Source organism: Numenius arquata, chromosome 1 (genome assembly GCF_964106895.1).
Source record: "Numenius arquata chromosome 1, bNumArq3.hap1.1, whole genome shotgun sequence".
In the NCBI taxonomy this organism is placed as follows: Eukaryota; Metazoa; Chordata; class Aves; order Charadriiformes; family Scolopacidae; genus Numenius; species Numenius arquata.
Genome location: NC_133576.1, coordinates 57766490 through 57838578, shown reverse-complemented (window position 1 = coordinate 57838578; position 72089 = coordinate 57766490). Strand labels below are relative to the sequence as shown.

The 72089-nt window shown below is 42.6% G+C and overlaps 1 protein-coding gene across 1 annotated transcript; it reads left to right on the top strand.

Moving 5' to 3' along the window:
- The first annotated feature begins 39280 nt into the window (after positions 1 to 39280).
- Positions 39281 to 61567, top strand: GRPR (gastrin releasing peptide receptor). Its single transcript, XM_074155356.1, has 3 exons — positions 39281 to 39699; positions 57281 to 57632; positions 61175 to 61567. Exons 1-3 carry the CDS (start codon positions 39281 to 39283, stop codon positions 61565 to 61567), a joined length of 1164 nt encoding a protein of 387 aa, XP_074011457.1.
- The last annotated feature ends 10522 nt before the right edge of the window (positions 61568 to 72089 follow it).

Genomic DNA, 72089 nt, shown 5'->3' with positions numbered 1-72089 from the left:
TTTCATGGTCTGTCAATCTTAGACCCAAAATTTCTCTTTGAGCCTTACAAATATCCAAGTGATACATGACTCTCTGAGTGTGTGAGTATATATATATATGTATGTATATATATATAAAAACATTTCTAAATTCATAATCTGTAACAGTTTGGATTTATTTCCTAGCCTAATTCCCTATATCAAAGTAAATGTAATTCTAGGCTTTACTTGTAGTAAGGCTAAAGTCTAAGTGTTTTTCTTTGCACCTGCCTTGCTTCACTGCTACATTTTAAAAATGATGAACATAGGAAGTGATAGAATATTAAATAATCAGTGCAGGTTAACTTTTTATGTTAATGTTCTTACATTTTACAAAGTAAGGAGCATGTGTTTAAGCGTAATATTGCTGTAGTGTTGGACAGAACAGACAGCTCTTTTAATGTCTCACTTTAATTTCACATAGACATCAAAGCTGCCAGAGGAAGAAGGAAGGGTTAGATTCATCCAGTACTGGCATTCATCTGTCCTGAAGAGCATCAGAGCTGAGCTAGTATTCATGAGCACCCAAAGGACTTTAAAGAGCTGGTTTGCTTGAGCTGATCACCCCAGGAGGGTGCCAAAGGCAGATGTGTACTGGGTGCACAGGAGAACTTGGGAAGCGAGTTTGTTATTTCTCCTTTGGATTGTACTCAGAAACATGGCAGTTTATTTTCTCACTAGGTGCCAGCACCCATCACATACCTCCACAGCTACCCTCTGCAGCTCTGCAGCCTTCGCTGAGTTCTCTGGGGCTCTGACTGGGCTACTTTGGGTAAGTGAGTTCACTATTATAAAATGAGCTCAGTGATGCATTTGTTTGATTGCTTTTACAGTAATAATCCCAGCATCGGTGTAACTGCCATTGATAATTACATGATACTGTTTTTTTGCTGGGCACCTTACCTTTTTTAGTACAGATTTAGCAGCTCTTTACTGCCATGTTTTGCTTTCCTTTCTCACTGTTTTGGCTCCATGTTTTAGCTCCTGCAGGCTATTGAAACCACACACTGGAGGCAGAATTATTCATTTCTTCCCAAGATGCCTATTGATGCTAGATCTCTTAATGACTTGTATTTTTGTTACATACCCAGCAAATGAGTAGGGATCTATTTTGCAAAGAGGGAGCTGAGGCACAGCTATTAGAGTAAAAAAATATGCATTAATTCTGAGTACCCAATTAGAGATACTTTGGACCTTATTTTTTCAGAGCATTATATAACATATGCTAACTCAAGCAGCAGATCTGGGAGTTCAGTTCTTTGGTAGACCTGACCCCAAGGTCTCAAATCATGTACCACAGAAAATGAGGAACATGCCATTTTTGCCCATGTATGAAAAGCTCACTGTATGTTCAGCCTAGAGAAAAAGAGGCTGAGGGGAGACCTTATCGCTCTCCACAACCACCTGAAAGGAGGTTGTAGAGAAGCAGGGATTGGTCTCTTCTCCCAAGTCACAGGTGATAGGACAAGAGGAAATGGCCTCAAGTTGCACCAGGGGAGGTTCAGATTGGATATTAGGAAAAAATTCTTCACTGAAAGGGTTATTAAGCATTGGAATGGGCTGCCCAGGGAAGTGGTTGAGGCACCATCCCTGGAGATATTTAAAAGACGAGTTGACATAGTGCTTAGAGACATAGTTTAGTAATGTGTTGTGGGTGTTTTTTATGGTTTTCTTTTGGTTTTTTTATCAGAGTTAGGTTGATGGTTGGACTAGATGATCTTAAAGGTCCCTTCCGACCTAGACCATTCTATGATTCTATGTTTCTATGCCTTGCCTGGTCTTGCACAGGAGCACAGTGGCAGAGGCATTGATTGTAGCTGATCCTCCACAGCAGCACATAACCATCATTTTTCCTCCAATGGGCTCCTGTAACTCCTCCCACTGTCTTTAGTAAATGATGCAGAAATCTTACAAGGAGCTGTGTCCTCCACCACATGTCCGATATTTATCCCTTAAGAGGTTTAATTCTATGTTTTGACTGAGGAGGTGACATTTGGCCAAAATGGTAAGTGATTGTATTATTAAAGACTTCAAAATGCAGTGCCCAAGAAAGGCGTAATCACTTTGCACTGACAAACTCAAGTCTGGCATTTCTTAGCTCTGAAGTGCTTAATTTTCATTTCTTCATTTCATTCATTCACATATTGTTTCCATCATGTCAGGGTGCTGATGTTGGGTTACCTGCAGGCAGTTCAACTACAGATCCTGGACAACTTCTGCCCTGTGTGGGTCACCATGGCTGGGCTGGGACACACTGGACATTGTCCATTATCTGCTGGTTGGAAGCACGAGGTGGGTGCAACTGAAGTCTTCAGCCCTCTCCCATGCTGTGGAGGAGTCTGATTCTTCCCAATGCCCAATGTCCTCAACTAGTTAGTTCCAGTTCCCTGACCTAACTTTCTCCTCCATTCTTCCCCTTCCAGCCTCAGTGTCCCCACACAGAATTTTCCCATCCCTGCCTCTACCCAGGCTGAACTGGGAGGTCCAAAGGGGGTGAATGCCTCCATCACTCTGCCCGGAAAGACACCTGGCTACACAGAGAAGCCATCACCAGGTGGATGTTCAAAGGAGAGGAACCTATTAAGCTCCCAGACCCTTCCTGAAGGTGGAGAAAGAGGAAATTCCTCAGACTGAGGTTGTTGCTGGAATTGCACAGATTTCTCCACTGTGGCAATAGGTACATTTCTGATGGAAAGCCCACAGGTCCCAAAACCCTGAGCCAGAGGGCCTAGGTTTTAGCTCTCTCTCAAAATGAGATCATGGGGCTTTTCTGAACACCAAAAACCAGCTGTGCTTTTTTTTTTCTTCCCATTTTTTTCTTCATTCTCAGAAGTGGCTAATCTGTTTTGCCTGAAGTCTTTGAAAAAAACCTCAGCTCAAGGCAGGCATGTAACACTGACATTTTCAGCCTGAAGCGTTCATGTCTGACAAAGTTAGAAGCAACTGAAAACAGGGTATTGTAATAGGAAATACCAAACTTAATAATAGGAAACTGTACCACCTCTGCCTATTGAAATGAATGATCCAGAGAAGGTAATTCAAAGGACTCTCATTTGCCCTTTCTCAGAAGACATGAACAAGGCGACATTAAATGAAATGGAAAGGCTAAAGGGAAATATTTCTCACATAGCATGCAGCACATGAAATCTGCTGCCACAGGATAATGCTGAGAACAAGAACTGAGTAATTCGCAGAAGAGTCAGTTCCATATAATGAGAACATCTGCGATTGCATTTGATAGGACACATTTATAGAGGACATTTTTCTTCATGCTTGAGGACATATAGCAAGTACTAACTGCCTGGAGAAAAACCTTCCCTTACAGACTATCTGGCCACTGTCAGTATCAGATCTGCTCCTCCAAAGCATTCAGCACTATTGTTGAATATATTTTGTATTCAGATATATCAGTCCATTTATGTAGACCTAAACAGTCCATTTGTCAGATCCAGAAAGGCAATTCCAAGGACTGTGATGAGAAGTCTTTCTCTTTTAACTCTGTCATTTCCCTTACTTTAATAATCTTTGTGTCTTTGTCACACACTGATGGGGGTGGGGGTGGGGTATTTTCAATTTACAAGCAATTTAAGGGGAGATGAGTTGCTCTGTTTAAATGATGAAAAATTTTTGTGTTTGTGACTTTGGATCCTCTCATGAATGAAATGCAGCTTTAACATCACCATTCAGTGTTCCCAGAATAAATTGAAGCTACACCAATTTATTTAATATATAACCTCTGTTCTTGATCGGTATCTCACCAATGGTTTTGAATTGTAACATATGTCCTATTCAGCAGACGTTATATGATATAATGCATTTCAAAGGAAGAAAAATCAAAACCACCTTTCACGGCAAACATTTAAAGGCAGCACACTCTTTAATTGCCAGCTTGCCACGAACATTTGCTGTCACTTATCTAAAATACTACTGAATGTTGTCATCAGTGCTACAGATGACTAGGAATAAAAAAACCCACTATTATCTCCCTTAGAGACTGTTCACCCTGCCTACTCTGAAGTGATAAAAATGTACGGGCATTTTATTTAGAATTTATCCTTTAGCTCCATGGCTTATTGTATCTGTGCAATAATGGGCCTTGTATAAGGGCATATACACTTCCATCGAACCACGTCAGCTTATCACACACTAGCTGTGAGTTGGAGATAAAAATCACTCATCATTTGTGCATATAGTTTTCTTTATCTGGTAAACCTCTAACTGCAGCTAACAGTGGCTACTGATGGTCTTATACTTAAAAAAAAAAAAAAAAGAAATGGTATATGGGTTAGTTTAAATTAGTCTTGATTCAGCAATTCCAGCTGGTCCAGAAGTAATTTGAATAATGAGTTTCTCTCCTTAGAATATCTTAGTGTTCTGCTGGGCTTCAGAATGAATACTTGTGTACAAGTCAGGTTAGATATAAACAATAAGTTATCACTTTATTATTGCCATCAGACTTTAAAAAAAATAAACACAAACAAACAAACCAAAAAAACCAAACCACAAAAACAAATGAGAGAGCAGAAATAGCTTTACATATCTGGGCTTTTAATCCAGTTTTAGATCTATCAGGATTTTATGCATGATATTGATCAAAAATGGATAGAATCAGAACAGTTCATGTCTCTGTCATAGCCTCTGTTTCTCCAGCTGTTGGGGCAGAGACCTAAATAGTCTAGTGGAAAAGGTCTCCTCTTCTGGACCAGAAGTTGTATGCTAGTCCTGATTTTCACAGGACGTGCAAACAGGCTGTAGTAAGGTGAACCAGTGAGTGCTGTGTCTGTGTGCTTGCTGCGATCCCCACTGAAGTCACCTGAGTACCTGGAAATGTCAGCTGGCGACAGCACTGAAACTGTGAAAGAGCATCCAAAACTCCCCAAACTAACAATTTAAAGGCACTCAGGGGGAAAAAAGGTGTTTGTTTTACAGGGTCGTTAGAGGTCATCAGCTTTTTTTTAGTGACAGAATCTACCAGTCTGTTCCAAAAAAGCAAATAATTTGCCCTATCCATTCTTCCTGCAAGGTTTGGGGTTTTTTCTGTACTGAATAATCAACAAAGTAATTCAATTCACTGAAGCAAAGCTGGATAAATGCAGCAAGGATGCTGAGACTACAAAAACCTTCTGCAGGGCTATGTAAGCACCAGCAATATGGGTATCGCTTCACTACTGAGAGAAAAAAGTAAGAGGGAAGCAGCTGGAAACGACGATAAACTGGGAGAGGACTGGGGAAATCTGATATTTTGCTACTTCATGTTACCTGGTCTCACCCTCATGTCTAAATGGTTTGGTATTTTCTTTAATTGGCGGTAAAGCTGATTGAATTTTAAAAGTGTTAATTATACTGACATTTGATTTCTCATTCAAAGTAGATGATCTAAAATATCTGGAGGAAAAGGGATACAGAATTAACTTCCAGTGCTAACTCTGCCCAAAAGAAGAATAAATTCTTTTCAAGATCTTTGAAAGGGGGAAAAAATCAAGCATATTTCACAGATAATGGGACTGAACAGGCAATTCCATATATATGATAAGTATCTCTGGCTACTCTAGACTTCAATGTGTGTGAGTATGTGTGTATATATGTGTGTATATACATATATTTGTATCTATATATGCATGAGCATATGTATGTCTATACACATAAGAGGTATGAAATGACTGGAAAGCCAGATGTTAAATTTTGTAAGTGGGAGACATTCTGCCTGTGAAAACCTTAATTTTCTTTCCAACCTATCATGAACAGCAGTCAAGGATAATTAACTGATACTAAAGTGATGCCCATGGGAAAACAGAAATGAGAATTTTCCTTTTCAATTGCAAAAATATGCAGAATGATGGATATATTTCCATTTTTCCTGAGGTCCTGTACTCTGGCTGAAGAGGTTCTCATCACTAACCATTTAGCTCTGCTACTATGGAGTAATTTGCTGCCTTTTCAATTAAGGCAGTCCACATGTTTGTGAGGTTGCAATGTGAATTACGTAAGGAAAATAATCTTGGCTAAAAATAACACACACCAAATGTATTTTTTGCATAAATATTGTCAAATTATTCCAGTGCTCTGGTTTTCCAGAAACAAGGAGTTGAAGGGAGCAGTAAGGTTCATTTCGGCAGCAGAAAAGAGCAGGCACAGAGGGGACCATTGAGGCCAGATCTACCCTTGTGTAGATGTACAGAGTTAAGATAGACAGAACTGAAGCAAATAGATTGAAATGGCTTTGAAAGCTCCCAGAGCAGCTGGGAACCCACCCTGTCTTGGGGGGGATATCTGACCGTGCTGTGAAAGGTTTCTGGTCTGCGGTGGCCCCTGAACTGCAAGCAGTGAAACCTGAAGGCAAGGAGTTGTAGGACAGCGGCTGCTGATGCCACTCAGCTTTGCTGTGCTGGTGCAAGCTGTCCCAGCTGCTTGCTCATCAGCCTGATTTAACTTGGTTTCTTTGCTGCTCAGAAGTGAACTTCAAGTCACAACCCCTTAATTTTTCTCAGGGGATTTCTGCAGAGACAGATGTATGTACATCATGACGTGGGCAGGGCAGGCAGGAGGCAAGACAGGGACAGCTGAGCAAGGGAGGTGGCAAAGCCACTCATGGAGCAGGTGACAGACACCTCGTCCCTGCCGAGGATTGGCACTCCTCTGCCCTTTCACATCACCAGCCACCTGCCTTTCAGCTACTCAGGGTTGCTCCAGTACTTCTAGTACTATATACTAGCTATATTCAGTGAAAACAATTGTTCTGCCTGCTTTTGCCCACCATGTGCTGGCTGTTAGGCAGACATCATCTTACACCGGTTTACAACACTGTAGCTCCATTAATCTCAGTTGTGTTTCCTGTGATTTAGAGCAATACAAACGAAAACAGGTTTGGGACTCAGGACCCAGTTTGTAAGGACCCCGGTATCTTCACAAAAAGGGACTTTATGAAGCAGAAATGCTGCCCAGTGCCCCAGTGGGCAGCTCCGCTGTCATTTCCCAATATAGCTGTCTTGTTTGCACTGAAAATCCTGATTAAAAAAAGTCTTTCATGGAAGCATCAAGAAACTCCAAAGACAAAACTAAGCCTTTATATCACTCCTGATGAATCTGCACACTACCACAAGATGTCTTGCTGCTGCTTCTAATTTTACATGACTTGCAGCCACCCCACTCTTATTGGTCAGTAAGGCTTCAGGATCAGCGCATCAACTGGGATAAACCAGCACAAAAGCACTCGCCTCAGTAAAACTGTGCCAGTCTGCATTCACCATCTGGCCTGAGGCAGTTATTATGTCTCTTATGTCAATAGTTACAATTTTAGTTCTGTTGGTTTTACTTATCTGAGACATACCAGCTGCTAGACACCACAGCTTGTTTTATTTTTGATTCTTACTGCATATGGCAAAGTGCCTGGGTACTTCCAGTACAGTCTGACAAGCTTTGGAAGTGCCAAATAGTCCAGTCTTACAGACGGTTAGTACTATTCCACCAGCCTGCCAAGAAACGTCTTAGGTCAAACGGAGGTTTGCTTCGGTTTTGTTTATCTTATGCTACAGTAACCTGGATTTGAACTACTCTGCTTCAGTGTAAGCTTTGTAGCTGCCTGCATGGCTATGTGGAGCCTATAGCCTTTTACAAGGTGAAAGTCAGCTTCTGGAGAGAGCTTCCCCACCACCACTGGGAACACTCCAGTCAGCCCTAGTTCCCAGACTAGTCCACCGTACAAGATTTTAATGCTGGCTCTTGTTTCCCAACTAATGCTGGCATTTAAAATTACACTTTTTATGGTAGATGAGAAATCTGTCAAGTTATTGCCATACCTTTTGTAATGATAATGAAAATATGCTTAAAACACACCTGTGCGATTTAACTGTGGACAACATTCTTCTTACTTCCTGGGAAATGTCTGTAATCCAGGACCACCTGCCTCATGGTCCCCCTTAGATATGTCTACACCAAGGAAAGATAAGACCAAGGAACAATCCCTGCATCTGAAACCAAATGGCACAAAGCTCTGAAATAGTCAAAGTACCTGAAGCAATGCTGGAGTATGTGGTAGCCTGTCAGATGGTGTTTTATCACATCAAACTGAAAGTGTGGGTTGCACTCTCTGGGGCAGGGTGAATATACAGGTGGATGTATGACGGTTTATCCAAGGAAAAGTTGTTAAACTGCAAGAGATCCCTACACTCATACAAACCCATCCTCTCACCCAGGTTAACTCAGCTTTAGGACATAGGAAAGTCTTTGCTTTTTCAGCTCTTTGCCATCATTTCCATAATGTGCTGTCATCTTTGAATTTGTAGGTGTAATAGCTACTTTCTGCTTATTTTTATTGTTCCATTGCAATTTAAGAGATGGGATAAAACTGACAAATCAATCCCAGAAGAAACAGCCATGTATCAGCTGTGTACAACTGTGCTGGTGTCAGCAAATCCACGGGAGGATGTCAATAATAAGAGAAATGTATGAACAATAAGAGAAATAAGGGAAATATTTTCATTAAGGTAATTTCCCTGGAAACAGTTATTGCTTGAATCAATATAATGAATGATACTTTGTTTAAAGCTCAATTTAAAGAAATTATTTAATGATTCCTATGAGGGTTCTGTGACTTTAAATTAAAAACAATATGGTCTGAATCTGTGCCTAGGGAGTTAATGGCAAAACAAAGACATTCAGCCTGGCTGTCACTGACATTAAAAGCATTTTACATTGCCCTGCCAGTTTCAAGAAGCCAGACGTCTGCCAGGCTTAAGAATTAGAAGTTGTACTTTTGCACATTTGGATGAAGTTCAAAAAGTATCCCAATACCGAGTAATTTTTAAGGAGCTTAAGGCAGCTTTACATGACGAGAACAGTGGAAAGGCTCATTAGAGCAAATGACTATGAGGTACAACAGCTCCAGAGATGCACATTCTGGCCCCAAAGTCATAACAGCATCATGCTGTTCTTACCGATTCCCGTTCCTGTTATTTAGCTATTTTACAAGATCAGAGATAGCCTTGGGTACCAATACCGCTGGGACAGATTCAGATGTGGTATTCGTGACTTGGGGTTTGGAACACAACTGGTAAGAGAGTTTGTTTTTCCAGATTTGCGTGGTTTTGCCTCCAAATTAAAGAAGTACCAGGGAGCTTTCCAAACAGTGAGTCTTGTTCACCACTACTAGCAAATCATTAGAAGGGTCCCAGGTATGGTTCTGGTCTGGGCCAGCCGGTACCCAAAGGCCCTAGGCACCATTCAGGAGCCAGCATGGATCAAGGCCACCTATGAAAGCTGTCAGTTTGGATAGCACTGTCCCATTTTGCAGCATCCTCCAAAAGATTCTGGTGCTGTGGGCACAGGCTGTATCGCACTATTTTGATTTATCGGCATAGACATAGACATAGATAACGTGTACAAATCAAGACTCCCATGCATCATATCTGCAGGTCTCCCTCTCTCTGCCTCCGCTTGATGTTACAGCCTGATGTCAGTAGCTTGTAAAAGCCTATACAGATACGGATTGAAAATAAGGATTCTCCCTGAGGGTATTTTGCAGGAAAGCAGCATATTGTAAGATGTGATAGAAATACACGGACCCACGTTTAACCCCTGCTTATACGCTAATGTCATGCAAAGGTCTTCAAACTGAAAGGACAAACTAGCAGTGCTACTTTGGAAATACCTCCCAGAACCAGCTCTGTGCAAAGAAAAACATGAGGTAATGATATACTACACACTATTCTATCAATATCGTTATGAATATGTAATAAATACTTTCAAATCATAACAACGAAACAGATTTGGTAAATAAGAAGAAGCCTTTCAAACATCTTGGAGGAAAAATCCTGCAAATTCTGTATCTTTTCACAAAGACTGAAAACTCAGCTATATTACATGGTGAATGAGTAGAGTAAGAAACCTCATAATCAAAAAGAAAATCAAAAAACCACTCTTTTCTTTCAGCCTCTTTGAGACAGAAACAGCCAATTACTCAGAAATGTTTCTTGTGGGCTGTGTTCAAGTGGCAGTGATTTACATTTGAAGTGTCCGTGTCTTACAGTTCCAAAAATAGGCATGAATTTAAAACTGAATTTAAGTGGTCATGTCATCTTCTGAATTAGTCATTTTTTTCCCAGTGTTGCTGCCTGCTGTGCTCAGATGCAAAACCAGTCAGTTGTAGACTAACTCTTGCATATGTAGATTGAATTACAAAGATGTATGCAAGCTCATAAATTTCGGGTTTCCTTTTACTTACATTTCTCCCTCTCTCAGGCTAAATTCCTGAACGTTTCACTGCACTGTATGAAGAATTGCCTCTCCAGACCTGCAAATTGAAACTGGCTTAATTCTAGACTCTACATCTGCATCCAAAAAAAAAATTAATAAAATCTGACAATGTAGCAAAGAGAATAGAGAATTCTCTGATTAGTATAAGAACACCTCGAAGTCTGGAAGAATGTTTCCCAGTTGCTTCTGCAGACTAAGTCTTACAAAGCTTAATAGAGTTTCTATTGTATTTGGGAGTGATAGAAAAACTTGGATGAAAAGGGTATTCTTTGGTAAGCAATTCTTTGCTAGATTCTGCATGTTATTTTGTGCAATTTCTTCTGAATTTTAATCCTGCTTTAATGCTGGAGCTCATTCTTATGAGAACTTAAAGCAGTAACAGCAGCATATTGCACTGTGGAGTGCACACAGACCCCTGCTCTTAATTACCACTCTGGCTCCATTAGCATGTTGCAGGGCTCAGGCTAACAGACACTGCTGAGAAAGAGAGAGAGAGAGAAGTATTTCCAGCGCATCATGGACATAATGCATTTAGTCTGATCCTGGACATGTTTTGGTACTCCCACAGAGAGCTTAATTGGTGGTATGTATGTGTCTTAAATATAAATAAGCATTGACACTTTTACACAAGTCTGAAGAGACAACCTGTCAGAAGACTGAGTGCATATCTGTATATTCTTGGTATACTACCTTGGAAAATGTCTTTTAACATTTCCCTCAAAGATATACATACAGCAAAATTGGAGCGAGGAGGATTTGTAAACCATATTTGTAAGGCATTCAGAGCCTTTCATGGGCTCCACGTGTCTGGATGTGAAATGCAAAAAGGGATTTAATGCATTTCACATCCAGACGTGTCATCCCTGTTGATACTCCCTTAGTGTTTGATGCTAAGGCAGTAACTCATAATAGTTAGCCGTAAGGGGAACCCCTTCGCTGAAATTCATTACCCACCTTAAGGATGGCCTCTTCATAAACTGGCTTCAGGGGAGGATTATTCAAGAGACACCAACAAATGAAGCCTGGCACATCCTAAGTAAGGAGTGAAAAGCCAAAATGTTATTCAAGGGCAGGGTAGAGGAGATCTCCATCTCCCCGTGTCGTACACAGCTCCCTCATCACAGCCCTGGCTTGTCCCCACGCAGGCCAGTAACAGCAAAGTGACAGAAATCTGGTGAAAACATTAACGCCCTGGAGCAGCCATGGGTTTGTCAGAGCAGCTGCAGCACAGCAGGCATGGATATCAGCCCAGGTGTAGGTGCAGGGGTGAAAGCACTCACTGCTGCAGCCAGAGAGCCTTGCTGAAGATGACTGTGGCGAGAGGAAGGCCAGTTGTCTGCAGAGGAGCAATAGGAGACGTGGCATCCCCTCTCTCCCATCGCTGCATGGACCAGCTCCCCACCCCCAGGGCTTGCCTGGCCCTTCAAAGTCCTCTCCCAGTATTTTCCCTGGGACCTGAGCCGTGGCCCCTCGCCTACCCAGGGCTGGGCTTTCCTGCAGTGCAAGCCCCTGCAGGGGGGAAGGTGGCCAGAAGCATCTGCATACTCCTGCTGTAGACCTAAAAGCATTATCTTCTTTGTGGCAAATTCCATTAAGACCTAACCAATATTAAAAGTGACTATAAAATAGTGAGAAAGAACTTATCCCTCCCTTGAAGATGATTGCTCTTAGAAGAGCAAAGCTACAACAGACACAAACATTGCAAAAGGAGAGTACTCCCTTGTAACTAAAATATAAACACCCTCGCTGAAGGAAGAAGATATGTCATAAAACAGCCTGAAGTGATGTTTTGCTAAAGCAGTGAAGTCTAGCACAAAACCACGAGCCAGCTGATCTCTGTTGTGAGGGGGTAGTGAAGATTTAGCTCTGCCTTACTCTGCCTGTTCAGAATATCCTCGTCTAACAGCATGACTATAGTAAGTGGCTGACATTTCAAAACCTGTTTAATCACCCAGAGTGCAGATAAAGGTGTTTCTGAGGCAGTCAGTACAATTTGCTGAGGAATTTCCGTAGGAAAAAAAGGACAGAAAAGAAGCATGGAGCTGATAGTTTTGATAGGCAATTGTACAGATAGAATTTCTTTCTACTTAAGTGCTTTGAAGTTCATTCTTCTATATGCCCTTACATGTCATACAGCCATGGGCCATCTATGTATTCTCCCGCCAGAAGTTAACATGACAAAACAAGTATAGCCAGTCCCACTCTGCACTGAAAGGATTTCCCAGAGGACACTAATGACTTTTTGAACTATCCAACATTCTTTCAGATTACCACAGTATAACCATCAAGAAACTTCATTCGCACCTTTTTCCATATGAACTTCATTGGGTTCATTTACATTTAATAGAAGGAGTTGGGAAAGAAGCACATCAGAAAAGAAATTAAAATATTCAGAACATCAAACAAGAAACTGCACCTGCCTCTGATTTGTGCTGAGATTTTATTTCCGTATTTACTCTCCTCCCTCTGGGAATGAGAAAGAAAGGAAGAAAATAAATTTTATTTAGTTAATACACATGTCCTTGTTACACATAGCATCAATTGGACTTAGTGGTGTTGAACAGTCTGGGAGGAAATAATTAATTTTATATGAGATTTTGAGGTAATGTAGGCTATGAAGGATGTGTGTTTGCTGGCTTTGATCTGTGATTTCAGCTTGCAAGGTTCTTTTCACAAACCTTTGTAGCAAGCTCCCCATTCTCAACTTATGATGCAATCATACCTCATATATCCGTGAGATCTTGGTCTCCAATTACGGTCCCCCACTTTAAATGCAAAATAGTCAAGCCATTCTATCAAGACTGTATCTATGTCAAAATCATATTTCTAGATAACAGTAATCTTTTATCATCACATGCTTACTTCTATTATTTGCTGACTGAATAATTACAAATAAAACTGGTAGTAAATTTACTCCTGTTGCGAAGCATTTACAGAATCATTCAATTTTCTACAAACACATTTAATTTCTGTAAGCAATAGCAAATGTTTTCTCCAAGTATATTTCAGCAGATGTTTTCTCCATTTTTCTGACTCCCAGGGCTGTTGATTGAAAGTTGGAGGCAGGTGAGTAATGACTAGCGCACTGCAAGTGTTTGAAATGCAATACGGGCTCCATGGTGCTTCATTAAATTAGGTAAGAATTCATTAAGGCTTTCCCAAACTTCAGGAAGCTGCCCTAGTTACTGTAAGTGATAAATATTGTTATGAGAATAAATGAAAACTAAATCACTGCTTTTATTCCTCAAAATATTCCCAGATCACTCAGAGTAACGAGTCAAGATTAAATACTTCTACAGTCTAGTGGATCCAGACCTAAGCTTTAGGCATGAAACACCCCATGCTTTCCATCTGCTGCCAGAGGGTTTGTCTAGAGTGGGTTCTCAGACCTCACTAAACAGCCCTTGCCCAGGGCTCTTGCATACACCAAAAGTCTGGATTAAAGAGGTGTCCTTTCCATTTGAGAAAACTTGGTGCAGTTTTCTCCTTCTGAAAAAAATTGTGCTCCCTGGAGATCTGGTTTACATCAACACTAGGGATCACTGCTGGTGGCCAAGACTTTAGAAATAGGCATGATTTATAAGGCAAGCACGGGAAATAAAGTTGACAGTTCTGCTGGCCCTTATAGTCCTAGTCCCAGTGGGGATGCTGGCTCTGTGGCACGTCACAGATTTCCCACACAGCACCTGTGCAGAGCAAGCCCCATGGGAAATCTTTTTATTACTCAATTTTCTAACTGCATTTCCACCTGCTCCACGGGGATGAACTGCTCTCTCCTCTCAGATCATCCAGCCAAAAGCATGGTTGAGCCCAGCTCGACATGAAGAGTCTCCGCCTGTCCTCAGCATTTGGGTCGGAGGGCATCATACAAAGCAAACTTATGTCACCAGAAATTTGTCCCTTTTTCCTGTATACCAAATTAACATCCTTGCTTTTACCAAGACAAATAACATATCTGATGTCCTGTGGCATTGCTGAGTGCAGTCAGTGCATCGTTAGACCCTGTGCAGTGAATGCAGGTAATGGTTTACTGTAAACAGGTCAGGACTTCTCCCCTCTTCTGCATCCAAAGCCCATGAGCAGCAGGAACAGTGTGTAACAGCTGCCGTGTGGGGCCGTAATGAATCAGGAGGGCTTGGGAACAGTGTCAAAATGGCATCCAGGGCTGGCAGTGAGCTTTTGGGAGGCCTGAAGGAAAGGAAGGTTTCCCCTCTAAGGACTGAAAAGGAGAGCGAGAAGGGGTTGCCATGGAGGCAAACAAGGATGATTTGCCTACAGTGTGTTCAAATAAAATAAAGGGTACACTAAAACTTTTCTAACGGGGAATGAAAGAACTGTCACTGGTTTGAACATTTACATAAACACTTTTTACGATTTTGGTCATGAGGCACTTTCTGTGACTGGAAACAGTAAACAGTGACACCCCACAGAAGATGATTTCTTAGTTTGTGAACTGAGGCTCCAGAGAGGTTTAAAGTCCATACATTTTTCCTTTCTTACTCTTCTTCTGAGGCTGGGGAAAACAGGTCACATAAAACCCTTAAGTGCAAAGGTAAATCATGGACAGGGTCACACACATGGAAGTGGTCAGTGGTGCAAAGCTGTAGCTTTAGTGTAAGTAGGCAAGTAACTTTTCATTTTGCAGGACAGCAATTGACGTTTTTAAGAATATTTCCAGCTAGACTTCTTGACTGCAGCTGCCAGAAGCTTGAGGCAAAATCCTGCCCTTCACTTCCACTTATTATTGGGACTAGACTGTGTCTGGAGACTGATATCTCAAGTGGGAAAACAGCTTCAAAGAAAATTGTCCCATGTCACTGAAAGAACATACTAATGGGACAATCCATAAGAAAACAATATGATCTTGATGCTAATTGCTTTAAGCATGCCGTCAATCTGCCTTACCCACTACACGAAAAACATCCAGTCTCTTTCATAGGTTGTTTGTGGACAGTTGATTATGGCAGTGTGTTACTGAATGAACATCAGTGATTTCCAAGAACAAGGTCACGAGATGTTTATGGATTGGTTAAATGTAAAGAATTAGCTGGTAGAAAATTAAGAAGAAGAGGGTCATTGCCTCAAAAACAGATAATACAGCCGGGGAAGGGAGATGGGGCTGGTGAGACGAAAGCAAAAAATGGGGTTTGTTGGAAGTGTTCAGTTGGTTTGGAAGCCAGCTGAGTTTTCAACAGCCGGTTATACTGAAGAGAACAAAACCTCCTTCAGCACAGCCCTCATTTTGCAGAAGTACCAATGTTTTTATCAAGAGCCGTGATGTTGATTGACAAAGTGAATACATCTTCCAGCTATTGGAACATTAATTAGCTGGGAAAGAAAAAAAAAAAAAAAGAGAGAAAGAAAAAAAGATTAGTTGTAGCAGCAAAAATTTACTCTCTGGTAAATTCTGCAGTTAGTGTGGTCAATTCATCTGAGACTGGAAACATGCAAATTATTGTACAGCGGCAAGCTTCGTACGAAGACTGTAACAAGCGTTCTTTAGAAAACAGTCTGTATCAATTAAAGAAGTACTGTAGATGCTGGCCAAGAGAAAATCTGACACACTTCATTGCTTTAGCTTCAGAAGTGCTGAAGAGTTTACAGCATTGCAGATAAATCTGACTAAAAAACTATGGCTGTAGAAGAATTACTTGATTACTTTGTTCGAAAACACTGATAGAAGGACAAGAAAAGGCGATGCCTGTAGGAGTGAAACCAGCAGTGAGTTTCTAGCAGTACCTACAGGGACTTCAGTCTGAAAAATGCTGCTAACTGAAAAAGCGCTTTGTCAGGGTGACTGACTCCACGTGTCTCTGTTATTAAAGCAGCACTGCAGGAAAACAATTAGGAAAATAAATGATGTAGAGGAGCAAATTGTCATCATGGATTTTTCTATCTGAAATAGTTACAGCAATTTAGAAGTTCTATCTGACTTCAACTGCACCAAAATTAATCTTTTAACAGAAGAGTATGTTGGAGTTTTTTAACTGTGCCGTAGCTTAGACTTCAAGCAACTCAGCAATCATCTTGGATGTTCAAAGCCAGACATCTCTTAGCTTATATCTTAAATTTATAAAAATGGCACACAAAGCTGATCTTAACTCTCAGTAATTAATTAGGTCATTCACCAGATAAAAGGAATGCATTACTGAGAATTGCTGTCTCTGCCTTTTTATTTCTGTTTTTCTCTAGATGCCTTAGGAAAATTTGAGCTCTGTTGTATATTTGAGGCTTCCATGCCTTTCTCTAAGAGCCATATTCTGGAACTGCTACTTTCATTGTCCTTATTTTGATCAGGTTCTCTTGGATCTTTAGATTCAAAACCTCATTGTTACGGGTAACTGATGCAAAATACAAAGCCAGCACATAATGCAACATCAGTGCTGCAGAGAAGCAGAAGTGCCCTAGTACCCAACTCTTTGTGTCAAGGACATCCCTAGGATGAACGGTGTGGAAACCTAGGGAAGCTTTGGGAAAACAATGAATGAATTGACATAATAGCAGCTGCTTAAGAAGTTTGGCCAGGACATGGCGAAATAGGACACTATTTAAATGCCCTGTATCAAAGTATAACAAATGTTCAGAAAAGGGAGAAAGAAACTTTCACCTAATACATGAAGGGAATGCACAAACAGCGAAGGAGATGGAGTGGACTAGGAGAAAGGACACACATCAGAAGGAGGGCTAGGGAGATGGCAGGTCCAACAAAGCTGTTTTTAAAAAGGAGGCCTGGGATTTGCAACACATTCTCACTTAATGTGTAACATAAGAGAAAAGATGACACAGATGAAAAGTCCCCCTTTGGAAAGGGCAAAAGAAATAGCAATTTTGGGCAAACGTCAGAGTGTAATTGCTCTGTTTATACTGAATGAAAAATGTTCTGCAAAAGAGCCAATTTACATAATGTAGAGGCATTTAGTATGATTTATGGCCCTGCTTTAAAGGCAATGGAGTGAAAAAAGCTGTCGTTAAAGAACCTGCTTCTTATCAGAGGAATAATTGCTGTTGGAAAAGAAGCTTCAAGGAACATCCAGACCTTATAGACTGGGTAGAAGCTGCAGGTGGCCATCTGTGGTTGCACAGTTAGATGGGGCACTGCAACAACACCTTTCCCTTACCATCATCATGGGGACCAGGATGAAAATGCCTTGCAGCCAGAGTCGGAGCACACAAGGCACTGAAGATAATATGCTTTTCCCTGGTGCTCTAGTGGGTGGTGCAGGGGTGGGAGTATTCCCTCCATCTTCAGCATAAAGTATCAGCTGCCTGCCCTGCTGCCTCCTCCTGAGTTGCCTGCCTGCCTGTGCTCTATCTCACCCATGGTATCTTGGAACTTCCACCCCCAAACCGAGGGTTGTGGGATGGAGAAGACAATGCAGTGCTGGGGTGAGAGGAGAGAACACACTGTCACACAGGTGGTTAGGTGTTGGAGGCTTTCCTACATCTCAGAAAGCGGGAGCACCTTTTCCTTTCTCTAGCCTTTCCGGTGCTCCTCCTCTGTTAGGGGGGTCAGGAGGCAGAGGGTTGCCATGGGTTGCTGAAAGATCCTGCCCCCCGTTTTGCAGCATGAGGCAAGCTCCAACGCAATGCATGCTACCTCTCTGGGCCAGATCCTTCACCCCACTGCAGCGCCTGGGGAGTGGGGAGAGTCCGGCCCAGCCTCCCACAGCATGCAGCTTGACTGATGAAGTCTCTCCAGCCCCATTGGCCTTCTCTGGCAATGGCTGGAAGCTAATCCGGATTTTAAAAAGCATTTCTTTCTTTCTTTCTGCTCCTGTTGTCAGCTGGATATGCTTCTTGGGGCTGCCCAGTTGCATGAGTGCTCACGGGAGCTCAAACGTGGACGTGGATGCACAGTCCATCTGAGGGCAGGCAGGACCTCCATTTTGACAGCTGCCCCCCGCTTTTTGCAGGTTAAAGCTTAAAGTTGTAACCCAGCTTTGCTGCCAGGAGCAAAACCACTTTTATTACCAGGCTACTGGTGGCTTGGGCCTCGCTCTTCCAAAGTGACTGCTTTTCCCAGGAAGCCACCACCCCAGCAACCGCCTTGTCTTTACTCCCTGCACTGATCCCTCAGTCCTGGTCCTGTCCCACAGCTCCAGAAGCAAGGAGGTCTTTGTGCTGTGAGACTTGCACGTGGCTGCTCCCCTGGTCTCTGTGTGGCCTGCGAGATGGCCTCTTCTCTGAGCAGAGCCGGTCAGCAGCCCTGCTCACCTCCCAGCCAAGGTGGAACTTCTCACATGCTTATTTTGGTTTGGATTAAAAAATTTGAATGACTTTTGATTTGCCCATGGATACTATTTAGTACAGGCTTTTCAAGCGGACACTTTTTGCTTTGTTCTGCAAGATGTTGAGTGCTCTCAAACCTCACTGATCTAAAGGAGAAACCATAACCCCCAACACAGCAAGGGAACCGACTTGACCATATTCTGGTGACAGTCACCAAGAAATTAGTGAAAGTTAGAGCTAATCATTCTTCTTTTCAAACTTATCATACTATTTACTTGCCTGAAAATGCTGGGATTACATTTCCTCAGCTGAGTGAAAAAAAAATTCTGTCAACAACTACTTCTGGAAGAAAGCTGTTCATATATGTTTTTAGAGGGGTAAAAATAGAATGAGAACATTTTTGTGAAAATTGCCACAGATAATGTTATACTGTTTACCTTTGGAAAAACCAACATTAAGCCAAAGACTCTACCTCTCACAGTGTCAGACTTTCTGCTAACTGGGAGTTAGTCAGTTAATAGTGCGTGTAAAATCAATACCAGATAACTTAATTGTTGACTAATCTCAATTCACACGTTCCTAAGGCAAAACGTACTATAGAGCCTGCTGTGATTTTTATCCTGTTTGGTTAATGAAAAAGGAAAGAGTCCTTCCATAAATATCCAGGCTGTTCATTTTATAGATTGTCGTGTGAAAAACACCACTCTGCAAAAGTGAGGAAAGAGGAATTATACATCTAATACAAAAGGTGGTTGGGTAATTCATAATCTGAGCTCCCTTCATAAATGTTTTAGCTTTATAAAGGTAGAAAAAGATTTACCTTCACACACACAATCTAACTCATTATCCCTGTCTGGTACTGTCATCTCTACACTTGTCATTTGAGCACTATCGGAATAATTTAACTCATTAGGGACAACAAGACCATCACTTAAAGGGAGCAGCATCTTACATCACGAGTAATCTCACTGATCTCACCTATGGCATAAAGTATTGACCAACGTCAAGACAGCGCAGCAGGGTCCCAGGTGCAATGGCAGACATAGCAGAAAGAGCAATAAAATGTCAAGGCATTATTATGTCTGCATGAAAGGTCTTACTGTTCCCAGTCCAACCCTCTTTAGTCCTGAACACGTTCCTGTCACACACTTGCTGTGGGATACTCAGGCTATTTCGGAGTATCTATGACTCAGTTATAAATCTTCATAAGCACAAATCATTGTCAGCGTGGCCACAAGTGAATTCAGCATTTCCAAGGAGAAATAAATAGCTATTAAGAAGCAAACTTCTCGTTTCGTATGTCAAGTCAAATACTGTCTCGCATCAGTCAGATCTATACACTTTAAAACCTGTCCAGAGAGACTACAACTGTACTTGTAAATAGGGGCAGAAGCACTCAACGAGCTGAAATGAAGTCACTGAAACACAGAGAGAGGGGATGTTACCGGGCACAAAACCTGGCCAAGAGACTCGTGATGTAGCACAATAAAATGAGAGCCTTGACAGAGAGTGGATCGTATTAAAGTTTTACAGGTGGTTGTTGGTTTTTTTTTTTTAGGAAAAGGATCTTTATTTTCAAAGTTGTTAAGGGTTTTATTTATGACTTCATTCTGTTCACTGTATAACAGCACTTCACTGCTATTTCTTTCTTTGAATCCCTCAGACAATATGCATTGCTGCTCTAAGCAAGCATTTCTGCAAGAGTTAACATACCTAGGCTTGATAATGGTCTTGTAGGGAGATGGGGATTATATTTCTGATGTCTCTCAATCCATCCTCATTGTCTGCTTATCTCCTTGGTGAAAGAGACGTGAGCCTCCACCATACTTAAGAGGGCTTTGCTCCAACAGCCATGGAATTGCTGGATGATTACAACAGCCTCTGGATGAGGTTAGTATTTCTATAAATTGTTAGCAAACATCAGCAATTCCAGAATTAAACATTTCTGCTCCTTTGTCTTGATAAGAATTGCATTAGTAAGAGAAGATAGTTAACTTTCAGGGCATAACCCATTAGCAAACAGATGTTTACCTCTTTATTGATCAGCCTGAACCTAAAATGAAGCATCAACCCATTTTAGACCCAAAAAAAGAGAGTTATGGACAGGAATGTACAACATATCCTGCATCTCTCCCCATGTGTCAGGGGTGGGACCTGTGGCATTAATCTAAAACTCTGAAATCCTTTCCTCTATTTCTAATAAAAAATGAGCTTGGGGGAGCTGAGGAGAGGGGTAGTTTTTCAAATCCTGGTATCTGTTACAGAAAAGGTGGCAGTACTTCATCCCTGGCAGGTATCTGCAGAGAGTTTGCCAGTGTGCCAATTCCTCTTGATTAGGGCCATTTGGGCCAACTCCAGTGAAAATGTTAATGACTCTATTGAACCAACGACAGGAAGGATAAGATGAGGGAAATTATTACTGATGGGCTGGTTGGAGGAACGGCCACTGCATTTGGGGAAGGTGCAGAGCCAAAGGCATCGACAGAGAGTGCAAGGCTCACGAACGGGAAGAAGATGAAAAGCCAGGGTCAGAGACGAAAGGATGGGCAGCCGTGGAGCTGTGGGGGTGCTCTGCCTCCTCGTCTTGGGAGTGAAGTGGGAGCCCTGCCCCACCAACACGTGTTTATCCTGTCCATCTTCCCACTTGTTCACTCTTTCAGTGTGCTGCAGGTGAACACAAGTAGCTCCAGAAGCATCTTTATTTTCTGTCATCACACAGTGCTTTTCACTCAAGGCCACAGGGGTGAAAACCTGACTGTGCTGAAGTCAGCGTGCATTTTATTGTTGGTTTCTGTCGGTCCAGGTTCTCACCAGCCATGCTTATTTCCAAAATTTAGTGATCGTTGTTAATAATTTCCTGGGCAAGAAGGTGAGGAGCCACATTTTTCAGAGGTGAAGAGGTTACAGGTGAGAAAGTCTCTATGGAAGCACTGTTCCTCCATCACTGAGGAGCTTGGTAGCATTTAGGGGTCACACAGCTACCGCTGGGACTTGCATCTGTTCCCAGGGCTTGGTCGGGTGGACCCGGCCCCTCAGGAATCCTGCAGTTTTATGAATCTAATTTGCTGCAATTATATGTTTCAGACTAAAGTTTACAGGGTTGGAAACACGGACAGATATACTGGAATGCTGACAAATTTCCTGCAACTCTAAGTAAGAGCCTTTGAACTCCATGGACAAGTTGATACGTAATTACTCATAGTGGAAGACTTTTGCTCATAGCTTTTAATTGTAGGTTAGTTTATCCTCATGAAACATTGAATGAGCACTGTTAATTACCATTCTGAGTGAAAGAACAGCTTGGGCAGTGAGGTGAAGTGCCTCGACCTGCTGTGTTAGCCCAGATAAAAAGAGCACTTCAAATTGCCTTTACACACACACACAGGTTACTGTCAAAAAAAGAGATATTTTCATCTATCAGCTCCCTCACAGAGAATTCATAATAACATTTTCTAGATTTTCTGGTTCTTTAGTCTCAAATTAGAGCTATTCAGATCGGAAATGTAGGGTGTCTTTCTGTGTACATGTAACGATACTTTTTAGTCTCCAGTTTAGGCAAGGTTTTCATGGCAGGAAAACAGCTGTGGTTAGACATCGGCAGAGAGTGTTCATAGTTAAGCCTGCCAGTGTTAATGGAAAACCTGCATTTTGACTACTGAGAGTTTGAAAAAGAACCACAAGGTCTGTACTGGGTTTTCAGGTGTGGCTGAAGCTTTACAGCTGTGTTGGGTTGGGTCTATCTGAAAGTTGTTTTAGATACTGCTGTGGACATGGTCTCATTTTACCTAAAACACATTTAACACACTTGAAATGGTCCATTTGTATTACACATTACAGAGAGCAGCCTGAACTATTACTGCTGTAAAATGTCTTGATATTTTTTTCATCTAAGAGACTGAATGGTTTTTAGATTTGGAGGGAAAAGCATTTAATTATTTCTATTCTTTCTTCCCCTAACATTTTTCACATTAGTATGATATCTGTATTTTGACACACCCAGAACACCAGTTGATTAGACTAAAAGTTTAACCTCACAGAAAGTAAGTGAAGGATGCTTTTTTTCCTCAGTAATTGCTCAAGTTCCTAGAAAGGATTTGCAGTGACAGCGTAACTGGTGTGTTACAGATGCTGATAATTCAAACTCCTCTGATGGCTTTCTTCTCTGTGTCAAATACCCCACCAGAACAATTCTTTTTCTGAAGGTGGCTCTTCTCCTTTACCTTTTTTGACAATAGCTTTGCAAAATAAATGCCTACTGAAGTTCTTTTCTTTCCTGTCAGATATGTGAAGTGAAAGCTGAGGACCTAGATGTTCTTCGTGTTGTTTACAAAAATGTTCATATTGTATAAGATTTTAACTCTTTTGCCTGAAAAGAAGTGAATAACTTAGCTTCACTGCATGTCAGCCAGCCCCAATACTGGTATTTGGGCATGCATCAGTCAAGAATTTCTGGCGTTCATTTAATTTTAACACACACAGAGCCATTTTGGGACAATCAGTATTTACAGCTGATAATGTGCTGCTCATACATGTGTAAGATATTTTTTTTGCTTTTCTGATGTTATCTGCACTGCTAAATGCTCCTAGTCTGGGAACTGGTTTCTGACTGCCAGAGTTCACAAGGTCTCACCCTTGCTCTTCAAGCCTGCCCCGCACATATCAGCTGGCGCATCCACACTGTACAGCACTTGATAGAGGCCTCCTCTGGGTCCCAACTCACGGCCAAATACTCATATACTTTGTCATGTGTTTTCTCAGTTCATAGTGTCTGAAACACATGAAGGTCTGGGCTATAGTCCACCAGAATGGTATTTTCACAGTGGGATACCAACACCACGTAGGACACACTTTGGGATGTGGTAGCATAAGAAAATATGTAGAATATATAAGGGTGTCAGACCCACACAAGTAGTGTTGGAGGACTGTGCTGGGCTAAAGGAGGCTAACTGGATGAAGCCTATTCACTCACTGACTCTTGAGAGTGGTCTCTAGTTTTGTTTGGGTTCTAATTGATTCAGCCCTGCGGTAATGTTTTATGCAGCATGGACAATCAGTGGACCAGGATCTGGGAAGGAACTGGAGAGCTGTCTTTTGGCTGTATAAACATATTTTATATCTTTGTTGTCCAGTCTACTCACCTGTGACTTTTTGGAAGATACTATGTAGGTGATGGCACAGCACCTGCTCACAATGGGGAACTTCTTTGCCTTTTCTTCCATCCCAGATTTCAACATAAGTGTCAGGGATAGCTTGAAAGGGATTCAGCTAGGAGAGAAACTACCAATAATCATACATTGTCTAAGGGGATTACTTTAGATTTGACATTTGAGTGAAAAAATGTGTATTCCTTATCACCTGGGACCCCTGTGTGGTGTGAGTATTAATGTTGTAGCTCCTGCCTTATGGCTGCTGAAAAGTGAAGCTCTTCTAAAGTGACATACATCTACTGGGCGTACAGGAGCATATTATGGTCAAATCTGTTCAATTCAGCTGGAAGCAATCTCCGTAAGCATAAATTTACTGACAGCTATTAACAGTTCTTTTGCATTTTCTAGCACAGCATATTGTATTCAAATTAACAACCCAGGCAAACTAGAAGTAGGCTAATAAGTAGATTGCATGGTAGATGAAAATCACTCCAAAGTAAGTAAATGTCCTACGTGCATGTGTCTCAGGAAAAGGGATCAAAGCAAAGGGATAAAGGTGTCACAACCACAGCTCCAGTTGAATGATTGCACAGAATCATTTCTTGGTAAATGATCCTCAAAGCATTTGTCAGATGCTTTTGTCTTCTCCTTTATTCAAAGTTCCACTGAACTTCTAGTGTTATATATTCACTTTGTACTTGAATTCCTGTCTTTTCTAATATTGCAGTCTGACAGATAATGGGATTACTTCCATGAAATGCAGAAAAAGCAATGGTTATACTTCTTGTTGTATTGTATCAGAAGCCTCTTATTTGGGATTTCTATGAATAGGATGTTTGCTGAAGCACAGTGCTATGCTGAGGAAATGATTCAAAAAGTCATTTATTTTCCACCCACTTGTCTGTCTGCCCAGAAATCTAATAATTTGTTTATTCAGTTAAATAAGATGGGACACTGACTTGCCAGAACTTAGAAACTAGCGTTGAGAGCTGTCAATACGTACGTGAATATAGATAGTGTTTTACTCTGATTTAATTTTAGCTGAGGGCTTATGCATCTTTCTGAAAGATTTTTTCCTTATGGCATTCACAGTGAGGCATTACAGCCACTGTTAGGGCTGTAAACACCAAGGATCTCTCATCTCTTTTATTTCCTATAGATAACATCCAGCTTAGGAAGCTGTGGCCAAAGAAGAGCTATATTTTAGTGGAATGACATAACTGAATTGAGGTCTTGATAAATCGTGTCCATTGGCAGATTCTCTACAAACATTTCTCAGTCTTCTTTCCCAGAGAAGTTCAGGAACATGTTTATGAATGAATTCTCTGTAGATGGAAACTGCACACTGTGCCTCTCTTGTTTACAAAGGGTAGTGAGCTTTCTTCTGATCCAGGGCTGGCTTTTCCAAGTGCACTCACAGGTCTGCATCTCAATCTTGCCTCTTTCTGCAGTTGCTATAATGCAGAATTGAATTTACTGAACATTGTTATGTGCATTTTTGTGGTAAATCAAGACAGTAAACCACTGAGTTCAGGGAAATTATGCCATTAGAAACACAGTGTGATACCAGAATTGGGTCTCTGTCTCATTGCAAGCAAAGCTATGCTCCAAATAAACCTTGACTAATTTCACACATTCAGGTTCCCTTCGATACACCTTTAGGTATTTAAGAAACGTGTAGACATGGCTCTTCAGGGCATGCTCTAGTGCCCGGGATTGTTGGTTTGTGGTGGGGTGTTGTGTGTGAGGTTGTGGGTGTGGGGTTTAGTTGATGGATGCTGCTTTTTTTTTTTTTTTTTTTTTTGGGGGGGGGGGGTGTTGTTGTTTGTTTGGTTTTGTGTTGTGTTTTTTTGTTTGTTTGTGTGTTTTTGTTTTTTTTTTTTAATGTGGTTGGACTCGGTGATCTCAAAGGTCCCTTCCAACCCTAAGATTCTGTGATTCTGTGATTCTGTGATGTAATATCTTTTCTGGGGATAAAAGCTCAGTTATCGCAGCTTTGTAATTCTATTTCAAAGCCTCCCGCTTCCCTCTGTCTTCATTGTAGCTAATCTAATCGCTTGTTGCAAATGAATGATTTTCCTTTTTTTTTTCTTCATTAGTTCGTCATAGGCTAGACGCTCAGAGATATCACAAGACTGTTCTGAATATCTTTCAACCCGTATATTTTCAGAAGCTCTTTATACACAGCACTCCTCTGAATATGTCTCCTTAGCCGGTTAGCCTTGCCTTCCACTAACAGAGTCTATTTTTCAGTTGAAACTACAGAGCTTGAAGCAAAGGTGCAGTTTCACATAGGGAGGACTGCAGCAGAGGTCCTAGTGTGAGGAGGACCCACCCAGTCCCAGTCCCCAGGTGCTTGCTCCCAGCCCTTCACCAGTGCTTGTTGCCTCACAGCTGTGATGCATTTTCCTTGTCCACTTTTCTTTTGCTTCTCAGCACTATAGTGCAGGAAACATTCTTGCTAGTGGAGAGGAGAGGGGAATTATTTAAGACTCTGCTGTTCTCAAAACCCTCTCTCAGGGAGATGCTGTATGGGGTCTTATGTCAGTGAGAGCACGCACAGATGGGTAAGATAAGATCATAGAATCATAGAATGGTTAGAGTTGGAAGGGACTTTAAAGATCATCACAGAATCACAGAATCTTCTTGGTTGGAAGGGACCTTTGAGATCATCAAGTCCAACCACAAAAAAACCCAAACCAACCAACCAAACAAAAAAACCACCCAAACACCAAAAACAAAACAAAAACCACACAAAACAAACACCCACAACCACACACCACACCCACCCACAAACAGACAGAAACCAACAATCTCGGGCACTAGAGCATGGCCTGAAGTGCCATGTCTACATGTTCCTTAAATACCTCCAGGGATGGCAACTCCACCACCTCCCTGGGCAGGCTGTTCCAGTGCCTGACCACTCTCTCAGTAAAGTAATTCTTCCTGATATCTAATCTAAACCTCCCCTGCCGCAACTTTACACCATTTCCTCTGGTCCTGTCATTATTCACTTGGGAGAAGAGGCCAACACCCACCTCTCTACAACCTCCTTTCAGGTAGTTGTAGAGGGCAATGAGGTCCCCCCTCAGCCTCCTTTTCTCCAAACTAAACATGCCCAGTTCCCTCAGCCTCTCCTCATATGACTTGTTCTCTAGACCCCTCACCAGCTTGGTGGCTCTCCTCTGGACATGCTCCAGCAGCTCAATGTCCTTCCTGTAGTGAGGGGCCCAGAACTGAACACAGCTCTCGAGTTGAGGCCTCACCAGTGCCGAGCACAGAGGCACCATCACTTCCCTACTCCTGCTGGCCACGCTATTCCTGATACAGGCCAGGATGCAGTTGGCCTTTTTGGCCACCTGAGCACACTGCTGGCTCATGTTAAGCCGGCTGTCCACCAACACCCCCAGGTCCTTTTCTGCTGGGCAGCTTTCCAGCCACTCTTCCCCAAGCCTGTAGCGTTGCCTGGGGTTGTTGTGACCGAAATGCAGGACCTGGTACTTGGCCTTATTAAACCTCATCCCATTGGCCTTGGCCCATTGATCCAATCTGTCCAGGTCCCTCTGTAGAGCCTTCCGACCCTTAAGCAGATCAATACTCCCACCTAGTTTGGTGTCATCTGCAAACTTATTGAGGGTGCACTCAATCCCCTTATCTAGATCATCAATAAAGATATTAAACAAGACTGGCCCCAAAACTGAGCCCTGAGGGACACCACTGGTGACTGGTCGCCAACATCGAGTTCCAACCCCCCCTGCCATGGGCAGGGACACCTCCGACTAGACCAGGCTGCTCAAAGCCCCATCCAGCCTGGTCCTGAACACTTCCGAGATCATTTCGCTCACCAGCCTGCTGGTAGCTCATGGCCATACTGTGACTGCTGAACACTTTATTACATCAGAAGCCTCGTTCAGCATAGGTATCTATGAATAATATTGAATAATATCTATGAATATCTTTGAATAATTGTTCACCTGTAACCCCTAATTGTTCAATCGTAACCCTCAAGTTCTTGCTTTGTTTTTTTTTTTAACCTCTCCACTTCTTGAAGTTTTAAATTGCAGAAAGTTCCAAATCCCCTGTAATTTCCCATCACCTTGTGCTCTTCATTTATTAATGGAGCTCACTGAAATGAGCAGATGTTTAGCTGTAAAGTTCTTTGACAGTTTTTCTGTCAGATCCACTCATCTATATAATTATGATTGGGACAGTCATCACATGTTTCCTTCAACTTCTCATAAACTGATAAAGTGGTAGTTTGTTGCAAGCTACATTTAAATAAGCTACAAAGCAATCCAAGAGTGGTTTCATTTCTTTTGCATTGGTCAGTTTAGCTTTTTTATCAAGAGATAAATGTCTTAGCTTCATTTCTTTGAGTCTGAATCTTCTTCTTCAAGAGCAGAACAATGACTGGGCAGTCTACAGGAGGAACAAGAACAGCACGACATACACGACACACTGCAGGGGCTCTTGTGTTTTTTGTAAGAATGACTTTCTGACTGAAAATACAAAATCAAATTTCCCACCAGGAAACTCCCCATTAAGTCTTTAGGTTTGGGTTGCTTCAAACTGGAATCCTCTGTTTTCCTGAGTAGATTAGAAATGTCTCATTCAGCATCAATTATAAAAAAAATTATTAAATTACAGACCATATCAGTCTGCTCCTGCACAGAGCTGTAATTTATGGTCCTGTTATCTTTTATGGATCCAGCTGTATTTTCCAGCATGCAAATGTGGTTTTTCTTGTGAAGTCAGTGATGTGGGGCATCATGGAGGATGCTGCAAGATTTAGCTTACAAGAGAGATTTATGACAGTCAGCTCCCTTAATAAAATTTTCACACAGTAACGTCACAACATGGGAAATGCAATTACTTATTCAGCTGAAATGAAACCAATTAATTTGAATTTATTGGAGAACACTGAAATGAAATGTTTTGAGTGCATTGTCAATTGTCCTCATTTGGGTTGAAAAAAAGACTGAGGTACCCCAGTTTATGATGGGAATCCGGGATTTCATTCAGGGGAACTGAATGTGAAATTAAAAACATGGTTTCTACCACAGAAGTCCATATTTGTCTGAAACTGTAGTTCCCTTTCATTGCTTTTCTGTCTAGTTAATTAGAAGATCTGATAATGGTGATAGCAGATACTGACTTTTAAATTATTTTCCTATTATTCTGACTTCTTAAGCTTACGGCACCTCTAGCAGTCGATAAACTTCACTGATGAGCAGAGCTGTGGAGCTCTGTCAGGTGTCACTGAGATGGTGATTACATCAAACATCCACTCTCTCCTCTGAGCCCAGGAATGAGTATCAATAGACTGTAACCTTCATCTCAGCTTGGATTCTGATGGTGTTGGGATATTCTTCACAGTGATGCATTAGTTAGTACATTGGCAGAGCCCAGGGCTCATATCTTGTCTTCATAGATGAAATATGAGTGTCCATTAGAGAACGTAAGCCTTGGATATGTCTATATGTTAATTACCACAAGAATGTCAAGAGCATCCAAAGATCATTATTTAAAATTTAATCAATGTTTTATCAGTTCTGTTGATCTATAGCCACTGGATAAGAAGTTGGCTGCGGATGACTGGATTCACAAAGTAGTTAGGTATTTAACTCCCAACGATCACAATGGGACCTACATTCCTAAATGTTTTTGTGGATCTGAGTTGATAGTGGTTATATGTCCTTCTGATCAGCCTGCAGATGAATTCTGGAGGTATGGACGATAACGTCCATGATTTTTGTAGCACATAAACCAGTTTCTCAGCGTAAGACAATGTAAGTACTTCCATTCAAAATCAATAAAAACTAAAGATTGCCAGCTAACGCTTCAGCATTGTCCAATTTTCTGCAAACTGCAAATAAGTACGTTCCAGCAGCCTCAAACACTACCATGTAATAACTGCTGGTAAATTCAGATTAAGGCATTTCACACCACACTGAGCAGTTCCTGTTCTTTAATGCGATTATTGCTACTATTTGTAAGGGACAGAAAGCCCAGGCATTAAAATGAATGACTCGTTCCCTCCTTATTCCTTCATCGCTTCTTCCTCATTGTTTACCTTTAGGTCTGTGTGCACTAAGCTGATGTTTTCAGAGAATTAATCACAGTGATTCCAAGATTGCTTTTCTTACTGGAAACAGGGCGTCTAGATCCTATCAAATATGGGTATGATTAGTCAAAGTCATTTATTCCCATGAGTATTACATTATGTTTCTTGTCATTTATTTTCCATCCCCTCAACCCAAACATCAAAATTTCTGGCAGTCTTAGCAATCAGCTTTCCTCATTGCTGCCTTGAGCAACTTGGGACTACTAACAGGCTGTGGCCCCTCACAGCTCACTCCCTTTTCCAGATCACTTCTGAATATTTTGGCTTGCACAGAGTGCAGGACTTCTCTCCAGGGTGCCACTGGTTGCCTTCCTCCTTGGCAAAGAATGACTCATTCCTACTCTCGGTTTCCTAATTTGTAAATGTTATTAAACTTTACATTTCCAAAAGCTGTCAGAGTCCAAGTGCATGTGTATTGTCTGATGACCCTTATTTACAACCTCACTGATGCCCAACTTAAACAGTGTTAGGTTAGTGAACTATCACTTCCCTCTATGAACGTTGTGTTGATTTTTCCCCAACACCATATATTGCTCCACATAACTACTGATTTTATTTTGTAATATGCTGTCTTCTTCAGACATCAGAAATAAGATTTCTGACATACACCACCCTTGTTGGACATCAATGCGACATTGCACATTCTGCTACCCTTTGTCAGAGCAAACCCATTTCTTGGCACGAAACCCAGCACCGCCACATTCATAGGAGGTATTTTAAGAAGTATTTTACTGGCAGGTAGTTTTGCTTTCCAGAAAACCCCATTCTTCCCTTGCTCCTCAGACATGCTAGCCTGTGTCCTCAGATCTTAAATTCAGCTGGACTTTAGCAATAAAGATGGAGTCAGTCAGACAGATGCTCTGCTGACGAATCTTGTGAATGGGTGGTGGGCCTAAGGGAGCACAGCCCACTAATTAAACCCAGCATTAAATTAAACTTAGACAAGAGGAAAAGCTCTGTCCAACTTCTGCCTCTTTCTCTCACTGCTGCAGGAGGATCCCCCACACCAGTCACCCATCAGCACAGCTCAGTGCAGCAAAGTGGTTTGCCGGCACCTCATTTTCCCATTTCTCTATGTCCTCCCAAGAGCATAGTGACATCCTCTTAGGCATTTCTCTGTCCCAGAGGGTGGACTTGGATTCAAGTGCTCATGTGGGATGCTTTCCAAACACCTTCACAACTGGTTCTCCATCCTTCTTACATGGCTTTATTTGTGACCTTATTAAAGATTGGTTGGGGTTTGGGGGTTTCGTACTTCATGGTTTGCTAGCTGTTTCTTGCTGGCCTATCTTTCCTGATTTCTTATTTCTCACTGATTGTGAGAAAGGGGCAGTCTCTAATTACCCACTCCTGCAGTCTGCTCCAGCTCTTGCTACCCGTGGTCAGATGATGCAAGTTGGGGTTGATGTCTTGATCTGGAGGGGAAAGTCCCCGGGATTAAGACCCGGCCCAGCTCTCCAGGCCCTTTTCCTCCGCAAGAAAATCCGTACCCTGCAAAGAGGCACGCCAGGGAGCGGTGGGAGCCATCTCCACGTCCTACCACCTCTGACAAGAGGACGTGCTGCACACCGCAGCCGTACCGAGAAGGCGCCCGGCCGTCCCAGTCCGCCCCGGAGCGGGACTGGGCTCGTAACTCGGCTCAGCCCTGTCCTCTAGCGGCTCTGCTCACCCATCGGCCGGGGAGAGCCAGGAGGGGGATCCGGAGGGGGAATTGGCCTGAACAAATCGCACAGGACTTTCTCAGTGCCTCTAAGGGTTTGCTTTGGTGTTTTGGGGGTTTCCCTTCCCCCCTTGTGGCACACCGCAGGGATGCAGATCTGGGCCGAGGGGTGCAAGGCTGCTGCTGGGATTCACCCAGGAGCATCCAGGCTCATCCAGAGCATCGGCAGGGGCTCAGCCGGCTTTTCTCCCCTTTACCTGTCACAGCCGCAGCAGCTCTCTCTTTGTAACTTAGGAGGCAAAGTCATTGCCCTTATCTGAGATCTGCTCTCCTTCCCGTCTGAGAGGAGATAGCAGAAAGCAAATCAGTTACTAGATGTAGAGAAAAACAATTTGTTCAGTTATCGTTATTGAATGTCTCTATATAGTATATGATTTTTCTTTCCAAAACATTCCTGGAGTACAATATAAAGATGGTAATATTACATTGCTGTGTTCCTCCAGTACATTTCTTGGTGATTTTTGCCAGATAGCTTTGAAATCACTTGTTTAGAGAAAAAGTTTAAACAGCCTTGTTAACAATGTGGTTTACCATTTTCTTCTTAAAATATGTATTTGATGCTGTGTTGTTTCATTTGTTCCCATCTCCCAGAGTACAATTTTTATTATTAATAATAACAATATTGCCATTTTTGTCTGTTTTCCTGTTAGAAGGAGAATTGTCCTCTCCCATGACAACCAAGATGAAGAAAAAAAAAATAGTAGTACATCTTCAGTACATCTTTCTTTATAAAAGGGAAAGAATAGGATGCATTCAGCAATAATTTATTGCACCAGCTGCTTGTCGGTGACAACACTGGAAGAAAAAGGATGTTCCAACCCCAGGAGCCCACAGGAGGGCACTGGGATGTAGCAGGGAAGGGAGAGAAACCAGGGGTGAAACCATCAGCACCGCTCAGGCTCAGCTCCAGGGAAAGAGCTACAAGGGCTGACAGGTCCTGAATGCTGCTTCTGCGTGCAGGGGCCAGGAGGGGAGATTTAGTCTTAAATCAGCACCTACAGATGCCTGTGAAGTGATACAGCTACGGGCTGATGCTCACAATTTGAGGTCTCAATATAGATCTTAAGGCCTTTAGTGTTCCTGTCTGGCATTGCCAGAGTTAATGGGAACAGAATCTTTTCAGTGGTGCCCAGTGACAGGACAAGGGGAAACGAGCACAAACTGGAATACCAGAAATTCCTTCTCAACATGAGGAAAAACATCTTTACTTCAAGGGTGACCGAGCACTGGAACAGGCTACCCAGAGAGGTTGTGGAATCTTCTTCTCTGGAGATATTCAAAACCCACCTGGATGCATTTCTGTCCAGCCTGCTCTAGGGGAACCTACTTTGGCAGTGGGGGGTTGACTAGATGATCTTTGAAGGTCCCTTCCAACCCCTACCATTCTGTGGTTCTGTAATGTTTGAATAAACACTGAGGCTGACTCTGCCCAAATTTCACCTATCGAGTAAAGTCTTTTAAATTGGTACTGAGGTAACCACTAATGGTCCCAGCGGAGTTCAGGGGTCTCTGGCAGTAGGTCCTGAAAAAAATGTGTTAGTAAGACAGGTTTGTAGCCTTGAGATTGCTGTTACAGGCCTGAGGCTCCCTGTTTTGCAGCATGTATGCCGTTCCATGCTCTGCTCTCCTTTGCTCTCTTTCCAGGGAAATACTTCCACATCCTTGCTAAGGGCCAGAAACCACAGGGAAGTGCTGGCTCCACTGACAGCCAAGAGCAGGAGACGTGCACCTTCCGGGAACTTTTCACCAAAGTGCCCAGCTATAAAGTGCACTTCAGGAAGAATTAGGAAACTGAGGACAAGCATGGGGCATGCACCTTTTCCTTGACCTTTCTGATGCTACTGCCCTCAGCCTCCATGCACCCAGCTTCTGGTTTATTTTTCTCTTACCTTGGAAAACAGAATTTGCATGGAATAAGAGCATCTTCTCTTTCAACTCCAACTCAGACTTTTCATCTGGCTTCCTCCCCTTCCACTGCACTGAAATTTCTTGCACAAAAGTCTATAAATCTTTTTTTTTTAGCCTTATCTAGCCTAAACTCTGCCACTAGCCTCACTTTCCTTGGCCAGGTAATTACTTGGGATGATATATTTGATTATACACTTAACCCAATATCTTGTTTACCTCTGCTTTCCTCAGCACTTCTCCCTTTTTCTGTCTACTTTTTCCCTTCTGCAGGATCTTTGATCTTTCATCTCCCCTCAGCTGTTTGTGGGATACTGGAATGCTCTTCCCTTTGTACCCTTCTTTGCCCCTCCATCCACAAACTTATGTCTTCTGTTCATGCAGATGACTTTCAAAATCTCTCTGACTTTTCCTCCATCTACCAGAATGGGAATCCTGTCTTGCAATGTTTCCTTGGGAATGATCAGTTGCCTGCAGGAGCTCAGCATGATTAAAAGAGATGTTAATGTTTTCTCTGCACCAAGGTGGCAGCACTTTTCTTGGTTGCTTATCACTCAAACCCGCTTTCTACCTTTTCCCCTCTTTGCAGCCTCAGGTCTATCTGTCTTGCAGGGGGAGTTCTGTATAAAGTGTGTGGGATGTAGCTTTTCCTGCCCATTTTATAGCTAAGGTTTCTTTCCCAGATGCCCACTGTCTCATACCTTGCCTGCTACATCATTCTCTGCTCTTAAAAAATGCAGTCTTGCTCCTCCAGCCTGTGCAGAGGGCTGCTGCCAAGGTTTTTTTTCCTTGCAATTGGCTCATACCAGCACTCTCTGCATTTTTTCCAACTGTCCCCTCCTTGAGAGTATCTCATACAGGCAGCTTTCTTCACTCTCAAGTTCCTTCTCATACCTCATTTACCAGGCACAGTCTGGTTCCTTGCTCCTAGTGGCCCACCATGCAACCTTACTCTCTCACTTGTTGCATTTTCAGATGCCGTTACACTTTTGGCTGTGTTAATCTTCCAGCCTGGCAGGAGATTCCTGTAAATAAATATCTGCATGGTCTCTCCTTCAAATACTTCCTTCTCCATGAGCACGCATCCTAGGTGTTATCCAGTTCACATATCCCTTCCAGCTGTGTCAGATTTTGATGACTGTGTGTCATGATGAGATGCTGGGAGTGAGTAGGGGATTTATGAAGTTCAATAACAAACTGAAGGATTTGTCTAATTTAGGATGAATAAGCTATTTTCAAAGGCACAGTGGGAGTGCTTCACATCGTGTGGCCTGCATCTTCATTTGCAGTACAGTCTGTGCATCAGAAAGGCTGTGCGATGAAGGAGAAAACTTGACAATGCTTCATTTCCATTTTTATACATGCAAGAAACCAGCACACAGTATTCACTCAGGGGACTTTTACACTGTGAGTTATATTCAGTTCCCTCCCCGGCTCCTCTGACCTCCAGTCATGCAGGTATGAGCCTGAATCTCTGTTCAAAAAAAAAAAAAACCAACCAAAAAAACCTTTAAGGTAATTAACTGTCTGTAAAGCTCTGCTGTAATTCAAATCTCTGGAATAGCCTGAGTTAGAAAATTACCCTTTTGTGAACAGTTATTGTTAATTTTGGTGACTGAAAAGGAGTGGCGAACTGAGACATAGAGCGTGATGTGAGCAGGTAGGGGTGACAGCAATAAAAATAAAGAATTTCCTTGAACAGATCATAGGCAGGATGCTTTCCACCACTTTGTTCCCTTTGGCAGATGAACAGTTTGCGGAAAGAGACTATTTGGTAAAACAGCGAATGTTGCATTCCACAAGCTTAGCAGGGAGCAATCCCTGGTCACTGACTCCTAGCCCCAGTAATCCACTTATCAGGAAACAGCAGAGCCCTGAGCACAGGGACTTCTCTCCTTATACTTGACTATGGAAGGGAATTTATCCATCTCCTCCAAGGAGATATGCAAGAGGCCACTACAAAGTAAAGTCATATTGTGGCAAGATAACAAACGTGACACCCTTGGTGAAACGCCATGCTCTCTGGGAGATGATCCCCCTTGACCCCTGTCCCCTGCGTGCTGGAGGTACCTGGTGTGGAGGATGCTGTATGGACTGACCACCCTGGTGCAGCTGGTGTGCTCCTGCTCTCCAAGGTGATGGCTGTGCCAGCCTCAGCCAGCCTCAGGGTCTGCAGGTGGCTGAAGCCACGTCCTCTGGCTCCCATCACTAGAGCATCTCCCATGGGACCTCACAGGGGCTCAGAAACCCCCTGTTGCACTAGATTTTCAAAAGTCCATTTAGATATGTAGAATAAATGATCAGTGTCTTTCAAAAGACCTCGGTACAATGGGTGTTAGGGCTCTTTGAAAATCTGCCTGTAGCTGTCACCATGGCAGCTGCAGCTCTCCAAGTGCCTTTGAAAAACGGACCCTCATGTACTTTTCTCAGTGCAGATTGCATTTGTTTGAAACTCTGGCTCCATTTCTGGGTGGTGAGCTCATGAGCAATGTAGGAGCCTAAATTTCATTACCTTTCAAATAGGTTTAACTGTTTTTGAAAATTTCACCCATCGAGCTCTTTTACAAGTTTCCCTTACTGTGCACAATTAAGGAGTAAGAAGATTGTCTCATTGCAGCTGTCATTTAGAGGCTGGGTAAAGGTTGAGAGATGAAAAAAAGCATCTATTGAAAGAATCTGTGGAATCTCTCATTGTCCAACAGAAAACCATTATAATGCAGAACCAGGCTCAGGAGACCTGCATTATTCTATTCACAACTCTGCCAACAGCCTGTTAAGTAATTTTGTGCCAGTCACTTCTTTCTTTTGTGCGTGCATGAAGGTTACACCACTGGCAAAATATTGGGTATTGATGCTTACCTTCCTTTGGAGGAAGGCTTGGGAGCTTGAAATGAACACTGCAGCAGAGGTGGCTGTCCTCATCCAAATACCCAGACATTTTGCCTGCTGAGGGAAAATAAATGCTAGAGTGACATGAGAAAAAAGGTACACCATTTGTATTAAACAAAACCTCTTATATGCAATTTATGACAAGACAAAATCATCTCTGCGAAACATCCTCAACATTCCTAAGTCACCTCTGGGGAACTTTGTAGGCTAGGCAATTGTGAATAAAACCCGTGTCCTGCATGTTGGTAGTAGTTATGTACCCCAAAACAGTCTATTAAGTCTGACAGAAACAATGAATGTTTTAATGATCTAAACTAAGTTTAGGTTATCCTCCTTAGGGGAAGGGAAGGGAAGGGAAGGGAAGGGAAGGGAAGGGAAGGGAAGGGAAGGGAAGGGAAGGGAAGGGAAGGGAAGGGAAGGGAAGGGAAGGGAAGGGAAGGGAAGGGAAGGGAAGGGAAGGGAAGGGAAGGGAAGGGAAGGGAAGGGAAGGGAAGGGAAGGGAAGGATGACTTAGTGGGTCTATTAGCGGGTTTTTGGCAAAGAGACTATTTTGTTATCTATCTGGAAGAATAAAGGCTCATGATGAGTGCTAGACCTGTTATGTCTCCGATTGGTAGGTTTAAAAATGCCAGTCACAAAGTCATTTAAACAGGAAGGAACGACCGGAGATCTCTGGTCCTACCTCCTGCTCAGGGCAGGTTACTGCCAACTGCTGACCAGGCTGCTGAGCACGGGGATCCATCAGGATTACACCAAGTGGCTTCTTCCTCTTGCTTCCAGCAATGTCCTTTCGACTTTATCCCAAAGCTGAGAAAGCAAAGAGGGGGAAGTCATGCCCCTTTGTCATGGCAGCCCTCTGACCAAACTCCCAAATATCCTGGGGAAACTTCTGGGAGAGGTATCTCACCACATGTTGTGGCTGGGCTGCTTCCGTAGCTCCACAGTGCTTCTCCGTGCCTTTGGCAAGCCCTGCTGAGCCAAACACGGCACTGCCTCCGGCTGGCCTCTACCCAACATGGCAGCCTTGCACAGAGCTGGCCCGGACCCACTGGAACGCTTTCACCTGTGTACCCTGATCAGACTGTGCACAGTAGCTCTGTGTCCTCTGCTTTTAAAGGGGGCAACCTCAAGTCTATTTTTAAAAGCAGGCTTTTGAAGGAAAGGAATGCTGGAAAATTTGGCTTCTCCTCTGTTCCCTTGAGCTCTCAGCACAGCACTCTCTTGGGTGTTTGCCTTGAAAAAAAATGTAAGGAGCCCTACTTAAAGTTAAGGGTACACATAAGTCCTTTGTTGACTTAGAGTGAACAGTGGTAAAACAGCTGAAAACACTGACCCAGGTCACAAGAACGAGGCAGAAAAACAGCTACTGAAGTCTCCCGCTCACAATCCCATCCTGGAACATGGCTCCCAAGCGCCTGGAGATTTTCCAGATTGTGTCCTGAAATGCTTCCTTTATCTAGAAGCCAGTGATCATACTTTAATGCCTGATTTGAATTGCCTCCCCCCTCACTTCCAAGTAATTCTAGCAGTTGGTAAAACATTCTTTTGCCTGCAAAAATGAGCAATGGCAAGGGGAATTGTAAATTCCAGCTTCATTTAATTCTGCAGGCTGGCTTCCAAATTAATTGTATTGCTCTGCCGTCCAGAGAGTCCTTGTATATAATCATAAATAGCCTATCTGTTATAAAGTAGTAAGGTATCAGTAATAGTTATAGTTTAATTAAACTCTAAGAAAGAGCTTTTTCAAACTGTTATAAGCCAAGCAAGTTTCTCTCTGCTGCATCTAAACATGCACTACGTATAGATGCCAGTATGATGGGTACCTCATAAATAGAAACGATCTCATTGAACAGTGAACTTTGTCCCTCCTTATTGTTACCTCCTAATTAAAACATTAACAAAAATTGTGTAGAGTTCAGGTTTCCCTGGTTAACTGCAGGTGCATACTGATAATACTCATTTGCCTACCTTAACTCTAATGTTGATTTTATCTTAATTGGCTTTATTCAGTTCATTTGCCCTGGGGGATGAATTTGGCTTCATATCATTATTCTCTTTCATTGGAACAATTGAATACCAGAGTGCAAACAAAGTACATGTGCTCTTATTTAAGAAGGTGTGATTGCTTTTCTGATCACGTTATTTGCAGTACGAAACAAACTAATTTTTTAATTTTTTTTTTTTTTTTGGCAAGGCAATGAACCTCATGTCATGAGTTATAAATGAGCAGACTGTATGTTTTGTTTTGTTTGGATTTTTTTTTATCATCTAAAGAGTTAACAGTGATTTTGCTGTGTTTTTTATTCCCCTTCCACCCAGGCAGTGATTAGATTGTCCAGTAGGTGGCTGGCATTCTCCGGCACTCGCCGGCGGCTCCCCCGGAATTATCGCAGTCATTTAAACAAGCCTGCTCTTATCATGGGAAGCAGGGGAAGAATTGACGTCCAGAAGATCCTGCCTACAGGATACGAGCCGTCAGCGGAGCCCCGCTTTTTCCTCGCTTTAAATCCAGCTGGCGAGCGCAGGTGCTGAAAGCTGGGAGAGATTGGCAATGCAGCGTGACAGCAACTACCAAAAGTTCTTGCTTTTTGTAATTCCCTTGTTTTGGACTTGGTTCTGCTCGGCAGTCCTGAAGCTGGGAATTTAACAAGCCTCGATTTTGAAAATGCCTCCCACTTACTGGTCTTTGAATTTGATAAATGGACTTCCAGAGCTGAGGAATACCTAACAGTGAGAGAAGCCAATGAAGAAAAGGCAAATTTCAGGATTCAAACTATTCTAAAAGATGTTCTCCTTTCACCTTATGGAAACAGTACTGTTGACCAAGCTGCAGTTGCTTTTTGCTTTGTTAATTGTCAAGATGTGTCACACAGTGATATGACTTTCAAACTCTTCTGACTGTTTAAAGCCAGAAAGCAGCAGCAAAATTAAAGCAAGAAATTTATTTGAGGATTTTCAAAGAAGAGAGCTGTCTTCTGAGGAGAGCAAAGTAGGACAATGGCATCTGGAGAGTGCCTTCTGCTAGACTTAGAAACAGATAACTTTATTCTCTACAATATCTCTGTGAACCAGAGTGCAAACCTCTCCCTCCTCGATGACGAGTGGTTCTACCCAGCGTTCCTCTACGCCATCCCCACCATCTACGGGATCATCATTTTGATAGGCCTTATTGGCAATATCACTTTGATTAAGATATTCTGTACTGTGAAATCCATGAGAAATGTCCCTAATTTGTTCATCTCCAGTTTGGCTCTGGGAGACCTGCTGCTTTTAGTGACTTGTGTACCCGTGGATGCCAGCAGGTATCTTGCTGACGAGTGGCTGTTCGGCCGAACTGGATGCAAACTTATCCCCTTCATACAGCTCACTTCTGTGGGGGTGTCAGTCTTTACTCTCACTGCTCTCTCAGCTGACAGGTAAGCCTTGAAAAGAAGTCTGCATAATTACGACTCCATAAAATGCATGCTTATGAATGCATATTTTCAGGTAAGAAGTATATTTTTAACCTAAAGAGGCAGAAAGAACAACTTCTGTTAATTTCTGGTTGTTAGGAGCACACAACTTGAGGAGGATGCAGACTGAACTCAGGATACTTTTTCTAGTCTAAATTAAATGTTTGTGCAGTTTAATTAAGCCTGGCTTAATTAAAAGAAAAACATGAGCAGATCAAGCTAAAGACCAGTGAGAGAAAATACCATTAATGAAGCTCTATTAAAAGATAGCATGTTCATATTTGCCAAAAAGATAATTGATACATATTTCATGAAGTGTGAAGGCACTGAAGCAGCAACTTAAAGTGCAGTTAGAATCAATTCTTTTTAGTGGCTTGCTTCCTTAAGGCTAATTACATGAGAGGCAATATTTAATGAAATATGTTCCAAATATTAAAATAAGGATGCCTGAAGCCTGGCATCTCTGCTATAGCCAGGATATTTCCCTTGATTAAACCATTTGCCCCTTATCCAATCAAAACTGATCTGTGCTGTTGGTTCAGAAACTTTGTCTTCCAATAATGTTTGGTAAAAATCACATGTAATAGCTATGCTATTTTAGATTATGTGAAAACAAATTTGACTTTAACAAACTATATGCTTCTAAAAAGCCAGCTTTATTTTAGATTTCTGTGAGGCTTTGGAATACTGTCCCAGACCATTCAGATTTAAATTCAGAAGACGTAATTTGAATGTTATTTGGAAGGATGAAGCCTACCTTTCTAGAAAGGTTGTAAGTAATTATTAGACTGTTAGCTTTCCTATGTACATAAGAGAAGCCAGGATATTTTATTTCTCATTTGGATGCTTCAGAAAGAGATGAAGGAATACATTGTTACTATGCTAAAGTTATGAAATCTCACAGAAGTACTAATATTTCCAATGAGAAAAATTATTTCAGTTTTGTTTTGCTCAAAAGAGACCTGGGGATTGTATTTCTTGGCCACAAAGAAGTGAAACTAGGTTTGCTCTAGGAAGTCCCTTGCATGCCACTCTGCGTCTCTCCTCCTAACCTCTTACTTGAAAGCATCGGACTATTTTTGTTGAGTTTTCAAGGTAGTTTGCAGACATATTTCAGTATACAGTATGTGGTTTCAATGAAAGTAGATGACTTCATAGTATTTCAGAGACAGAATGGTCAATATGTTTATTAACTCCTCCATGTTTTTGCACGGATTAAAATAGCACTGTCTGCCCCAATAGTAGGTGACAAATAGGCCAACAGACAAAAGTCTTCAAGCAATTTGCTCTAAGAGTTGGGAAAGTGCACAAATCCTCTAGTAAAGGACCACCTACACTTTCACTCCTGAGTTTTATAAGGTGGCTGAACCTCCCCTGCTTGCTATGAGGAAAATGTTAGGAAAATAATAAGTTTATTTCTGCAGGAAACTCATCTTTCCAAAGCTGAAATGTAAGTTGCTCTAAGGGGCATCAGGAAAAGAAATACTCATCTTAAAGATGACTAAGTTTGAGAGATTTGTTGCTGTCTGATCACGTGCCCCATAAAGTAAATGTTGCAAATGCTTTCACTGAGCAGCACATCAGTAGTGGTTTTTTGCGGGAAGTGAGTGAACAGAACAGAAAACAGCAGCTGTGGCAAGCGTGGGGTTAGTTGACTTCAAATTCTCAACTCAGCTTTGTCTGGATCCTGTTAACCATTGTGCTGCACTGGTGATCAAACCTTACCACGCTTCTAGTGCCACTTAGCTATAAGGGAAATAGGCATCCATGTGGGAGAAGACTTGATGTTCCCATTTCCAACAGATTGTTTTACCCTCTTCTAATGCATCTGTTGGCCACTGCGGAAGGAGACAATAACAAAACTTTTACCTTTATTAGATCTATGAAGCTTAAATGCTGTGCATTGAACCACACATGGCCCTTATACTGTTCACTGAAGTTTATGTTTTGGTATATTAACAGCAGTGCTGGGATGATTTTGTTACAAAATAATGCAGTCTGTATTTTGTCAGCTCACAGCCCATTAATCTATCTTTAGTTTCTTAAAACTGTCACCCTGAACTCTAGGGCCTATTATTAATCATGTCAGAATCATTAGGAAAATAAAATGTACAGGGAAAATTTCAAGATGCAAGTCAGCTGTGACTGGCATGGTGATTCCTGCTTGGGTGTGCGAAGGGACTGGCAGTCCAATACCATTTCTGTGGCCCCTGGGGCAGGGAGATGTTGAGCCTGATGCCAGAGGTGTTCCATAGACAACCATTTCTGAGGTCAGATATGGTATTGCACAAAGGATGAGCAGCAGCTCAGCCCTGCAGGGAAGCACCTGCAGAAGACGCAGGCATGGTGGGGAGACCAGGGTTACATGAGGACTCAGGAGTCCAGCAGGTAATGCTGCTCAGGAATGGGCTCATATCACTTGGCTTTTACTTTCTGAGGTGAGAAGCCACTCCAGGGTAGTCAGCAAGGCATCCCCTATTCCATGGAAAGAAATGCCTGCAGAGGAAATAGGTATCCTAACGTGGTGATTTATCCTATCTCCCTACTTGGGTATAGAGGAAGCCTTGCTGTTTAATATGGATTAGATGCCCATATTTGAGATGGGTGATGTTCAGTGATGTGAGCCCTACTCACATGAGGCATGTGAATGTCTCTGTTCTCATGAATGAAAGCCATAGACCATGGGAGAGAAAAAAAAGCTCCTTCAGCTGCTGTGAGTAGCATCACATGGCACTGTCTCCAAGGAAAGGGATGCTTGTCAGTGCACCACAGACCTTTTGTCTATAATTCATTTTCTGCAAAAAGTAATAATAAAACCCCCTCAGTTACAGTGTCCTTCCATTGACAAAAGCAAGTGGGAACAACTGCTGGCATTACTGAAGGTGAAGTGGTGATGCTTAGAGAGACCTGGTATCACAGGGGTCAGAAATCTGCTGTGTAAAGAAAAGCACTGAAGTGTGATACAACAGGGTCGTTTCCAAAGAGGTGACCATTGAAACACAAGATGAAAGGCAGTGGGTAGGTGTGATGGGCAGATGCAGTACATGACAGAGCAGTGAGACACCTATGCTACATGTTATGGCAATTTTACAAATTGGATCACCTTCTGAAAACAAGGGGCCCAGTTTTAATAGCCCAGGCCACATCATGGGCACAAGGGTATGCCTTCCTGAGGTACACTTTTTCTTTCCATTTCCACTTTCCCATGTGATAGGCAGGGTTAATAATACCAAATTTGTTGTCTGCTGGTAACTGCAAACGCTTAGCTAATTGCCAGTCTCCACCACAGAACACCTAAAGCTGCTCGGTGGTTTGACCCACCAAGAGCTGGTGGTCATCCAGAGGATTGACTGCTCACATGCAAACTTTTCTCAAGTAAAAGAGAGGGACAAACTGCTGATCTCAGCTTTTCCTGCAGTGGGAGCCTCCCAGCCTGCAAGGTGCTCTGTCTGCATATGGACACACACGAGTGTGCCTGCGCAGGTTTGGTTGGGAAGGGCATAGCCAAAGGGCCCCCGGGTGCTCTGTGTACAATCATGAGTTCTCCTCAGACTAAGGTTAAATTACTCGAGAGTGTGTGGGAGAAAGGGCAAAGAAGAGTTAACGATATCAGACATTTATTTTTCTGTGGCGCAACTCCCCTGGCTGTAGGGAGCTTGTCTAGCTGCATTTGCCGGAGCAGTGGGAGCTGTTGGCGAGACCCGTTTTCCTGCGAGCTTGGAATTTGAAATTGATATTTGCAGAGCAGCCAGGAGAGGGTTAAGGCCTGTGGTGTGCTTACAGCCACCCTCCATGAGCAATAAGGCGCCAGGGCTGAGTATACAAGAGCAAGGAAACAAGCAGTCGATGCGTGCGTATGCGTGTTTGTGTGTTTTAGAAGGACTGTAAATGAGGTTGGCAGAGGAAGGACATCTGTCTGCCCTGCTGCTCTGCTCTGTCGAGGCAGTGGGTTTCTTTAGCTGCTGCTCAGCTCGTCCCAGCAAAGGGGGAGTTTGAGTTCACTCACCAGCCTGCCTTCCTCCTCCTCCTCCTCCTCCTTCTCAGTGCAGGGAGAAGGGGTATAGAGGCGCCTGTGAGAGCGGTCACACCTGGGCCACTAGCCCTGGCAGAAAAGCCAAGGCTGGCTCAGCAAGTGACAGGAAATTAAGGAAAATCTTTGTGCAGTAAGAGGAAAAGTAGCCCATTTAATTGCCCTTGTCATGGGAGATGTCTTTATTTAATTGACTGATTCTCCCATGACTGACAAGGTTTATACATTTGCATTTGAATTACCCAAGCTGTCAAGCACTGATCATACTTCCCCACTGTTTTGCTGAGATAGTAAAAAATCGAAATGCCCTGGTGCTCATGCAGTGAAACCTTCCTGAAGTAATGCTGTTTTTACAAGCACACAGCAGAGTAAGTGTAAAGTGTAATTGAAGTTTGCAAGCAGCAGCTTTACTTTAAGCACCTTGGATTGTCTGGATTTTAGTGCTGGAAAACAGCAGCAATGCCTGCCTCCTGGAGCTGCCCGCTGGCCTGTGATGGAGGAGAGCGGTGGGGTGACATTACAGGTGAGGTTAGGTGGCTTACCTTGGTAAGACCAGTTGTAGACAGCAGGAACTGTGGTTGCATGGGAGCTCTGAGATCTGAAATGAGGACGCTGGCCTTGTAGATGTTGACCTCAGTGCCTGGAGGCAGGGATGGATGCAGGGATGCTGCGGTGCTTCCAGCTGCGCTGGGTCCCTTGGAGCAGGCCACAGCCACAACTTTTGATGTTCCTCTGAACTCATATGACAGTTTGTTTATCTAAGAAATAAAAAACTTCATACAAACCTCTCTCCCAAAAAAGCAGTGGTGGAAGAAAAAAAAGCAAATCTAGAATTTCTGGAAAGATGCTTTTAAATATGGAAAAATCTTTGTTTAGTATACTTGTTGCTTCTGTGATTTGGATGTCTCCAGCCCCTAATATTAATATTATGTACAATACCAAAGGTGGAGTAATATGTACATGTCAGTTCATTTGTTTTATTTTACAGTCACTGGATTATGTCTCCACAAGGATTAAGAGAAGTGTGCTACCCTAAAATAAAGCTATGGAAAGCCAACCAGGATTTCCATTGAGTTATTTTACAGAGTGATACTTTTTTTTTTTTTAATACCATCAGTTGTAAAGTGTCAGGTCCACAGTGGTTATGAATTTATTCTGGCAGTCTAGTCACAGCATTCATGAAATCCCTTCAGGTCACTAAGGCACTATTTTGGGGCAATTTATTTGTGTTGTAATTTACTGTGCAGCCTCAGGCAGGTTTTGAAAGGGTGGCAGAGAAAGCCACTCTGAACTACAAAGGTAGCCCCTAATCTGGTCAATGCAAATCAGCAGAATGATACCCCCCTGTCTACATTTTGGATCCACTGACATGATCTCAGACAGAACATTGGTCCTTCCAAGCCAGGGAAGAAAAACGGAGCAGCTCTGGACCACAGCCCAAAGCCTTCCTTCCCACTGAAGCTCTGGGCAACCCCTCCTCGACCCCCAGTGCCCGTGCCGCTGCTCTTCCTGTGGTGATGGCACAGGGTACGTGCGGAGAGAGATACACGTATCTCTCTCAGCCGATGTACAGAGTTTTAGATCCTGTGTTGCTGGCCACTGTGTCAATACAATATAAACACCCTTGGTTTAAGCTCTCATTTCCTCAGACCCTGCATCCGTCTGCACCAAGAGGAACAGATCAAACAGCACAAACTTTCTGAATGTCTTGATTAGCCGGAGCAGATGGCCAAAACACAATAGATGCCCTTCTATAGCCAGGAACATTAGAGCTCCTATTTATATCAGTGGGGCTGGTGCGCAAATCCGAGGTTAGAGTCACTGCTAATGTGCTGGAGACTGTCAATATTTAAGCAATCAAAAGGCAGAAAAGTTGGATTACCTGTTGTTTACATTTCAGTAAAACCTAAAAACCCCAATCGGTTGTCATGGTCTCACAGTACTAGGTGCTGTACACACCGCTAATAAGGAGAGCAACTGGCCACGGAGAATTTGCTGGCCGTGTGTCAGACTGAATGCGGTGGGCTGGGACGTCAACATCGCTGTAGGGAGATGAGCTCATGGTCGTCCCATCAGCTCATGTGTTGCTGCTTGGTGTTCAGATGTGGACAACAGCCTGTCTGAGAAGAGTAGAAGGGAGCTGAGCTGAAATAGGAGAAGCAGGCTCAGCCTGTCCTGTATATACAGTGAAACATCCAGTGGCTGCTTTGCTCACAGACATCCCTTGCAATAACCTTTTTTCCTTTTATTTTGAAAAGAAACTCCAGCACTAGCCCTGCCGAGTCTCCTCGCCTTGTTTCTCACTAGTTCTACACCCATGTGCCCACCTCACCCCATACCAGGTAAGACACCATGGGCCATGAGATCTTGCCTGAGCTCCTGCCTGTAGAAGACTCTTTGATTCTCCCCCACACTGCCCACTGCATACAAGTTCAGGTGGAGCAGGGGATTTCAGCATCCAGAATACCAACATGTGCCCTGGGGATGGTGCTTGGGCCCTTCGCAGAGCTGAGGCACTAAAAGGCAGCATGCCAATTGCTATGCTGTAGAGAAATGCAGAAAGGTGGAGTTTTTTGCAGGAAACTCCCCTCGGGACGCCAGGCTAGCGATCAGTTTAACCAGAGTGCAGAAGACTGGAGCATCAAAGGGAGAAGTGTTGCCAGAGCTCTGCCCATCCTCTCCTTGCCTGCCCTCCGGCTACAGCCAGTCTCTGCAGCTCTATGGGAAGGCGGGACAGAAAACAGTACCATGACAGAAAACAGTACCCTGAGAGGAAAAGGGGAACAGCCCTGGAGCATGAGATTTAGTCATGGACAGTCAAATGACCTGAGAGAGCCACAGATGCAGATCCTGGTCTAGCACCAACTACACTAGTCATCCAGTTCAGCTGCATTTCACACCTGCACCCATGTGCAGAGGCTGCTGAATATTTTAGGGGATTTGGATTAAAACAGATCTTTTCAGTGACACTAGGCAAATTCCTGAGTATTCAGACTAAAGGTGCATGTATCACCCTGTCCCCCTCATGTATCTCTGATAACAGGCATCCTGTTATCCCCACTGCTTAGAACTCATGTCATATTTCAAATTGAAATTCATCTGACCTCTAACCACTGCACGGTAATCTAACTAATAGCATAACTGAAAGGCTGAGAGAGTTGGGGTTCAGCCTGGAGAAGAGAAGGCTCCAGAGAGACCTTATTGTGGCCTTTCAGTACTTAAGCCTTCACGGCTTATAAGAAAGACAGAGAGAGATTATTCATGTCTGTACTGACAGGAGAAGGGGCAACGGTTTTAAACTGACAGAGGGTAGGTTTAGGTTGGACATAAAGAAGAAATTTTTGATTATGAGGGTGGTGAGGCACTGGAACAGGTTGCCTAGGGAAGTTGTGTCCCATCATTGGAAGTGTTCAAGGTCGGGCTGGACTGGGCTTTGAGCAACCTGGTCTAGTTGCTAGGTGTCCCTGCCCATGGCAGACGGGGTGGACTAGATGGTCTTTAAAGATCCCCTCCAATCCAAACCATTCTGTGGTTCTGTGATAAGAGTAGTCAGGGATAGCACTAGATTGTTCAGCACCAACATGTAGCCGAAAGTTCATATGGAGGTGATGGTCTCCTCTGACATTCTATGTTTACTGAAGCCACAGAAAGGACTTAAGCATCATATAACTGACTTAGTTTTATACTAGCTAGATCAGGCACTGATTACACTAAAACCATGACACAGTGCGAATGGCACGGGATATCACATTTTGTCAGGTGCAGAAGCGATGCTCCAGTGTCTTCTATTGGTCTCCTCTTTCCTTGAAAGTCTCCCAATTTTTTGGCATAATCTGCTCACTTGGGTGCTAGATACACTATTTTACAGCTGACTGAGTTAAAATGGCTTCTGTTAGACTATGGTCATTTATCCCAATGACTCTACAATATTTTTACAGTCTGGTCAGCCACTGTCATCTGCAAACTTTCCCAGCAAGGATTTTATAGCCTGCTCAAGGCAACTGATATACGCAATAAATAACACTGCAGCTAGAACAGGTTCTCAGGACTCAGGCTAGAAATGGCTCCACACATTGCTACCTTTAACCAACATGTTTGAGGACTTGCTGGGGAGGCTTGGGGTCTCCATCTAGCATGGCTCCACCTCCCAGGCCAGAACTGCTAATTTTAACATTGTCCCATGGGAGAGGGGCACGGATTGCATGACCATGGGTAGGGGAGGGATGGCCACATGTGCCCCAGCACATGCATGTGCATTATCTATATGCACCATCACCCATGCCAAGGTGCCCATGCAGGCTGTACCTCCCTTGTACACCAGCATGACCCACACCCTTTTTACATCACCTGTACTGTTGAGACAAGATTAAAAAAACCACCTAAATCTGCCATGTATTAAACAAGACAGACTCATACTAATTATCATCTCTTAGTAGGATTAACATCTACATTATTTTGTCTGCAACTAGCCTTGGTCAACCCAAATACTTGCAGTTTTCTCAGTAACACCTTCCAGTTTTCTGAACTTTACAACTTTGGAGCCGGTTCTCCACTTCTTGCAAATTTCTCAACTTTTTCAAAATCTGTAAAAAAATTGACACCAGTTTTTCCCCAGCTGGTTCCTTTAATATTCCTAGGTGTAAATTATTCAGGCCTGCTGGTGTGAAAGTGGCTTGTGTTAGCAGATGTTAGCTCACATCTTCAATACAGCTGACAAGTTTTCTGTTGTATATCACTGCACACATGGTATAGATACCTCCCCCACATTTGGCCTTAAAGACAAATATCTAGTCATTTGTTTTCACCTTGTCTCATCATTGTTCATATCTTCACCATTTATATGTATGCCTGACTTACTGATTATTTTTGTTCCTAATGTATTTAAAAATGCACACCTGTCTGTTACACAGTGACCTTTGGTATTTTTTTGGCTCCTCCAGCTTCCCTTATCAGCCACTGACATTTTTAAACTCCGATATTTGCTGTCATTTACTTTTGCTTTTTTTCCCATCTGTTGTATATTGATTTTTTAATTATTTCTTTGAGGTTTTAGTGTGAGTCCTCATTTTCTCTGATTCAGGGCAGCATTTTGCCCTGCACAGTTTTTATCAGGGCAAAGTCGGGAGGCAAGGGAGGAGGCTGGGGGTCAGCTACTAATGTATAGTTAGCATTGCCCCCTTAACATTTATATTCCCAGTCAGTTGATCTGCCAACTGCTTTTAATTTTGGGAAACCTGCTTCTCTAAAGTTCCACATATATATACATACATATATATATATATTCTTATTCTCTTTCCACAAAATTTAGATAAGCATACCACCCACCACAGCTGCTATATCTTAAGGAACTGCTAATTTTTAGGTCAATGATGAACTCTTCTTCCTGTCAGAACAATGTACCATATTGATTTATTGCACATCACAGGCAGGATGTTTTGGGTTGAGAAACTGCCATTTTTAGAAACTCCAATGAATTTCTATAACTGGCTCTGTGAGATATCCAGCAATTATGCCACCTGTTTAGGTTATACAGTGATGCTGTTTTTATGCACACAAAGTGGTGCTTTCAGGAGAATTAAGGCTGATTCTCTAGTGAGATGAGGGCTCTGTGTTTGAGGCCCCAGCTTTAGTTGCCCTGGTAAGAGTTCAGTCCTCAGGTGCGCCGAGTCCCTGGTCCCATGCCATTGACAACTCTGGAGACTTGGGGTGAGACAGCAAAGCCTTGGAAGGAAAGCATCACCAGGACTTGCTCTTTCCCATGCCTGGTGGCCAGAGTGCCAGCACCAGCCCCTCCCAGCTCTGCTCCAGACGCACACCACATTGCAACCTCAACACCAACAAGCTGCTCCACCAGCATGTGATCTGGTGCCACAAGGCATGAGCAGGCACATCCCTCTGACTGTACTGGGCGCTGAGCACTTAGAAGCCAGCCCCAGCAATTAGCTGGTGCTGAGGAGTTGGGTGATTGGCTGTTGGGGGGAAACTCTCTGGTTTTTAAGTCAAAGGGTGTTTTCAAATTAATGGATGCTACCCCTCCTTCAGACAGCAGGTCTCACATCCATTTGTAAGGACTGTGACAAAGTGTGAGACTGGCCTCATTGAAATCTTTGACTTGGAATAAGAATTTCATTCAGACACTTGGCTGAAGATCACCTACAGGGAACAAACACCCTGTGTGCAAAGGGAGTCTTTCCAATATGGGAAGCATCATCCATGGGACTCCCACTAGTACCTTCAGTAACCTTTACATCAATTGTTTTCCATATGTATAGTTAATTTCTGAAATATTTTATGCTCTGGATGGTCATGATTAGGAATAGCACATTCACTAACAAATGGTTACTATATAAACTCCCCTTCCCCAATGTGTAGTGCAGTTCAATGGTCTCTAAAACACTGTCTCAATTTTGACATTAGTCATTCCTCAACCAAAATTCGCATTTGTCCAAGTTCCAGGATGTTGTAGCAGTACACAGGTATACAGACTGAAATTTGAACACGCTTCAAAAAGTGAGAACTATGTCACTTCCATCAATGCCTCCTTTTTCTTTTCATTTAAATGTTATTTAATAAAAAGAGAGAGAAAGTAGGCAGTACCTGCCAGTGTATTTAAGACTAGCCCATCAGAGATGTCTTTGTGCCCGTATGCAATTTACTGAAGTAAAGATTTTAATAACAGATGTTCTCACAAGAACCATGCATAATAATGATAATCTTAACTACGTATGCAGAAAGCAGATAGACCCAGAATAGATTGTCAGAGTGTGTTGATGGATTAGACAGTCTAGCAATTTTGTGGATTTATTGAATTATTTGTCTTCAGAGCTATGAATATTCATAACATTCATGGTGGAAACAATAAAGAAAGTTTGGGGCATTGCATTTCTCATAAATTTCTTCAGATATTTAGTAAGACTTTTTCTTTGCTTTCCAAGCAGAGTTTCACACTCCACAAGGCTCCACGTGCTTCCTTTATGCAGTTTTTGCATAGCATCAACTTTTTCTCTGTTGCTTGAGCCTTGTTTTTTCGCATGGTAATTGAGCCAGTCCTTCATATTATGTGGGCAAAACAATAATGTGATACTCATAGAACATAATTACAAAATTTTAATGAGAAGATTTTCAGTCTGTCTATTCATGGGCCAAGACCAGATCAACGCGTGCGCATTAAGCTTAGAAATGGGAACAGATGACTGGGGATCAGAGGAACTCTGAATTGCACGTCTTTTCTCCCTCTTTCGATTACAGGTGGGAACAGAAGAAATATGGGGACGTGCTGCCTGAGAGGCAGTTCTTTCATCATTACAATAGGAAGTTGTGGCAATTTCAGGAGCATATTTTCTAGAGCTGGAAAAAACTCAGCCTTTTCACTTCACAGCAATTTACGTGACTATTTTTGTAAGACATCAATCCATTCCAACTAATCCCTGCTTTTTAATTTAAATTTCAGATGTTGAGCCCTACATCTCAAAATAGAGCTCAGTTTAAACAGATGTAAAAGTTTTAAGTGGATTTCTCACTTCAGAGGAAAAACAGAAAGCAACAATATGGCAAATCTTTCCGCCAGCCTGACGCAGTCTAAACAGTGGGGTTGGTAATGAAGCAAGGACGGGCAAGCCCTCTGAAATTCTGTTTGAACAGGTTTTAACACACTTGTTTTTTTAAACCATTATACAAATTCAGGAGTGGAGCCGAGGATCTTTTCATGTAAACAGTGTAAGATATAGTGATGGATGATACTATTTGGAGGAAACTTTACTTGAAACATTAATTACTCCTGCAAACTCATTTTGGAGAGGCAGTGTCCCATTTCCCTCTAGGAAGGATGGGAATTGTTTTCTTCTGTTCTTATACTTCTTTCAAGTGTGAAGTTCAGCTGGAGGAAGATAGGCATGCTTGGAAGGACTGTGATAAAAAAGGGCAGTACTCTGTGACGGAGCATCTTTCGGCCATTTTCTCTTGCTACACTCCTACTGCTGAAAAAAAGTAAGGAATAAAGTGTTATGAAAGCAACTTAGTGCCTCTTATTAAGTCAAATTCAATAGATGAGAGGGATGTAGTGGCCAGCATATATCTGCTATACAATCCTTGCTGCCATATTCAGTCACCAGGAACATCTCCAACAGCCACCTATCTGTGTGACCAGCTGCCTTCACTGCTGTGAGGGAGGGATGCTTCTTTCCTATTGTCACTGGCAGCAGCTGCAGTTATTACAGAGGATACAAGCTATTTTGGTTAAAATTAAGATCTACTGACCTACCGCATGTAAAGACGCTGCAGAAAGTGGTGTCTTCCAGCTTTAAAAAACCTGTCTCTTTTTACGCAACCTGTACCTACCAGATGCGGGCTGTTGTATGGGCCGCTTATATTAGCTTTAGTTGCCGACATAAGGGAAGGGAGAAAGGCATTAATACAAAGCAAACGTAAAAGATGAAAGCAAGCTAAGGCTGCCTACAGCACCAACTTCCCCACACAACATAAAGTTACTTCCCTAAAAAAACAAAAACCAGACAGTGAGACATATGGTTCTAAATTTATTTAAAATCCAAGGGAAGCATCTGATATTCCTCCCATGCTTTAGTTGTTTGTGGCTGTTGTAGCAGGCACAAGTTAAATGGATGAAGGTGACAGTAGAAAAACATGAGGGATGCACTGCAGCTGCTGCCTTAGGGCTAAAGACCTTTCTTCCCCAGCATGAGAGCAAAATTACAACCCTTCAAATATCTACGCTTAGGAACGTATAGGCAATATAGCTTTGAGGGCAATGTCTGTTTATGCTTTAGCTAGTGTGTGCTTTCTTGGGCCAGCTGAGGAGCACAAAAATGGCTAAAATATTTTGCACCAGCAGAGAAACTGCACCTAGGAAACTGTGACATCCATTTGGGGCCTTATTTTGATCTGTGCCTTTGGAGACTGTATCTGTAACTGTCTTTTTCATACTAAAGCTAATTCTCTGTTTATATTTGAAGCTGCAGCTTTAGGGCTAAGTGTATAGTATTAACACATGTTTGCATAGTCAAAGTTTTAGCGTACATTAGGTGATGTTATCGTTAGTTACATTATTATTAACACAAGGATAATGACACAGTTTTCCAGTTTCCCTGGCTTATTAACCTCAGTGGGAAAAGTGTTTACAACAGAAAAACCTTGTGTGTGTCACATTTTAGCAGCTTGTGGTCATTTCAGAAGTTTCAGCTGTAAGAAACAATTATTCAGTGAGCACGATAGAGATCTCAAGAGACACATAAGACATTTTCCAGGATTCAGTGGAGAGGCACACATTCCGTGGGCTCCTACCAATCCCCAATGAATTTTGGAGGTTAGGTTAAGAAGGGAGCCTGCATTATATGTTAGGTTCTGTGATTTTGGGTTGAAGCAATCCTCTCACCAGGCTTCTCTTGGAGGCCTGGAGACTCACTTGGGGAAGAGGGATGGCACCGGATTCACCATGGGTGGTGGAGGAGAGGATGGCCCTATGGTGAATCCTCACAGTGTCTCATGAACTGTGATTATATCAACTGCACTTAAGATAGCCCCATGTGTAATTTCTTTGCGCGGGCTTCTTTGACGAGACTGCGAGACACAGAGATCACCCACATCCATCCTGGCCAGAAGGTCGTTGATAGCTGCTGTGCACGAGGCAGGCTGCTGCTTCACAAGCACAGTGGGAACAAAGAGGTTCAAAGACTGAGCAGTAGCAAAGGTCAGTGTCTCTTTCATATTTCCTATCGGATTGTCAACCCAGTCGTTTTCATCTGCACCGTTTGACAACCGGAGAGAGATTGGAGTTGACGCAAATTCTTCACTGTATCATTTTTCATTCAACTGAATCTTCAGAAGGCATATTTTTCTTTTTAAGTTTTGGCCTTTGTTGTAGGGCATGAATCATACCTCCGGTTTTTAATCTTTTTCAAAAATTTCTTTATAAGTGGGTCGGGAAAGGAGTTCAGCTGAAAAAAAAAAAAGCGGTATCAAACAATAATTAGAAAGACTGCATGTGAGAGCAGAGGTGATAAACCCAGGGCCATGTCTGGATGTACTGCAGACAAGCTGAGCGTGCAGCGTGGCACATACTCTCAGAGACCGTGTTATTGCATGGGTTGAAAATAATGCTGTTTTAAGACCTTTGCATGAGGGTTCGCTCGGCTGGCCACCTTGGTCCGTGGCTCCACTGAGGTATATAGGCATATTCATCAATATCTCCTTCAAAGTGTATTGGATTATTCAAACACTGGATGTTAAATACGGGAAAGTTATGTGCCTCGGGCTAACTGACTGAAAAAGAAGTTGCAGAGGTCAAAGCTGTAGAAAACTTGAAATAATATTTGATACACAAGCTGGAAATACAGATACTGAAAAACAGGAGCAGATGCTGTTCAAATCCAGTCTACCTTGCTGAAGTTTGTAAGAAATGTCAAATAACTTACAATAACCAGAGTTGACCCTGTCAGGAAAGTGGTGTGGAAAAGCAAAGGAGTGAAGAAGTTTCTGATCCCACTCAGAAACCAACCAGGAGGTAAATTTTTTTTCATTTCCTAAGCACTGACCATAGGCACATCTTCCGTTGGCCTCCCAGCCTTAGCCTGGGGGGGTCCAATCGCTTGTGCATGTCCCTGTCCTCGTGCCCTTAAGCAGAACAACTCCTGCAGCCGCTGTCCTGAACCCAGGCTGGTGTGGGAGAGTAGGGCTGCTGAGATGCAAGCTGGGAGAGAGACCCATCAGCACATCAGCAAGGTGGCTGGAAGTGGAGACTCCCACCAGATCGATGCTGATCAATTAAGCATTAATATGCAGAGAATAACATAGATTGCTGAAGATTTCTGAATAGTTAGCCCACCATCACAGAAGTCATGCAGATAGTCAGCAATATAATTTCATTGAATTGTCAGGCTCTTAAGAAAATATCTACCTGTGTTTCTACATCTGAGCACTTGCATTTTCAAAACCTGTTTTCTATCTTTGTTTTTTGTGTTTTATCTTTTTGTGCTTTCGAGCTCATGGTTTGGGTCTACACTGAGCCTTTTGCAAGCAAGCCATCTCTCAGATCTTCTTTTACATCTGCTTTAAAAGATAAACAAAATGCCTAATAATCAGTGCTAGCATTCCAAGCCATTTCTGATTGTGTTCTTTGAAAATTATATTGTTTGGAAATGCCATCTCTAATTAAAATGTACTAAAAACTTAAAATCAATTCATTTTCTCACTCTCCCTACTCTATAAATGTGAATAAAATTAAAACAGAATCTCTCTTTCTCTGTATTCTTCACTTCATTCATGTTACTGGAAATTAATACTAGAAAATGTTGTCTCAGCTGGCTATATTATGTAAGAAAATCCCTGAAAAATTATACTAATATGCCATGTTGGTAAGCATACAATAAGCATCTGCTGAAATAGCTTGGAATTAACTACATTTATGAATATCTATGTAATTAATTTCCTTTTGCATTTATCTTCCTTAGGGTTTGCTGAAGATGTTCAGTTAGCTAGTGTTTCTGTCAATAATCTATAACTGGTGAATCAGACTATAAATTGAGCTATTTCAGCTACATTGGTTTAGTAATCTGCCTAGCTATTCCATTTTATTACTGCAATAGTCATAACATCATATTTGTTTAAGTGCTGTGATTTTCTTCACCTGACAAGATGATCTTGCACTGGAAGATTGTGTTTTGCAGTATGACACCACTTAATCCCCAGCTTCAGGATGAAAGTTAAAGAGGTGCTAAGCAAGCCTGAAAAATACTGTGTCTGGCTGCTGCAGCTGTATATCTGGAACAAAAGGGGAGCTGGAGAGCTTGGGGAATAAATGCTTAAACAGAAGACTATTGAGCAAGGCGTTTGCAGTCCATTAAAGAAAAAAATCACCTACACAAGACACCTGTGGGATTGTATGAAGAAACATCTGCAAATAATGAGATGTCCAGATATAGTCTTTATAGCTTTATACATAGAAATAGAAATAAATGTAAATGTAAATCTGTACGTACTACATGTATATACATGTATATGTATAAAATATATGCATATAAATATATGTGTATAAAATATGCACATACAGATGTACACGCATGTATACATACATAGAGGGGAATAATAGGCGTGCTGAACAGGCTACTGCTTATAACTAGAAGTTGAATGTGTGCTTACCCTGCAAATAAGGCAATTACCCAGTTAAAACAGTGCAAGGCTGATTGATGGACTCCTCTCTGAAATGCTGAGCTTTAGCATAATGCGGGCTATAGTATGTGGGGAATGGATCGCATACATGGAGTGTCCCTGACTTGGACTGCCAGGTGGATGGACCCTGCTGTCTGCTGCCTGGTCTCGGACAGGGAGTTATGCTTGCTCCTGCTCCAGTGCCCAATTCGTCTGGCTGGAAGAGCTAGGACCCTGGTAGGAGCTTAGAAACGGACTCTGGAGCAGCCACATGGGGATGTACCCTGCCATGCCAAAGCTGGGACAGCCTAGGACCCAGGCACCCATCAACCTCCAGGGAGCTGACAGTGACCAAGGGACCAAATGGGCCACGGGCAGTGTGAGGTAGATCCTGGAAAAAAGCATCTAACAGATTGTAACTGTTATGATAATGACCCTAGATGATAATTTGTGAGACCTGTACATATTCCTTCCTAATGATCTTTTTTTTTCTACTGTGTTGCTTAAATGCATGTGTGAAAATTGATTTACTTGGAGTGTGCACTCCTCCCAGAGCAGGGCTCTAACAAATATGAAGTTCTCTGTTTTTCAGTCCTCTCATTACATACATCAGGTTCAAATAAGTTTTCTTCTTTCATTTTCTTGGATTCTGAAGTACAATTTTCTGAAAGGCTGAAATCATGAAAGACAAAATTGCGAATAAAAAAAAATTCTTCTACATATCTAGCATAGCAGGCAATAATATATTTTTTGCTTTAAGAAAGTCAATTAGCAGCGATGGCTACTTATCCTGGGTGCATCAAGTTATCGACAACAGTTTATTGCTATCTACACCACCAAACAGCAATTAAAGTGAGCAACATGTTCTCTTTAGCTTAAGAAAACTTCAGATTTGGCTTGCAGGAGGCCAGGGTACTCACAGCTCATAATGAAATGTGTGGCAAAACCTCCATTCAGTTTCCTTCAACACTATTCTGTGAAGTAGTGTAAACTGCTGTATGTTTTTGAAGAGAAGCTTATGGTTGCACTTCCTATCTTAATGCTATTTGGACACAGACATATATTAATGATGTCAGACAGCACCGTGCTTTGTCGTGTCGATTACAAATTAAATGAACTCAGAATCAATACAGATGAAACTGAATGGGCCCATGGCAGGTGGCTCTAGTTTAAAATGAGAAATCTATTGAAAATATCGAAATTTAAAACACGAGAAAAAAAATCACAGTCTTGAGTAAAGAAGGATTTTGTTTGGGATTTTATTCCTAAACGGAAGGGACAAGCAAGAATACAATACCTGATTGTTGAGGTCAATAATTGCTTTCTTAATTTTTTTCTTTCTGTCTTATTTTTTAGGTATAAAGCTATAGTAAGGCCAATGGAGATCCAAGCATCCCATGCACTGATGAAGATTTGTGTGAGAGCTGCTATAATCTGGATTGTATCCATGTTGCTTGCCATCCCTGAAGCAGTGTTTTCAGATCTGCACCCTTTCCATGACAAAGGGACTAATAAAACCTTCATCAGCTGTGCTCCTTACCCGCATTCTGATGGGCTGCATCCCAAAATTCACTCAATGGCATCATTTCTGATCTTTTATATCATTCCCCTATCTGTAATTTCAGTATATTATTATTTCATTGCTAAGAATTTGATCCGGAGCGCTTACAACATCCCTGTGGAAGGAAACGTGCATGTGAGGAAGCAGGTAGAGACTTGACTTTCTTCAAAAATCCACATTCCCTGTGAATCTGGGAGTAAAGAGTGCCCATACAGTGAAATTTACACTGGGACAGACTGTGTTAATTTTAATAGATTAGGTGGGCTAAAAGAATAGAACTGGTCATGGCACAGCACTGAACAGTTAAAGCATCTTCTCTTGTTTCTAAGTTCAGAGACTTTGGCAGGGTGGTTACCATGGCAAACACAGCAGGAGACTCATGCCAAAGCCTGGGAAGGTATTGACTAGGATACAGGGAAAGAGGCAGAGCTGGGGATGATGTTTGGAGATCAAAGCTGAGGGGTGACGCAGCAGAAAATTAAAACTTCTCGAAGTTGCTTTGTCAGAGAGAAGACCTTGGATAAAGACTTGCTCCACAAAGCAGTCCCTCTTCACACAGAGGGAAATGCTGGCTCTGTAATTCAGTCCTCCAGACTGAAAAGCAAATGGGACACAGCAAAGGGGGAGGGGAGGTGGGAAAAGCCCCTTCTGCAAGGACCCCTGAGGGCCAGGAGCACTGGTCAAGCAGGGAGGCGCACACCTGCTCCTTGAGAGCAGTAATGCCTCCTGTGCTCACCACAGCTCCAGTTCTCATCTGCTGGTGCTGTGCCATGTTGAGAAATCAGTACAGGTTAGAGAGGAACTGGGGAAGTGGAGACCAGAGGAGGAAGGTGGTGGGTGCAGGGTCATCAGGAAGGAGGACAGAGCACGACAGTGTGGGGTCCTCATTGTGAATGATGCGTTCTTTGCAGTGTGAAGTCTCAAGAGAAAAGAAGAGTCCTGGCTTCTTCCCTTAAACCCTTTGGTCATTACAATTCTAAAAATACCTCTTTTTCTAGGGTCTCTGTAGAGGAATGATGTTGACAGAACAACCTGTCCACCTGTTATTTGCCCTCTCATAAGCCAGACTGGTCAATCTTCTTCTGGTCCAGTAGCTGGTAGCCTCAGGTTTCACCGTAAGGCAGTCTTTGATTTATATAGGCAGGTTATTTGCTCCAAACAATGAAGTCTTTTAACCTTCCCTTTGTACCCTGAAAGCAGAGTTACTTCTATTACTGTCACTCGTGAGTGGGAGTTTTTATGAAACTCCACAAACTTTCCCACCGCAGAGCTCATGCTTGAGCCGGCTCAGCTGGGACCCATGTATTTCAAGTGAGTTTCATGCTCTGGTTGAAAATGCGTGGCTGAAAATGTGTGAGTCCTGAACCGAGTGAGGGGATTTAGCCAGGATTTGGGCAACCTAACTCCAACCTTTCAACTGGAGACTGTTTCCTCTTGACTGACCCTGTTTGTAAGAAACTGGAGAGAAAAAGCATCCTCTCCAGGGGGAAATCCAAATCCTGCATGAGCAACCGGGGATTTCAGATCAGTGCTTAAATCTGAATGCATCTGAGCCTTAGGTTGTCCAAGTAAGAAAACAACAGCAGGGTAACTTGTTTCTAAACAACTTATTTACCTTGACATATTTACCTTATTTACGTTTCCTCTTCTTTTCAACTGAGGTGTGCTTCAACCTAAGCTAAACTGACACGAGCCATTCTTCAGCTGAACAAATGTCCATATAATTGCACCCAGCTGATATTTTCACCTTACAATGACCTAACACAATCATCTCACGTAGCCTTCAGGTGCTAAGGTGAAACAGTAGGGCTGGGAAGCTGTTTTCTGCCCAGTAAATGATGTGCAATCCCTGAAATCCTTATCCTTTTCCCCTTCTCAATGTGCATAAATCTTTCTCCCCTGCAGGCCATTTTTCTGCTGATGCGATGACTGTTTTGATTAGTGACAATAAAGTGAGTAGTAAAAGCAACCCTTTCCCCCTTTTGTTTTGGGGAGAGAGCTCTAAAGAAAGGAAAAGGCCAGGCTGCAGTCTAGCACTGTCAGTCCGTCATTCCCATCCTGCAGTACATTCGGGAGCTATAGGTCTCCATCTGAGATAACTAGTATCGATTTCTTTATTGCGTTGCTTCCTTTCTTTATAGTGCAGATGTGGCCTCAATAGCCCTATATCAAATTAAGGATACATTTAAAAAGAACATATGGTTTAGCCAAGGAGAGCCCTTTCTCAAAGGATTTAATTTTCAGCCCGCTCTCTGGAGACATTATCATCTAGTACATGTCAATCCTTCCTAAGCTCAATGGCTGATTTCCAGTCAGTGCCATTAAAGGGGCACAAAATAAAGTCAAAATGGGCTTGTCAGGTCGCTCCTGCCTACTCCCTGCTTGCAGCTGTCCTGAGGAAAGATCAGCCTGTGTGAGATGCTGAGTTTCTGATGTACCCGTGCAGCTCTCAGAAGGCGAGTAAGGATGGAGCCTGGCCAGGCGCCGCAGCCGCAGCAGGGCAGGAACAAGGGCAGCGGGACTGGGGCTGGAGGTAGTTTCAGGCCATTCAGGTCCTACTCAAATACAGGAAGCAGTCTGCAACTAATTCCCTAGGAGTGCCTAGGAAGAAGTTTACCAGAGAAGAGAACATTATGAAGCCCTGAAAAGTCAGCATTGTTACACTTTCCATGCCTGTAAACTTCTGGTTGCACAACCTCTCCCAGGGAGCCGTGTATTTCAGCAGGTCTTTCTGGGCAACTCTGTCTGTCCTCTCCTTTTGGGTGAACTCTGTCATGGCTCTTGTCTTCATTAGGAAGAAAGATGTGGTTTTCAGTGGCATTGTTATCTTAGTGTGCAGCACTGGTGGACAAAAGGCAAGGTACGATTTACCTCAGCTCCCCTCAGTTGAGCAGTACCTTTGGATTGACTCCAAGCCTGTACATGTAAGTAAAACAAAGTGCAGCTTGTGTGCATGAAGGTTATTCTGCGTACAAGCTGACGTTGTAAAAGCACCTTTCCCCAACAAAGCTCAAATTATGCTAAGTTCATCTATTCACTACCTACATCTACCTTGTCCTAGTAGCCCCAGTTCTTTCAGCTGAAGGGTCCACCTCGCCGTTGCCTCGGTGTTTCTCCAAGTAGAGAATTTCCTCTATTGGTTTCTTCGTCTCCCTTGGCCTCTGAGTGCTGCATTTGGTCTCTAAGGACCCTGGGCTGCTGGTGGCACTTTTGTGTACATATACCACATGGCTCCAAGGCAGAAAGTCCTGCCTCTGGGCTCTGTGAAATATACCAGACCCCTATCCCGTAATTAATAATAATAATAGTAATAACAATAAGTTAATCTATATAAATTGGATAAGAACATATATATTATATGAGGATAACTAATGCAGGTATCTGGACTTCTGTTGCCTAAGCTGGGATTTCACAAAGTGCCAAGCCTTTGGAGTTTTATCCCTAAACAGGAAAGGAAAGACTACTTCCTTATATAATAAATTTTCAGAATTCTTTGTTTTTAGGGGAAGGGGATTGAGGAGAGACGAGGACGGTTCTTGACTCTGTGTTCACCTGTAGTCCAGTTTGCCCTTCTTTGGCTGTGCCACATACCACGTAGTAGCCCCAAAGCTGCAGCACCAGGAAAAATAGTTAGCTAGTGGTCTGAGCTAGGAATAGCTGCTAATCTACATTTCTCTTTCTTCTTCCAGATTGAATCCCGCAAGCGCCTGGCCAGGACAGTACTGGTCTTTGTGTGCCTCTTCGCCTTCTGCTGGCTTCCCACTCACATCATCTATTTATACCGTTCCTACCACTACTCAGAGGTGGACACTTCAGTGCTGCATTTCATTGCCAGCATCTGTGCTCGGATCCTGGCATTCACTAACTCTTGTGTCAATCCGTTTGCTCTCTACCTGCTCAGCAAGAGCTTTCGGAAACAGTTCAACAACCAGCTGTTCTGCTGCAGAGCTCGCCTCCTCATCCGGTCCCAGAGCATGGCCAGGAGCACCACACGAATGACCTCCCTCAAGAGCACCAACCATTCTCTGGCCACCTTTAGCCTTATCAATGGCAACCACGTCTGCCATGAAGGCTATGTCTAAAGGGCACAGTCAGGGACCTCCACATCATGTGGCTAGTGTGGCTGTTTGGTTTTGCTCTGTGGGGATGGTGAGTAGCGCACGCGCACGCACACACACACACATGCATGCACATGTGTGTGCGAGGAAGTCTGATGTGCTTAGAGAACTCAGAGGAGCTTGAAGCATCCAACATTTCATCCTGGGTTGAGGTTGAAGCATCCAACATTTCATCCTGGACTGAGGTGTCACCAGAGGTGTCACAGATCATTGAGCACCAGCGCACAGGAACTCCCTGGGAAGCGCTGCATTGCTTCAAGACCTGCTGCTTTTAATGAGAGCAAAGCGAGCATCTTAAGATCAAATCTAGTTTGGCTCTGCAAGTTCTTCTTCAGTTTCTGCTCAATCCCAAACTCAGACAGATTTACAGCAGTGACAAAGACTATACCAGGTGCACAAAATTTGTCAGAACAGTTGCATCCAGCAGTTGATGGTATAATATATTTTGACACCAAAATAAATCCATTTAAAGAGGAGTTCAATGTAGGTCATTTATAGACTTTTCAAGTATTTATTAATGTTCTGAGTACAGTATTAATTCATGGTATAAAAGATATCAAGAGTTTACTGGGGCATGTCGGTGTCCCCATCTGAAATGAGCAGTATCTTGCACCACATCAATGTGAAAGCAGTAACGTGAATAAATGTGAGTTGGAATATGTTTACAGTTTTAAATGTGTGAGCTTTTGCCATGTTGTGGAGGTCACATCAGGGCATTTTCCAAGCATTACTGTTTTGCTCTACCTGTGTTCAAGGTGTGAGATAATGAATGTTTCATCACCTAAGGGGTACCCCAAAACTTTAGTTGGGTTTGGCTAAGGGCGGGCAATTAACAGAAAATGAAGCACAGCTATTTTTCATGTAGTAGTTCTTTATAAAACACCCTAGTTTTCAGTAAAAGCTACCAGTAATGCAAGGTCTGATCTCCAACACACAGGTTTTTTCCTTCTATCTTCACAGAAACCTGTGGAGAAGAGTGTTAAAACTGGCTAACAGACTGGAGAATCAGGCCTTCTGTAATGTTCATGCCAGAGCAGTTCCTGTGCCAGGTATCAGCTATTCTGAAAACAGGACCACAGTGTCCTGCAGATAACAAACTCTTAAAGTGCGTGGGCTATAGGACAGGCAATGAAGCTGTACACCCAATAAAAAAAGCTGCTGCAAAATGAGGCCATAAACCAATCACTGTAACAGAATATTGAGTTTTTAATGGCCCTCATCCTCTTTTGTGATGATCCTTTTTCTTACTACGGCAAAAGAAAAAGGAAAGCTAGTGAAACTTTGTGTTGGACTTGCTCTGTGAATGTAGAAAAAATCATGTGTGCAGTGTAAACACACTCAGCCCTGCATCTGCAGCTGCCCAGGGATGCTGGCGGGAGCTGCTGTCTCCAAGGGCTGCAAAAGGGCTGCGATGCCAAAGGCAGAGCTCTGAAAACTCTTAACTGGTTTTGCCGTTGAGAGCAGTGCCCTCTGGGTGAGGTTCAACACACAGGTACAGCTGTGTGAGAGCTCAGGATGTGGCCACACCACATATGCTGATGTGCTGCTAGGGGCAGTCTTGCCCTGTCCCCCCACCATCCCTGGGCACCACCACCTGTGTCACCTTCTCCTACAGGCATGAGTGCCCCCACTCCCCAATCAGCCTGAAAACTGACGTGATGGGGTTAATTTACAGCTGAGTCAATTCCCTTGCGTAGTTGACTGTGTAGCTATGGTGTTAATTTCAATTAAGTGCACTATCTGAGGTCATAATTTACTAAAATTTTCAGCAGGATGGCACTTTCTCTGATCGTTAACATGAAGCCACATACAGTACCAGAAGCCCAGTCTGGACCATTTCAGGGAGTTTGGTCGAGTTTCGAGCTGTTCATGGCATTTCAAAATGAGAAAAAATTTATCTGGGCTGAGATATTTCTACTAAATATTTTCTTCAGCCTTGTAAGAACTTAATTGAAGTCAAGCAGGAGTTACATACTTCAACAGCAGTCACACCATCTGCGCTACGTGATATCTCCTCCATTTGGGTAACAAACAACAGATTACTGTTGCTCTACAAGAGGCTCCAGTAGTTTCTGAATTTTTGTTTCTGAGGGAAAGGGGAAAGCACAGCAATGATGTGAGAAAATCATAAACATGGGGAAAAGAGCGTTGCTATAGCTCCCTCAGGACTAAGCTGAATAAAGACCCTGCCTCCCTGAGAAAGATGCTGTTTTGAACACAGGAGACTTATGAAGACTCGGCAACGTGGAATTAAATAAGTGCTATTGATTTTACCTTTGTCTTCCTAACAGGGCTAGCAACTCCTCTGAGGACAGAAAAGATGGTTTTGGCTCTGATCTGGAAAGTGCTTTCCAAAAATGCAACTGTAGGTGTCCACATGTGTCACAGCCTCATTATTGCTTGGTATTCCTTTTCTCTTTGTTTTCGGAGCTGATGATAGACAAAAATTTATGGGGAGTTCCATGCAAATTGTAATCCTTTCATCAGAATCTAAGATACCTACAGCTTCTTTTAATTTTTAGCAACTTAAGCTAATCCTTTTCAGATGAGACGCAAATTTTCAATAGCGTTTTTCATTTTATTCAGATCCCTGCCTACCTATTTAATATCTTTAAAACAATTAGGTGATTCTGTGAAAGAAAAAAAAAATCAATTGAAAAAAGGTCCCTTGCATAAAGTATTTTGGAATGTATTTCACAAACTTGCACTCATTTTTTAATACCATAGAAAGAGCAAATCTGAGGTTGGAATTGTTTCTATTTCATCCTTGTATTAAAATAATGAAAAAATTAAAGGCAGCAGTTGAGGTCAGGGAAGGAAGACTCAAGAAAGTTTTCTGAAATATACCAACATGTAATTGAAATAGTTGTAGCTGTAATTGGTTTTTTGTTTCTCACTACTTGTCTCATTACCTTGGTTTCAAAAACACGATGTACTTTACACTGCTGCAGCAGTCTAATTCCTTATCAAGAGCTACCTTGGTGTTTGCTGGCACAGCCATAGCACTGATTCTTTCAACCTGAAGCGTTGTCTGCAGCGGTTCGTGTGTTTGATAAATTTTCAAAGTGCCCAAGATAAAAGCCCAGCCCTGGCAGGCAACTCCAGAGCCGCACGCTGGGATACTGCCCGGTTCTGGGAAGCTTTGCAGTCCTTGGTGGGGAGAGACCCTGGCTGTGACCCTGGGGTGGCTCTGCACCCCAGTTCTTGGATTAGCTCTTTCCACCAGCACCGGGAGCATTGCAGTGGCATCTTAGACCACGCTGTTTGGGAAACACTGCATTTCAGGGCTCCAAAAGACAGCATTCCTGAAATGCCTGGCTCCTGGAAGGCTGAGAAATTTTCTCGTTGTGGTCCACACAGACACCTCCAAAACTGGAAACGCACAAAATTCCCCTTGAACCACATAGCCCTTTGGGCTTGATCTGCTCTGTCCCATCCAACACGTGGTAGTTGTATCATATTCAACCAGCTGCAGGGTGTGGGTGTGGGAAAAATGGTCTCTGGGTTTGGATGCTGCATGTTACACACCAGAGGAGTATTGCTATTTACTACAGTGCAGCTATGCTTTCATCCCAGGTCAGAGGTACTGCAGGTCAGAGGGTTATTAAAAATATATACCCGCTGTTAGATGAACTAATGTGAAATACAAAACTAATATGTAACAGGGACATACTGAGTTATATCCAGGCTTTCTCAGGAGAAATTAAATAGGACAAAATATTGTTCTTCATTAGGCATTTGAATTTTTTGTAATTTCTGAATTCCCTTTGCTCCCGTTGAATCTAGTGGGAGATGAAGATGTTGAGTAAATCACAGCTTTCAGCTGTTCTTGCTTTAGATCAGGATTATTCGGTGCAGTTTGGCTCTAAAATGATTTCTCGTAAGTTTGGAAAATCACTGCAAAGAATCAAAAACTATAGAAACTTTCTAATATTCACACCAGGTAAAGGATTCAGAGTCCTTCAGCTCTGCCTGCAAGGGGTGTTTATGTTGCAGTGTTTCCAAATATTGCCTTTTAGGAAATGTTTAAATATGAAAAATCAAAGGTGTGTGATTCTGCTGCATGACAACAATAGCTGTAAGCAAGAAAAAACGTCACATGGTTGAAAGGAAAGGTTGTGTTATTTCCACAAATATTTATTTGTGGAAATATTTGTTGAACACAAATATTTATTTTATTGAAAAAAAAAACACCAAATGATATATAAGGTAATGAATTTTTCTTTGTTTTAAACACACACACCCCAAAATAGTTCAAAGATCTTCTATTTACCTAACGAGAAAACAGGAAATCTGTTATTGATATGTGTATTCCTGATTCTCCGCATTAGATTGATTTATATGGAATGAATGTTATAGTTAAAAACCAGAAAGATTACGGTTTTATGCATGGTTTGGCAGACATAATATACCTTCTTGCTCATTTGTCTGATAAAACACTTTTTTTTTTTTTTACAGCAGAAAACCATCTGTGTATATTCAGCTGGGAAAAAACACCCTGTCTTTCAGCCTTCTTTAAAGGCAAGAAGTTCAGTGCTGCTTATCTGAGCAGTAAGCAATCCCCTGAATGTTAACTGCGTGGCTCATTGCTAGTGTTAGGCACCATGATGATAACAGGGTAACTTATCCTCTCCATCCTTGGAAAATGCAGCAGATGATGGGCTTTTATCATTCACAATAAATCATTAGAGATTTCTTATGCTGCCCTTTCCAAGAGGAAGAAGCAGCAGTTCAAGGAGGCAAGGAAATACTTAGATGGCATTATTGAAAATTTAAAGTTTTCTGCTTCTTTACTGAAATATTTGTACTATCCTTACTCAATTTTTTTTGTTGTTTTTATGACACCATCTTTATACACACTACTATCTTTTCAGCCTGAAAAATGTGCGTGTAAAGAGATAGCCAATTTGGGTCTTCTGTAAACTGATATTTATTTAGGAACAGAAAAGTTGCTGTTGGGCTATAAAATGTATTTTAGTTTGGGTAGAACAGACACCCCTCACAAGAGAGTTCAGGCAGCCCACAGCTGGGTCTCCCCAGCGGATGGTGACCCTGACGAGCTGCTCTTACTGCAGCCCTCCCTTGCACGGGGCATTTCTCGCACCTGGGCTATGAAGTTCACGTGCACAGACCCCAGACAGGCTCTTCCCCCAAAGCCAGCAGCCCTGCACCAGCTGCGTGCCTACACATCTCTTCTGGGAAGACACCCCCCTCCTTGTTCCCAACCCCTCACTCTTCCCAAAATAGCTGGCAGGGTTTTACCCCGGCTGTCCTGCCTGCAGCTGGGGCCGTAAGCAGCTGGGTGGGAGGAGTGCTGGGATATGCAGGAGGTGGGCAGAGCATCCCGCCGGACCCCTGGAAGGGGAGGCACTACACATCTCCAAATCACGCTTCAGGCACTCCACGTGCTGTTAACTTGGGTCCAGGTTACAGATCTACTCTAACTTATTTCTCCTCTGTAATAGTTTCCCTAGGAAGCCTGAGGTTTGTTTGCACAGGCCACCTTGAAAGGCCCTGCACCTTGAAATTGGTGGAGCTGGATGTGGATTCACACTTGATCCATGAGTCCTCACCCAGGCAGGGCGTCTGTGTAGGTCATGCCACAAAAGAGATGAAAGAGTCTGCTTTGGACAGAGCCCTCCACTCCACTCCACCCCCACCCCCCGCCCCCAGCCTTGGAAAGTCCATCACTGCTGGCCAGCTGGATGAGTATATATGTGTCTACCTTGCGCTTCATAATAACTGATCACTGCAATTGTAGAATCTTTTAAGAACAGAGACTGAATAGTACTCTGCTTAATGCTAAGATTATCAATGAAGACTATATCTAATTTTATATTAAAATCACATTCACTGAATTTTCACTGAATTTCACTGAATTTTTTAGAGTTGGAAGGGACCATAGAGATCATCTAGTCCAACTCCCCTGCTGAAGCAGGATTGCCCAGAGCATGTCAGAGCATGTTACTCAGGACTGCATCCAGGCGGGTCTTGAAAATCTCCAAAGAAGGGGACTCCACAACCTCCCTGGGCAGCCTGTTCCAGGGCTCTGTCACCCTCACCGTGAAGAAATTCTTTCTCATATTCAAGTGGAACCTCCTATGTTCCAGCTTGTGCCTGTTGCCCCTCGTCCTCTCACTGGCAACCACTGAAAAGAGTCTGGCTCCCTCCTCCTTCAACCCACCCTTTAGATACTTATAAGCATTCACAACTCATTTTATAAGTGCCTAATTGCTTGTTTATGGAAATAGCTACTTCAAATTATTTCTGTGATTAGCTTGACTATTTTACCATAAGTGGATATGAATTAAAGAGAATTGATCATAGAATTCTTTTGAAATAAAGGATTTGATCTATCTTAATATAAATCAATTACACTTAATGGTAAAAGGCCTGCCTTATGCTGAACATCTCTGTAAGTGCTGCTCTGTGTTTTCAAGGCAAGTCAGGTCCATCCACTATGTAGCTTTGAAGTGGATGGACTTTGGCTTTGTGTCAGCACTTCCAGCTCCAGAGTCAGATGGTGTATTATTGCTGTTCACACACCACCATCTCCCCACAGTTTCTTTTTAGTGGGTGGTAGATTTAACACCAGCCTCTGTACCATGAGGCAGAGAAGGATGATTACAACACCTATCCATTGAACAAGTCTTCTTGTCCAAAGGGTTCAAGGAATTTTGAAAAAAAGAAAAGTGGTGTTTCTGTCTGTGTTCTATGACTGGCCTAAACCCAAGTCAAAGCAGATAGAAGTGTATGGCCTACTGGCACTGGAGGTCAGCAACATAGCTGAGAATAGTCCCCAGGGGTGAGGTGCCTCTCTCCTACCTATTGCCCTGAAAAACCCAGCCTCAGCAAGCTGTCATCTTCTCTCCACCATCCATGGAGATGGACTGGCACATCCAGTGGACATCATACCTGCTGTTTTGGACACCTCCCTTTGCATGAGACTCAGCATCCTATCTCTCACCACCCAGACCAACTCTAGATGACCAGCATAGGCTTGATGTCTAACTTTTAAATGGCTGATGTCTGTCTAGCCAAGTCCCACCACACCTTTCCTGAGTGTCAGCCCAGGGCCTCTTACTGCTCTGCCCTGCCAGCAGAAGGGCGTATGTGATGCCCCATTCTTCTATTCTTACTAACTGCTGGCTGCAGTCCTGTCACCACTATCTGATGCCACATTAGGCAGGTTGTTAAGATGGTTTAACAAGGAGAAAGGGGCTTTTACTCCTCATAAGTCACCTTAATGAGGCACATAGGAGACCTCTTCAGATGGTGGCTCAAACCTTTGCTTATTTGGCTGGCCTTCTGGGGTTCTCTAATTCCCTGCTGGCATGATAGAGGGAACCTGCTGTGAATGCACTCCTAACGGCCATAGTTATCCTTTGGGATGACTCTAGACACCTTGCTCAAGATTTGTTAGACCATAAGTCTAACAGAGCCATGGCCTATCTCCCCTGTGCCATGTGGTTACTTGTGTAGCAGACTGAATAGAAGGAAAACTCAAATGTCTTACTGCCATAGACTCATTCAGGAGAAGACAATAGCAAATCCAGAAAGTTCTCAGGCCAATCACATGCCTACGGTGTTTACACTTTTGCTATCTATGCCAGAGGTTGAAGATGAAGAACAAGAGCAATGGCCAGTCATGGCCCTTGGTCTGATACACACTAATATTCTGTCTGCCATGAAAGGGGCAACCTGTAGGAACAACATAATTTATTGATGTCCAGAAGGAAATGTGGTGTTCTTTGGGAAAGCTGGGTGTGTTTCTCCCTGTAAGTGTTGCGTTGCATTTCAGGGAAGAGGAAGGCTGTGCTGTACGATTTGAGGGAGAGAGTCTAGGTTGAAAAAAACTCTAATTTTACAACTGTGAAACACTTCCCTTACTCAGCAGTTAATAGTCTCCAAGTGGAACCCATCTCATTTCCAAGAGGCAGAGCCCTATGAAAGATAAGTGAGCACTGAACTCCAGAAGGGTATTTCCAGTTCAGTTGGTTGCTCCTGGAGGAAAAAATCATTGTGCGCATCTAATCATTCTGAATGTGCATTCAAGACCATTCAGTTGCTGGCAGTCTAGAATGAGCCAGGAATCGATTCAGGAAGTGTGGTGATCCATTACCACGACACGCTCTTAAAAGTATCTTAAAGAGACCTCACAGTATTTGCAATTTATAAAAACTATGACAGAGAGAAGCAGTTACATACCATAAACTGGCTCTACCAGAAGCACTGGTACTCTGAGGACAGCTGAAGACACAACCCACTTCATATCAGTTTCCAAGTGTATGTGTGCAAAAGCTTAGTTCTGAACTACAAGACTGTACATATTTTCATAAAGTGTGTGTAAATTTAATATCTCCTATGAATATTATTTATTGCTTTGTAAAGTAATGTATGCATGCATTCAGCCATCTGTGTGGAATGCAAATGTCTTGAATTGCTGTGTACAGAGGCAATGCAGTTTATTTTACTTGAAACATGATTTGCTTTCTCTTTTCCAGAGGCTGTGTAATCTGGTATGAAAACCAATGAAAAGTAATTTCCTTATCAAATGAAAATTTGCATAAATGCTAATGTCTCAGCTGCCTTGAAATAGCATTTAGAAGGAAACTGAGAAGAAAAGAGTCAAAATGTGAAAGAATGTGTTCTCATTTGGGGTTTTTTTCTTTGCCTTTGGATATATTTTCTAATTTTATACACCATGATTTTAAAAATGCTCACAAATGGCCTCCACAGAAATATGGACTCAAACCGAACACTTTATCAAAAAGTAAATATTGAATTACACAAAGCTTACAGCTAATAAAGCATGATGCACAAAATAAGAAGGCTCTTGTTGCTTTTTAGTTAGAAAAAACCAAAAGTTTCATAAGAATTTTAATTCACTTGCGTTTGTATCAGTTTTCAAGCATTAGAAAGGGTTATCTTCCAGCGACCAAATAGACAACAGCAGAGGCAGTGTCATTAAAAAAAATACCACCAGAAATTCTCTTTTCCCATTGAGAATCCTCATCCCAGAGCCAGTTTTCCCCCATGGGCAACACTGGACTGACAACAGATGTGCAGACCCTAAGGATTTGGCAGAGGTTTTTTTAAATTTCTAGTACTCCCATTTCTGCTGCCACTGACGTGCAGCAGCAATGGAGATGCTGATGCAGCGAGAGGGAGCTGCAGATGGAGCAGGGGACAGAGGAGGCCACAGACAGAGAGAAAGATGAAAAGATGCAGTTGGTGGTGCCTGTTAGAAACAAAAGGCTCAGAGCAATTGTGTTAGAATAATTTAATGTGCCCAACAATTATTGGCTGTGAAACTCAGCTGCATTAGGTTGATTAATTAAAGGAAAAATCCAGAGGCATGTTATGGAAGCTCTCCTGTGCTACGTTGGCATCAGTGGGCTTTGTGTCTGGCTCACTTGGAAAGAAACTGTAAGTGGCCTTTGCTTTAACACCCATACCACCATTACACAACAGTTTTGGCCCTCCAAGAATCAATTGCAGCTTGCAGCTTGAAGAGATGGTGCTCTTGTTGAGCATTATTGCACTGGAGGTCATCAATCCATTCCACCGAGCCTTTAACATATTTTCCATTCTCATTACAAACAACACTGCAAGCTGGACACAGACATCAGGCGTGTAAGAGTGCTACAGGAGGCAGAATGTCATACTAACAGATGCTGTCTGTTTGAATCTTTCATACTTCAGTTTCTTCTGCTTGGCATTGTTTGATTCAGATTTATATTGCTGTTCACACATTGTTCCATGTTTTACTTACTATTAATAATATTATTTAAAGCTTAAACAGTATAGGTAACTGACAAAGGAGTGTTTATTGAAGGAGTTCTCTTTACACTTTTGCTCTATCCACCATTTAAAGCTTGAATTTCTTTTTCCATCCTGTTGGTTACAGTCCCGTTATATATTATTACATGAAACTGCTTCTTATACTGCATTTTCATGCGAGTGATCAATGTATTATAATAATAAACACCATGAAATAAGCAGATTACTGCATTTGAGTAGGTATTTTCAGACAGTACAGGTATCAAAACTCAGACCTTTCACTGTGAATTTGACTTGAAAAGCTACAGAGTCCAATATTCTTCCATTCAATTTTTTTTCTTTGTTTTTAATGTAGCACTTTTTGCACAAACTGGAAAGTCCCTGGCACTCCTTGGAAAACCTGCAACGTGGAGAAAAGTGTTGCAAGATTTCTCATAGCACTGTACGTCGAAGTACCCAGAGATTGCAAATTCTACATGTCTGCAGTCTGGTTTCTCTCTGCTCAGGCAGACAAGGCTAGTACGAATTGTGCTGGCACATCAGCAATCTCATGAATTGTGTACATGAAAGGGTGAAGAAATAATTAAGTATCTTTGCGTAGCTTTTAGGACTGGGATTTTTAAAGAAATCTGAATGCCTACTGATATTTTCAAAAATCTTGGAGAGTAAGAAATTATCTGAATAGCTTTAAAATGTAAATGGG

Bases quoted from the DNA above. Each gene is read 5' to 3' on its own strand.
- GRPR (XM_074155356.1), top strand. From the start codon at position 39,281: ATGGCATCTGGAGAGTGCCTTCTGCTAGACTTAGAAACAGATAACTTT. The intron at 39,700-57,280 runs GTAAGCCTTGAA...CTTATTTTTTAG, and splicing joins ACTGCTCTCTCAGCTGACAG to GTATAAAGCTATAGTAAGGC. The intron at 57,633-61,174 runs GTAGAGACTTGA...TTCTTCTTCCAG, and splicing joins ACGTGCATGTGAGGAAGCAG to ATTGAATCCCGCAAGCGCCT.